Source organism: Quercus lobata, chromosome 6 (assembly GCF_001633185.2).
Source record: "Quercus lobata isolate SW786 chromosome 6, ValleyOak3.0 Primary Assembly, whole genome shotgun sequence".
Classification (NCBI taxonomy): Eukaryota; Viridiplantae; Streptophyta; class Magnoliopsida; order Fagales; family Fagaceae; genus Quercus; species Quercus lobata.
Window position 1 is genome coordinate 26091913 of NC_044909.1, and position 72089 is coordinate 26164001.

Below are 72089 nucleotides of genomic sequence, written 5' to 3' on the forward strand. Positions count from 1 at the left end.
TTTCAACTTCTCCTTAGGTGAAATATTTTGCAAGGAAAAATTTAGTGGATGCCTTAAAATTTAATTAGAGTGCGATTGGATATCGCTTATCATTGAAAATTGAAAACTAAAAATATTATAACAAAATAATTTTTAAATATGTGAATAATGCTATGGGACCCAAATTTATATTGAAATATATGTTTAGATGACTTTTGTGGGTCTGTGAACAGTGCCATGGGACCCACATTTTTTCAGCAAAACGTACATGTGCTGAAATTTCAGTACAATCCAAACACTCACTTAGTGTCTTGGTCTGATAATAAAGAACTATTATTAGGAGCAGATGCTATAAGTTAAAACTCTCTAAAAAAAACTATTTATAAAAAAAAAAAAAAAAAAAAACTCTTTTTTGACATTTATTTATATTTCTGTAAAAGTGGTATATTTTCCTAAAATTATCTATTATCAAATGCCCTAAAGGCATTCGTACATGACCCATTTTGTAATAAGAGATTTGGAATTCAAACCTCATTACGCCAAAAATCAATTGGTTTCTTAAACAAGGATTATTCATAATAGATCTAATTAACAACTTGGATTTAAAACTTATTAATTCTATCAACTGGGGTCTAAATTTCTCAACAAGTAGTATTAGAACGGGTACACTCTGATTGGATTAATTTCCCGAGTGTGATCGTTGACCCCCGTTGTCATAGAAACTATTGATTGTTTTGATTTGCATGATCTTGTGTTGAATGATGATGATGATGATATTCAAGATGCTTATTATAAGCTTTATAAATTTTGTATGAAATCTCTTAAAAGTTCTACAAAATTAAAAACTAAATTTAAAAAGGTCAAACTTAAAAAAGAAGAATTGATTACAAAATTGGATGAAGACAATAATTTGAATGAGAATTCAAAAAATCAATTTTTATCTCACGTGGGCAAAATTAAGAGTTTGGAAGAGCAATTAGTTAAATTTAAAACTGAAGTTGAAAATTAACTAGTGTCAAACTTGTTGTTGAGCCCTCAAAAGAAAAAGGGTTTTTTATTCCTCTATTTAAAAGGAATAATGAAGAGTTAAAAGCTAATTTTGCTAGGATAGATAAAGGTAAAAAAATCTAATGTTAACACTGAAGTTTCTAAACTTATGTCTAAAACTCTTCCTAGTTTGAATATAAAATATATATATATATATATATAAATTTGCCCACACTTGTCATCATTGTCATATTGTTGGTCATATTAGGCCTAATTGTCCTAAGTTAAAGTCTCTGTCAACCTCCAAGGTTAGACTTCCTTCTAGGAAGTCTAGTAGTTTTAAAACTACTCATGTTTGTCACCATTGTGGTGCTTCCGATCACACTCGTCCTAATTGTTTCAAGTTGTTTCCTCCTAAGCGAGTGTCTAATACGTCTCATCCTTTGTCTAAAAGCTCTGTACCTATTTTTGGTGAGTTATTAAAAGATTTAAGTTTTTTAACTCAATTTCAAGGGAATTCTAATTCTTTTATGTCCTTTAGTAGTCATATTAGGACATGTGCCTTTTCATCTTCACAGCCAAAGACTCGTGCTGTGTGGGTGATGAAAAATCCCAAGACTTAATTGTCTTCCTATTTGTCTCTACTTTAATTCTTTCTATCTAAAGTAGGACTTTCATGCTTGATTTATTATCTGTTTTTGGAATCATGCTTTCATGCATTGCATTGTTTTGCATATATTTATTTTTGCATTTTTTTTCTTTTTTTGCTTTCAAGAAAAGAAAAAAAAAACTGAAATTTTTTGAAAAATACAAAAACATTGTGTATGTGTATACTAGTACTTGTGTATCTTTGGATGGCCATTAAAAAGGTTTCTTAACTTTGTATCTCTAGTAGCTTAGATGAGTATCGCCATGCATAACTAAGCAATGTGAGCTTTGTGGCTCATTATATGATTTGTATGATTTAGTTAATTGTTTATCATTCATATCTTTATCACTCTTTTTGATTGGAAGGACTACAAAATCATAAGAGAAAGACATAAATAACCATCTCACCACTAAAACTAGTCAATCATAAAACATCTGTGTGCAACTCATAGAAGCCAGGCTTGGTAAGGTGTAGCACTTGCACAACAAGACAAGATGTTTGGCTAACATAATTGGGTATTTCTTTTCTCTCTCCCATATGCCCATGCATGATATGCCTTTTTACTTAAAAGAAAAAATATGCAAATAACATGAAAAGCAAAAAGAATCAAAATACTTTTAAATATGGTTGCAAGCATGTTTCTAGGAGATGTGGGAGTTATATGATGTACCTCAAAGGTAATGGTCCCCATCAAACAGTTATGATTGTTTATGGATGTTCTTAACTCTCTTATATCATTATCTTTACATGATGAGACACTTATGCTTTCTTGCAAAAGCCCATAGATCTGTCAGGAGTACTCGATCACCTCCAACTTGAGGTTCCCAACAAGAAGGACTAGCTCCTCATGCTTTGCTATAGTAGGCTAATATTTTGAAAATGGACAATGTTAAGACAAGCCTAAGGAATGTAAAGAAGAAAGTGCAAAGAGTATAGACAAAGAGAACTCACAGCCTGTGTGCCTTGAGGAAAAGGATAACCCATGACATTAGGGTTACACCCCACAGAACGCTCCCTGGCAAATCCGTCTACACCATAGGTTTAAACTGACCAAGGCAAGTGAGGAGGATCAACAGGACCACTAGTAACTAGACTAGTCGCACCCTAAAATATTCACCACATTTGAGTGTCACTGCATACAGGATATGCAAGATAAAGAGAAAGAAAAGATGGTAGAGAGAAAGTACATAGCCCAATGGGAAAATGAGACATAAGACGATCCTAACTGAACTCATCATAGTCCAGGTCACCCAAGAGCCGCTGAGCATAGGCAATACCTCCACTCCACAGTTGGTATTCAGCATCAGACATTAAAATGGGGTAAGCATGAATGCGTGAGGATCCATAGGCACCTGAGGAGTATCAATACCTACCAGCTGGGAAGAAACCTACTCAGCAAGGTATAAAACCCTCAAGCCAACACCCTAAAAAAGCTGGGAGGTCTTAGAAGAGACGATGGCAGCCGCCTCTAGATCTGGGTCATCAACCAAAGGAACACCTGCCCAAGGTCCCCCAAACAATCTACAAGGACACTTATGATTAGAAAGAAACCTTTGAAGCATGCAATGATAACTAGGGGAAAGGAATTTTACTCACCGAGTTAGAGGTAAGGCCGTTAAGATGAGCCCAGACTGAAAGGAAGACCTTCAGGTTCACATCCGCGCCTAATGCTGCAAGAAAAAAAGCACAGATATAGTGTGCAAGATGATAGTTTGCACAAAAAGGAACACAGATACAGTTTGTAAGATGATATTTTGCAAGAAAAAAAGGACATGGTTACAGTTTGCAAGAAAGTAAGACATTGTTTGCAAAAGTATGAAATGCAGTCTGTAAACCTAAATGACATCTCAGAAATATGAAACAAATACAATTTGCAAGAGTATGAAGTACAATTGGTAAAAATACATGGGAAAAGGAAAAGAGTCTAACCTCAAGGAGCTTCCAAGGCCTCGCTAGCTAGCGCAAAGTCCCCCGGCTCAATGTGTCCATGACGGAATAGAGGTAGGCAAGGCAAGCATGGCCCTAGTTTGCCTCCTGAGCTTGCTCAAAGTCACGAAAGAGAGCTAGCCACCTCAGAGACCGTGTTTGACCTCCATTGGCAAAGAGACATGCCCCCACCACATACAGCATAAATGCCTTGGCCATCTGGGCATGATCATCTGAAGTCGCCTGAGAATAAGGCTTGTAGTCCCTCTCCAGATCAAAGTAGCGAATATGCTCACTAGGGTAGGCACGCCCTAGCAAGTCTATGCCTAGCTGAATGCCCAACTCACCCTCCAAGTTGATGATGGATCCATGGGATCTCAAACCATTCATCCAGTGAAAATCATGAGGAGTCACAGTGATCTCCCTCTCAACAATATGGAAAGTGTGGATAGTGTCCTACCACCTTTCAGCAAAGGCCTAAACCAGTATGTCGCTGGCTGCACCCTCAAGAAGGAGGCATATGAATGGCCCGAAACTAGCTACATTCACCAATGCCTTCGTCACAACCGTTAGGGTCTGACACCATATGAATATGTGGCTAGCACTACCCCTACTCGAGTAAGGCTGCAAACCCTATAGAAGACAAAAATAGGAGCATAAGAATCATTTTGGACCAAAAATAAGTATAAAAAAAATAAAAAAAAAAAATTGAACGCATACCCTGTGTAAGCGTGCGCTTGCTGAGGCATGTGTTCATGTGATTTTATGAACATCTATGCATACACATATAGAGTGTACATGCACGCATATAGCTTGGTCATGCACGCATACACGATGCATGCATACACATGGGTGCAACTAGAACAGTTTCTTCGACATTCTCAGCTTACCATCGTTCAAACCTCATCCTAAGCATGTTCCTACCCCTCCTAGGACATCAAGTTTTCATCTAAACCCATCCCACAGCAAAACCCAAGCATTTACAAGTCTAAAAACATATTAAAATAGAAGATCAGAGCAAAACTTAAAAATGAGAAAAGTTTGAAAAAGTTACTAACCCTTGCATTGTCAGAAGATGATCATTTGATCTGTAGAGCAATGGAGGAGACTTATTCAGCCTTGTGGCTCCAACCTAATGGATGAGGTTGAAAACTTCACCGATGATCAAGTAAGAAGGTTTCTTGGTCTTGGGTGTCATTGGAGAGAATAAGAGATTTTAAGAGAGAAAGATTTCAAATTATGAGGGAATGAGGGGGAGACTGAAGCTTTTGCAAGGAGAAAGAGGAAGTTGAAGAGTTAGAGAGAGAATGAAAAGATGAAGAAGATGAAAAGAATGAAAAGAAAAAAAATGGTTGGTAACCATTGAGAAAATGAAGAGGCGGGAAAGAAACCTAGTGGCTAAACTACATGTAGTTTAGGCCCCCACTAACTACATGTTGTTTAGTAAAAATAAAAAAAATAAAAAATAAGTTATCCCCAATAGACTCCCAAAAGGTAGAAAATGAAAGGAAAAATTCAAAATCATCCCTAGTGAATCAAGAAACATCAGAAGTTACAAAGACACGCTGAAATGATAGAAATACCCCTCAGTGGGTCGAAAGGCATAAGAATTTCAAGGAAACTCCCTCAAGAGTTAGAATCACCAAGGAAACTCCCTCGTGAGTTAGAATCACCAAAGAAACTCCCTCATGAATCATAACTACCAACACAACCTCCCAGTGAGCCATAAAAAGAAGATTTTCCCCAATGGATCATACATCATCAAGGACTTCCCCATAAGTCAAAAAATTACCAAGAAAACCCCCGTGTATGTTTGGAAAGCCCCTTGAGTGAGTTTTCCGCCCGAGATCACAACCACCACCATACTTGTGCATATATCTTTCAGGAATTGAATATGTAAGCACAAACCCCCAATATAAGTCAGAAAAGAAGAATACAGAATTTGAGTTCATATCCTTCTTGGAGTTGAACATGTACACCAGAACTAAGGTGCAAGCCACTTAGAATAGAAGAGTTTGAGACAAAGGCAAGAGCCATCTAGAAGTGAAGAGATTGAGATAGATACAGAAATTACCTAGAGGCAAGGGCCACTCGAAGAAGTTTGAGGCAAGAGCCCCTGATGGACACCACAGAAATGTATTCTTTTGGCTCATAAGAGTACTTTATTTGTTTGGTTAATGGTTGAGATTGTTGGCTATGTTTGTTTTTCTTTTTAATTGACTCTAGGATAATGAGTCACTTGCCTTTTGCTTACAATTGGCAAACTAGGTTTTGGGATAGTGAACCTATCGTTACTTGTTTCCCGAGTAACGCCCGTGGGACTTCGGACATACGAATCCCACGAAACTCTATAGAGTTGCACCCCACCCCATGTATGTGTGTTGTTTGCCGTGTGCGTGGGTTAGGCCCGAGCCATACATCGAAACAAAATGTTTTGTCTCTTTTTCTTCTGATTCCAATAGCTGAGCTCATGAATCAAAAGAAGGGCATCTGTAGCCTCCTCATTTTGTACCCTTTATGACTCAGGCCCTCGTTCCCCTATGATGGTAGTACTCTAAGGCCCAAGGTTCGTTTAGGGTCCAATCTGATGAAAATTGACTTAAGGAAATATTTATGGAAAATATAACTTATTTTCAAAAGGAATAAAACAATTTTTGTAAAAGAAAGGCTGCTGGAAATCCTAAGTGTGCGCATGCATACTGTAGACACTCGATTTTGCACCCATAATTTAATCTTGGAAGATGACTAGAGTGACCATTCATATACCCAAAATTTAGAGTTGCATTACATGCATTAATTTATTCATTGCATATCATAAAAATGATCTTGAGATTCTAACGGTTGCGACAAATTCTTCGATTTCCAAATCGGACCGTCGGATTGAAAGATATCACAAGATCAAGTTTTCATGGTTTGCATGCATTTTGTTTAGGTGGAACCAACCACGTGTGATTAATTTAAATTAATTCTGATTGGTTAAATAATTAAAACTAATTAAATAATTTTGTGATTAGTTGTTGGTTAGTATCAAAAATAGGCTTACTTGCATGGGAATAAAGTGAATAATCAGATAACAAAGAAGTTATGGTTAATCAAGTTTTTTTGGAATATTTATCTATAAGATAATTATCACTTTAAAGACCTGAATATCAAGAAAAATTGATTAATTTTTAGAATACGGATTAAAAACGCATCTATGTGCAATTTCCAGCTAAAAAGTCCTCAAAAAAAGTCTAAATAGGACCAAAATTCAAACGTGAGCTTGGCACCCAAGAGGACCTATCAGCACTCTTAGAGTGCCGACTAGCCCAAATGCTCAACCCGGCCTGGGAACTTCCTGATTAAGATAAAGCCTATCTTTTTCGACTTTTTAGAGATAATGACGTGTTCCAATTCATATATGATCTCATTCAGCTTATTTTTTAAGCATCCCAACCTCTATAAATAAAGGAAAAAGATCATAATTAAAGGCACTTCTTTTCTGACATCTCTACTCCCCTTACGTTAAAGACGTTCTGGAGGCTTTTTCTTTGGGAACTTCTTTTTTGTAAGTAAAGTATTTTAGACCTCAAAGAAGTGAATAACCTTCTTTGATTTCTAAAATATTCTTTCATTTGAAGAGCATGCTCATGCAAGAGGTATTTAATTATGTCTTCTATTTTTCTCTTCTCTTCCATTAATTAGCACGTTGTTGTTCGTTGCATGAATATGGTTAATATGTTTTATTGTGCCTTGTTCTAAATTCTTATTTGCTATGCTTAGATATTTAGTTGATATTTTCTTTAACATGTTCTTTAGTTGATTGTCTGTTTTAATTTTTTTTCTTTGATTTCAAAATCTGTTAATGAATATCAAAACTGATCTACATCTTTCTTAGATGCAGATCTAAATTTTTTCAAACATAAAACTGATCTATATCTTCCTTAGAAACAGATCTGAATTTTTTTCAAATGTCAAAATTGATATGTATCTTCCTTAGATGCAGATCTGAATTTTTTTCAAACATCAAAACTTATCTATATCTTCCTTAGATACAGATTTGAATTTTTTCCTAAGAAAGTTTTCTTTTTTATAAAATTGCAGATTTTGCAATTCTAAAGAAGGAATTAAGAGCTAGGTTAAATTTTGCAATTCTAAAGAAGGAATTAAGAGCTAGGTTAAAGTTTGTTTGTTTGTTTGTTTTTTTTTTTTTTTTTTTTTTTTTTTTTTTTTTTTTTTTTTACTTTCAAAAAAAGATCTAATTTTTACAAATCAAATCTCATTTTTTTTACCTTTTAAAAACAGATTTGATTTTTACCAATCAAATCCCATTTTTTTACCCTTTACAAAAATAGATATGATTTTTACAAATTAAATCTTTTTTTTTTTTCAAAACAAATCTAATTTTTCTTTTAAAATCTAATTTTTACAAATTAAATTTTTTTTAATTTAATTTTTTTCAAGTGTTTGTTATGTGTTATAACATATCATTCAACATCATACAAAAGGGTATATAATGGTCATTGGAGTCTAGAAGACCAGACTTTGTCTAGGTGGAATGGGTGCCTAACACCTTTCCATTCCGTAACCTAGCCTTTGAACTTAGGTTTTTGGTTAGTAGATTAGTGTTTTGTCTTTAGTTTTGGTAGAATGTAACTAGGACCAAAGCTTTGTATTTTCCTTTTTTGCATAGATTGTAACCAGGACCAAAGCCTTGTAAGGTTAATCTACCAAATTGTACTTTATTTATTCAATCAATGACATTATAAGTATTTTGAATATGTAATTGTATGTATATTAAAAAAAAATAAGTGGCGGCTCCACACCACTTACCCAAAAAGAAAGGTGCCTTAAAGTACCCAAATCTCTTTTTTGAGAGCACCCGAGTTTTTCCCGGTCTTTCACAGTGGCGACTCCACTGGGGATATCGAGGGCTAAGTTTCGTATTAGACTTTTAGTGACCAATTATATACCCTTGTTTTTTGTATGATGTTGCTGTTTGTTTGGTTGTCTATGTCTTGAGATGTTTGTATAATATTTTTTTGTTTGTATTGCCATGTTGATTGTTAAAAGCTTTCCCTAACTGTCATAGTGTGTGTCAACAAAACAACAAATATGTATGCACCCATCTCAACATATGGTGGTAGTAACCATGGATCACCGGTCTTCATTAGATTCAGGTACCTAGTGGCGAACTCACCAACTCATAGCCCAAAGTCACTAGATCATTTCTTGTTGACTATAAAGGTTAGACCATGCCATTTGGACCAATGTAATGTTCATTACATTACAAGTTAGGAGGTGTAACATCCTACCTATGGGAAACAATGAAACAACAAACCCGCCCTACAAAGTAATGACTTAGAACCTACCCTTAGGCCGGTCCGTGATAAAATTGCATTGCATGTTGTGTGTGTTCGTTTGGTTGGTAGATTGATATAGATGGGACCTTGCTTTGTTTGACCCAACCAAGTAGGGGAGAATTTGGTCAAGATCAAAGGGAAGACTCCAAAGAGAACCCAAGACTGACATTCAAACTAGTAGTTCTAGTTCTAAGTCCATCATGGTATTGAAGCCCGAAAGCATAGAAGACATTCCACTACTGCAACATCACAATCCCATGTTTGACCTACAAGATAGTCCAAGCCACAAAAAGTCTGAAGACTCCATCACCATGGCGGAAGGGGGAGAACATCCGAACACTGAAGAACCCACGAACACTCAAGGGCTACTGAACACCATGGTAGTAAGCCAAATTCAGTTAAGAGAAGACATAAACCTTGTCGTACAGCAATTTCAGAACCTAAAAGGTGGCAAAGAGAAGAGCAAGACTGATCATAATCCCCAAACCATGGAGGGTGAGAAGAAGATTAACGAGAGGATAAACAAGGTGGAAGAGATGATCAAAAGAGCCCGCAAGATGGAATACCTCATGGACTACCAATCACTCTCACTTTTCCCCGATGTGAGATTGCCTCCCAAGTTCAAAATGCCAACCTTGAACAAGTTCGACAGGACTAGCTGCCCAAAGTCCCATTTGAAGATGTACATGAGGGCCATGCAGCCCCTAGGAGCAACTGAAGAGTTACTTGCTCAAATGTTTCAAAATACCTTGACTGGAGTTGCTCTCAGGTGGTTCCTCACCCTAGATGATGCTAGAGCAAGGAGCTTGGAGGACATCTGCCGTGAGTTTCACAATCAATACAAGTATAACATAGAGGTGGATGTGACGAGGAGAGATTTGGAGACTACTAAGCAAGAGCCGAAAGAATCTTTCTTTACCTTCATTACCAAGTGGAAGTCCAAAGATGCACAGATGATGAATAGGCCAAGTGAAGAAGAACAATTAACCATGGTTGCAAAAAACTTATTGCCTGTATACATTAAATATTTTTTTGCTCAATATTTTCCTAATTTTAAAACTTTGATTGTTGTTGGAACCCAAATTAAGGATGCAATAAATAATGGCACTATAAAGAATGAAGACCCACCAAGGTTTAAAAAGAATTTAGGATCTAGTTCTAAAACTGTAGAAGTTTCTATTATATACAAAAATGATCCTTACCAACTTATTGCTTTTGTTGGCCCCGTGCCAATATCACAAGGGCTACCTCCAAGGCCTAGGAGGGAATTTCATGAGTTATATATGCTTGTGAGTCAAGTGTTTGAAAAACTAAAAGCAAAGGGGTTGCTAAAACCCTAAGACCCAAGACCAACCCCAAACTCATTGCTTGCAAGATTTAATGTGAGTAAGAGATGTGCATACCATCAAAGCCCTGGCCACAACACTAACAAGTGTTTTGGTCTTCGTCATGCAATTCAAGATCTAATAGACATTAAGGTGATTGCACCACCTACAAGGCCTAGCATCACTAATAATCCCTTGCCCAACCACAATTTTGGGAGAAGACCTAGGATTAATTGCATGATGACTAAAGAGGAAGGAGAAAAGGACCCCTCTGAGTTGATTTATGACCTACTCGAGTGCTTTATGATGACATGGGGAGAGTTGATGGGTATGATATCCATTGCAGGGTTATGATATATGGAGTTAAGATGCTACAGAAACCCCAAATTACCAACATCCACAAATTGGGGGAGACATTTCAAACCCCAATCAAACTACCTAACATCCACAGATAGGGGGAAGCACTTCAAACCCCAAGCAAGTTACCAAGCACCTACACATGAGGGAAGACACTTCGAACCCCAACCAAACAACTCAACACCCACATATAGGGGCAGACACTTCGAACCCCAATTAAACGACCCAATACCCACATAGGGTGGAGACACTTTAAACCCTAAGATACCGATCTAAATGACCCATCAAAAATTGCCCACATCACAAGGGGGGAGACACTTCAAACCCCCACATTTGGAGATAGACAACCCAAAAGAAGCATTGAACAAATCTACCCAACAAACACCTACTGAAGAGGATGAAGTACTTAAGCAGTTGCAAAAAATTCAAGCCAATATATCTTTATGGGGTTTACTCATGGCCTTATACAAGCATCGCTAGAATCTGGTAGACCTTCTCAATCAAATCCAAGTCCTTACAACTGTTACTCCACAAGGTCTGAATGCCATGATTGGGTCTATAAGTAGGGAACTCACTATTTCCTACTCTGATAAAGATTTGACAAAAAAGGGGAAGCACCATAATGACCCATTGCACATTATTGTAGATGCCAAAGGTAAAAGGATTCCAATGGTTCTAATTGATGATGGAAGTGCCTTAAATGTGTGTCCTTTAAAGACTACAAGTTGCTTGGGCCTAAGTATTGAAGATTTTGTGTCGACAGATCAGCATGTAAGGGCGTATGACAATAGTAGAAGAGAGGTCTTGGGAACTATGACACTAGAGCTCACTATAGGGCCAATGATCAAGAAGGTAGAAGTTCAAGTCCTAAACATAGCCTCGTGTTTCAATATGCTCCTAGGATGACCATGGATCCATGATACAGAGGCTGTACCCTCATCCCTATACCAAAAGGTCCGGTTTTCGTATGAAGGAGCCATAGTTACCATATATGGCGATACTTTGACCGTACCAAAGCCCATTTTTGGTATTGATTTTGAGAAATAGCCATTGACCTTGGATGGCTTTGAAATTAAGAAGCCTGGTTTTGAAAGAAGAGAAAAAAAGTGGAGAAGATTCCCATGGGCTTTGCTCCCTATAGCAACAATAATGTGGTGGCAATTATGAGAAGAATGAATTACCTTCTAGGGATGAACTTAAGGAAGACTGTGAAGAAGGCAACTGCTCAAGTCCCAATAATTCCCACTGCCACACCACCTTTTGGGCTAGGTTATAAGCCCACTAATGATGACTTGCTAGAGATGGAGGTGAGAAGAATGGCCCGTGCAAAGGCCAAGGCAAAGGGACTTCCTTGTCCCCCAGAACCCCTAAAGCCCTAAACTCCCACATTGAATAGAAAATTTGTTAAAGCTAGAGATAGTTAACACTATTAGGGGTTCCTTAAAGCAAGATTTGATCCTGAGTCAAGAACAATGATGCCTAGGTTTGAGCTATTATTTGATTGTAACAACAAGGTTCTAGAATTGAAGAAAGAAGACACAACTTGTGTCCCCACTGATTGGGCTGATTACATGGACCTTGATGCAATGACTACACTTCTGGGAAATGCCATTTGCAATATAGAAGAAAAAGAGTACTGGAAGGCTTGCGAACATGCATTGAAGAGCCCATATGAAGCAAGAACAAGTAATGAAGATGAGGAAAGGGGAGAAACCCCCAACGATGATGATGAATGTAACAACAAGAGTGATAGTAGTAGTGATAGCAGCAGCAGTGGTAATGGAGATAGCGAGGATGATAGCAACAGTGATAGTGAAAGCAATAATAGTGAAGACTATGATAGCCAATATAATGGCAATGATTGGGGTAAACCCCCTAGTAATAGAGAAGATGAAGATGTAGGACCTTTCTATGAAGACCACTTTAATGATGATGTGGATTATTGTGATGGAGATATAGAGGATGATGCTGAAGCTGAACCTATAAATGCGAAAAATGATGCTAAAAGTGAAGAATATGAGTTAGAAAATGTGCTGGAAGTTGTAGAAGATAAGGCGGAAGTTGAAAATAAAGAAGCTGATGATATAGATTATGATGATTACCCCTACGAGTGGTCCTCAGATTAAAGCTACATTACTGATGTTAGTTCAAGATCAGGCCCTCGATATGACAAGCATGGTAGAGAAATTCCTAAGTTAGGGTCATTCCACAATTCAGAGTTTGGCTCATTGACCCCATACACTGAAGAAGAGGATGACATAAATGCTAGATTGGCCACCTTAGACAAAAAGCTGATGATCTACAGTTTCAAAAACTTAACACTGGAGAATCTTAAAGGTGAAGATGAGAAAATGGAAAGGAATGAGTTAGAATACCTCCCCCAATACATCTTTCCATGCAACAAAGGGAAGCAAGATTTGTTTGGTGAATGGATGGATAGTATAGGGCGTCTGGATGCTTATGTGTCTGACAAGCCCACAAATATGGAGATTGATGGTGAAGGCATGGACTATATGGATGAAGACCTCATGGTACTAATGCTGAGGGAAGAAGGAACTCATTGGGAGCCACTTGCCACTATTGAAGTCACAACCGAGTTGAAGAATTAGGCATGGGAGGGAGCCGCCCACCCCATGGAAGACTCTATGGAGAAGATCAAGAATGTTAAGCCAATCACTCTTGCCAAAAAAAGTGTTTCTATCCTATTGAGTCTGTTTCTACTAGTATTATTGTTCCTGTTGAGTCTGTTTGTGATTGTATTCCTATAGAGTCTATTTCTGTTGAGTCTGTTGAGAACTCTTTTCCTTATGATGTCATTTTTTATTCTGCTTATTTGTTGGCTTTGAATGTTTTTATTTCTGAAATTGGTAAAGAAACTCTTAATAATAAGGAATTCAAACAAGGGCATGTAGAACCTATAAAATAAGGAACCCAACCTGTTAATCTGGGAAGTAATGATGAACCTAAGATGATATAGGTGAGCAATACCCTAACCTCCTCTGAAAAAGATGCATTAGTTGCCCTACTAAGAAAATTCAAATAGGTATTTGCATGGTCATACAAAGACATGCCTGGCATTGACATTCCAACAGATCTAACCATGAAGCCGGTCAAGTAGAAGTTAAGAAGAATGAAGCCAGAATGGACTCTCAAGATCAAAGAAGAAGTCGAGAAATAGTACAATGCAGGATTTCTAAGAGTGGTCAACTACCCAGAATGGTTAGCTAATGTGGTTTTGGTGCCAAAGAAAGATGGGAAAGTGAGAATGTGTCTGGACTTCTGAGATTTGAATAAGGCTAGCCCAAAAGATAATTTTCCCTTGCCTCACATTGATATCTTGTTGATAACACAGCAAGACATGCCTTGCTGTTATTTATGGATGGTTTTTCAAGATATACTTAGATGAAAATAGCTCCGGAAGATATGGAGAAGACCTCCTTCATTACTCCATGAGGGACATATTGCTACAAAGTCATGCCATTTGGCCTTAAGAATGCTAGTACTACTTACCAACATGCAGCCACTACTTTGTTGCATGATTTGATCCACAAAAAAGTAGAAATTTATGTGGATGACATAATAGTGAAGTCCAAAGACCGTGAAGGACACATACCAGCTTTACGGAAGTTTTTTGAAAGAATCCAATTCTATTAGTTCGGTTGAATCCAAAGAAGTGCACTTTTGGCATAACATCTAGAAAATTGTTGGGGTTTATGGTAAGTCAGAGGGGAATTGAAGTCGATCCTGACAAAATCAAGGCAACTGTAGAGATGAAGCCTTCAAGGACTGAAAAGGAAATCCAAGAGTTTTTAGGAATGATACAATACATCAGCAGATTCATAGCCCAGCTCACCATGACATGTGAGCCACTGTTCCAACTACTCAGGAAAGAAGTTCCCACAATATGGAATGAAAATGTCAAGAAGCTTTTGAGAAGATTAAGAATTATCTTATGAAACCACCAATATTGGTTCCACCAGTACCTAAAAAGCCATTATTGTTGTATCTCACAACTATGGATACAACAATGGGGGCTTTGCTTGCTTAATACCTAGAGGAGTCTAGTAAGGAGAATGCAATTTATTACGTTAGCAAGAAGATGTTGGCTTATGAAGAGAAGTATTCACCACTTGGGAAGACATGTGTAGCACTTGTATAGGCAACTCGCAAACTCAGACATTACATGCTAGCTTTCAAAGTCATGTTGATTGCAAGAATGAATCCTTTAAAATACTTTATAAAAAAGCCGTGCAAGATGGGAAAACAGCTAAATGGGTTCTGCTTCTATCAGAATTTGATATTAAGTATGTGACTCAGAAATCTGTGAAGGGGAGAGCAATTGCTGATTACTTAGCCCACTATTGACCTGAAGAAGCTGAAGAAATCCAAGGAGACTTTCCGGATGAGGATATCATGGGGATAGAGCTAGAATCATGGAAGATGTATTTTGATGGTGCTACTAATAAAAATGTAAGTGGCATTGGAATTCTCTTAATTTCTCCAAAAGGGACACACATCCCATTCTCTGGTAGGCTCAACTTTCTCACCACTAATAATGCCACTGAATATGAAGCTTGTATTATGGGGTTACAAGCAGCCCTAGGTCTTGGAGTGAAAGAGTTGGAAGGGTGATTCAGCCTTGATAATATCCCAGATTTAGAATAGATGGAAGATCAAGGAAGAAAGGCTAATGCCTTATCATGAATGTCTTCAAAAGTAGGCCTCGAAATTCAATAAGATCCAGTACCAATATGTGCCAAGAATGCAGAATCAGATTGCAGATGCTTTAGCAATAATGGCATCCATGATAGATGGACCTAAGAAGGATGAAAACCAATAGTGGTGGAGCAAAAAGAAAAGCCAGCTTATTGCATGTCAATAGAAGTAGATGAGAAAAAGAATGGAGAAGGTGAATGGTATTTAGACATTCTACAATATCACAAGGATGAGACATACCTAAAGTCTACAGACAAGAATGACTAATTGACCATCAGAAGGTTGTCCGCCAATTATATTGTTTGTGGTCAGAGGCTTTACAAAATATCATTTGATGGAATTGATCTCCTTTGTGTGACTGCCAAAGAAGCACAGCAAATAATTGAATAGGTTCTTGAGTCCAGTTATGGGCCACACATGAATGCACATATGCTGTCACGAAAAATAATGAGACAAGGTTATTATTGGACTACAATGGAAGCAGACTACGTAGCTTATGTTTGGAAGTGCCATCAATGCCAAGTTCATGGAGATCTGAAGCATATGCCATCTATGCCATTACATACCATGACTTCACCCTAGCCGTTCTCTACATGGGGAATAGATATTATTGGGAAGATTCACCCAACAACATCCAATAGCCATGAATTTATACTTGTTGCTATTGATTATTTCACTAAATGGGTAAAAGTTGTTTCATACAAGGTTTTGAACTTGAAGAAAGTTGCTCAATTTATTCAAACTAATATCATTTGTAGATATAGGGTACCGCATGAAATTATCTCAGACAATGGGCTACATTTCAAGGGAGAAACAGAGAAGCTACTTCGACAATTCAATATTCAGCACCACAAATACTCACCCTACCATCCTCAGACTAATGGAGCAATTGAGGCTGCAAACAAAAATATAGGGTGAATTCTGAAGAAAAGCATGAAGAACTACAAGGATTGGCATCTACAATTACCCTATGCACTTTGGGGGTATAGAACATTAATTCAGTCTTCCATAGGAGCCACTCCTTATTCCTTGGTGTATGGGATAGAAGTAGTCCTTCCCATTGAAATGGGTGTTCGTTCATTAAGAACAGTATTAGAGAGTGAAATCCCTGAAGTAGATTGGTTGCAAAGTAGATATGACCAATTATGTGATGGATATCATGTACACAGTGGAAGAAATTAACAGATCTACTTCATTCACAATTGATAACATACACTATGTAAGTTTCAAAATTTAAGAATAAGAAAGTGTACCTTAGTGCGGTGAAATTCAAAACCAAAGATCAGAAGTTCTTGAGAACACTTTCAATCTTCACTCCAATTCCACTTGTGCCCAAAAAGTGTGGTCTCTCAATCAGTTGTATGTTTTAGAGAGAGTGAAAGAGTGTCCAACACTCTCATACATACCATTTCATGTTCTAATTAAAATCTGTATGTTTCTCTCAATATTACTGATTATCTAATTGGGCTAGCCTTTTGGGCTTTTCTAATTGGGCTTTAGTATGTGGCTTGGAGTGGACCAAAAGGGAACAAATAAGACACTAGCTCCAATAGGCCTTGAGCTTTTCTGTCAACTCTTAACAGGTCCAAAGTTACCATTAATTATATTTAATACCACTATATAAATATAATTGCACTCTAGACTTTATTAATAAATTACATCCCAAGACTTTATTGTACATGCAACCCCTTCATAAAATATTCGTAATAATACAAAGTCATGAATGTGGACTACCACTTTGTAAATTACTACATCTTAATCCTTAAGTACCCGGTTTAATCCCTTTACGTTATTCATCATATATTTATGAAATCCAATTTCGTAAATATATACATTAGTGATTTCTTACTAAAGTGGTTAGGCCTAACTCTCTGAATAACAAACCAATTAAACTTATCTCAAGGGAATATTTTGTATCTCCGTTAAAAGACTATGAATTCCATCTTGAGTATATATGTTCCATCAACACTAAATGTGGCTACTAACATACTGAGGTATTGACCGTTATCTTAGATCTCACTCCTGATATATCAAAGCAACCTACACTCCATGATTAGGTCCATTATTCTCTCAGGATTAAGAATTCATGTAAATATAAGTCGTGAGATTTATTATTCATTTGACAGTCGTTAGGAGAATAATAAATCTCACAGCGGTCTAATTCAATATGTTTTAACGCTTAAAACATATCAACACATCAACTAGAAGTTTTCACTTCCATGATCAAGACAAATCATCTTAGTTGTTATGTTATAGTCTTCGCAAATGAAATGCCCAATTTCATCATCGACTACAAACTAAAATTCTGAGTTTACAAAAAACCTGTGATTTATATTTTTCTGTGACTTTTCACATAAATCTATGCATCTTATAGACTATATGATAATGTCCGATTATTCATGTTACCATTATTTTAGTTAATAATAAAACAACTTTATTAATAACAACATTAAGTCATACATAATGTCATATATAATAACATACATAGTATCATACAATAGGATTTAAGGGCACTAATCCTAACATTATGCATGATGGATGAGAAGAGACTCAAGGCCTTGTATCACATTCAAGGTTACCAAAGGAGACTTAGGAAAGCTTTTGACAAAAAAGTGAGAACTAAAGATTTGAAGTTAGGGGATTTAGTGTTGAAAGAGATTCGAGCCCTGATTCAAAAGACAAATGGAAAGTTCAAGCAAAATTGGGCATGCCCATATATTATCAAGCAAATATACTCTAGTGGAGCAATAAGGTTGATGGAATTAGATGCAAACCTTTTTATTGAGCCAACCAATATGGATCAATTGAAAAAATACCACGTCTGAGATGGTAGCCAAAAAACACCACATCTGAAGTGGTTGTAAATTATGGTGTTTCCTTTCATAGGGCGACCTAGGCAAAAGTAAAGGCAAATAAAATAAACTACATGATGACCTGATCCTTCTACCAAGGAGGTACGTAGGCACCATATATTGGTTCGGTTACAACTTGCCCAAACCCACAATTTAAACAAAAAATAATAATTTAGTTTTCAAAATCTAACCATTCCATTAAACCATGCCATTACAAAAACAAAAAAAAAAAACAAAAAAACAAAACCCAAACCCTAAACCAAACCATAAAAGAAACATGTTCAAAGCCAAAAAAAAAGGTAGATAATTTTTTCTTCAGTCTTTTCTCCTTTGGTTGTTCATTGATTCCATCTGTGCTAGGTATTTTGTTATCTTTATCCCTCCTTCTAAACTTATAGTTGTTAGCCTCATGTTTTTCTTGGTTGTCTCTAAGAAATTGTTTTCTCATGACAACCATGTCAGCCTCCTTATCCGTAATTTTGTTCACCAACTAGTTAGAATATTTTGCGGTCACCGTGTGAAAGTCCTTAACAAAAGATTAATTCACTCGGTCAGCCATCTCCAAGCCCAACAACATGTTCCTTATAGAAGTAGGATTTGTGTCCATAGGAGTGAAAGGTTTTCTTCCTTTTCTACCAGGCTTTCCCTACTCATATTGGAATTGTCTTAAAAGTCTATCGGCCTTATAGAAAGTTGCCCTCCTTAACCCGACAATGAAGATGTGATCTGATCTAGGGGAACGCAACAAAGGGGGTGGGCACTTCCACCAATAACAATTCCATCCAATTGAGACACTGGATTTCTTGTTCAAAAATTTCACCCAGTCGCTTTCAGTTTGATATTCAGTTTTGAGGATAGTCCTACTAACGAAATTGCTAGGACCATAATCAACAACAGTAGGCATGGCAATCATGTCCAGTCTTTCCATCAACCATATCTACAAAGTCAAGGGACTACCAAGAAAGCGTTGTGACTCTCCACCAAGAAATACGGAATCCAATCTATAAAGTTATGTATTTGTTGGCTTTTATTCCGTGCCAAATTTGATTGTAATTATGTTCAATCTTATGTATCCTGTATTTCATGTGAGATTTATTTATAAAGGTTGTGTGTGAGAGAGAAAGTGTGTGAAAACTCAAGGTAATTGAAGACTAAAACTGTTTTCATGGGTAGCTCGCGAGTAAGCTTCCCTTGAAGTGAATCATGTGCCCTGCACATGACTGGAATGCGAAGAGTTAGGACATGATGGAGATAGCTGGTTTTCACGAGTGTCTCGCGAGTAAGGCTTTCTCGCGAGATACTCGTGAAACATTCTGTTTTGCTGAACTATCATATCTAATACACACTTTCTATATCCACACTATATATACCCCCATTACCCACATATGTTGAGGAGTGCTTCTGAGAGAAAACCCTGGCCACAAACCTTGAGAGTTAGAGATTGTTATACTCACAATTCTCTACACATTTGCTTGTGGATTTTCCTCAACTCCTACCTCTCCATTTTCATACCATTGAGAGGTTAATAGCCCAAACACTTACCACACCCTTTCAGAGTATCAAATGAGGTTTTGGTACTGCTAAGAAGCATTGGAAGAAGCTAGGCTTTGGCAGATGCAATCGGGCGTATTACGGGATCTAGAGAGCTAGACAAGACATGATTCCGAGAAGCCTTGTTGGAGTATGAGCTTGGAGGGCTTAGGTGCATTGGGTAGACTAGGCTTGGAGGGTTTTTTTGCTATATGTGTATCCCAACTGATTGTCTAGTGAATCGATTACTGCTTGGAGGGCGGCGGAGAGGTTTTACACTAAGTACTTCAGTTTCCTCTTCGATAACACATTGCCGAGTTATCTTGTGTTTGCTTTCTTCTTCCCTACTCTTTTAGCTTTCATTTTACTGCTGTGTTGTGATGAATATGACTTAGAGTAGCTTATTTGTTTGTACGCTCGCTTTTACTCTTTTTCGCACTTTGTATAAGTTAGAGTAAAATCAATTGAGCCGTAATCTTTAATTTGAGGGTCTAAACAGCTATTGTGTTTTAACACATTTTCGAGCTTTCACAATCCTAAAAGAGTTTCTACCAAGATTAGAGAATAGGATTATCACCATCCTTGACTTGATTCACAATGCCAATAGCTCGAGCATCCACAAAACTGGGCCTTCTAGAGCAAAGCAAAAATTCTCCCATGAAGCAAATAGCTAAGCCAAAATTCTTTTGCATATTGTCAATCACTCCATGAGTACGTTTGTTAATCAATCTTGAAACAATTGCATGAAGATTTACCATGTGGCCTTCAATCATGCTACTAGTAATTGAAGTAGAGAGTCCTAGAGCACCAGGCAAAACCTCCCTATGTCTCGGATCACAAGAAACTACTACAGATTTTTTGCCAGGATCAAAATCCAAAATAGCTGAAAATTCTTCAATTGTGGGACAAAGTTCAGCGGTTTTAAACCGGAACACATGGTCTTCAGTATCCTAGAACTTTATGGCGGCACGGAGAAAATCCCACTTGATCTTGACATTCCTCAAAGACTTGATTCTCCCTAGCTTATAGGCTGTGAAATTGGTCTTGGTGCTAAAATCAAAGCTATGAACCCATCTATTGATATCATGAATGGTTTAACAGGGAAATTTTTGATTATTAGCCATGTATAATTCTTGCACGTAATAGTTGTTTCTTGATAACTTTGATTCAGAGATTTGTTTGCAGGATAGATGCTAAAATAAGCTACCTCAATCTCAAAGTGCCAGTCGGCACTCCAAGAGTGCCGATTGACACCCAGCTCAACCAAGGCTCGATTAACCTATTTTGTGTTTTCTGGCACTTCATGGGTCCGTTTTGACTTTGTTTTTCACTAAAAAAAATGGTTGTGCAATAAAGTTTCTCAAAATTTGCATGGTTTGTTAAACTAGGGCATTTAGACATGCTTTGTCCATTTGTTTTCCAAAAAAAAAAAAAAAAAAATCATCTGCATCACTTGTTTAAAAAAAAGGGAAGAGAAAATTAATCAAGTCAAGATTTTCCAAAGTCATGCAATTATCTCTTAAACTAGGGGCATTCAGCTATGTCTTATCCCCTCTTTCTGGAACAAGTAAAAATCACCCACCCCTTTTCAAAAAAAAAGGGGGAAAGAAACCCTTTTCAAAAAAATAAAAGGTCATCATGCATAAAGTTTCCAAACTAGGGGTATTCGGCCCTACCTCATTCAGGTGAGTATAAATCACACCAAAGTTGGTCAGAAAGGTTCAAATTGTTTACTACAAGACTTCATCAGGTGAATTCTAAACTTGTCTCATCTAAGTTTTAGCAAGATTAGAAGCAATCCAAAGATAAGGAGCTAAGAGCGGGAATTAATACAAATTGTCTAAGAAGTACTTTCTTGTCTTTACAGGAAAATTAAGATACAAGTCAAGCATAATTTGGACTCGCGTCTGCCTATGGGAAGATCTCCTAGACCCACCCCTAGAAGAGCCACCTTTAGTGTCTCCTTCCTAACTTGCATAAAACTGAGATTCTTGTTACCAGTTTTGAAGTTCAAGATTTTTGATCATTTCCTCCATGGATCTTGTGTTGGCATCAACCATTGCCATTTGACTATTCTAAAAAATCAACAGAGACAAGTGTTAGATCCATTATCATGGAGATTCAAGCAAAGAGCATTAAGAAAGCATCATCTTATACCTAGTTCATTTCATTGAGCATGTATTGAGAAGATTGAGTGTGTGCCACAAGCTATAAACCTCCAATCATCCACATGCTTTCTTCCACAAGATCAACATCGACCTAAAGCAGAAATCCACAAGTTCAAAATAACTCAATAAGCAAACATGAAGACAAAAGACTAAAGGATTCAGGAATGTAAAGTTGTAATTTACAACTATGTGTTTTTGTTGGCTTTTATTTCATGCCAACAAGTGTTTTCGCGGGTAGCTCGTGAGTAAGCATCCCGTGAAGTGATGCATGTGCCCTGCACATGACTGGAATGCGAAGAGTTAGGACAGGATGGAGACAGCTGGTTTTCATGAGTATCTCACGAGTAAGCCCTTCCCTCGAAACATTCTGTTTTGCCAGACTGTCATTTCTGATACACACTTTCTGTACCTACACTATATATACCCACATTACCCACAGATGTTGAGGAGTGCTTTTGAGAGAAAACCCTAGCCATAAACCTTGAGAGTTAGAGATTGTTATACCCACAATTCTCTACACAATTGCTTGTGGATTTTCCTTAACTCCTACCTCTCCATTTCCATACCATTGAAAGGTTGATAGCCCAAACACTTACCATACCCTTTCAGAGTGTTCAGTGAGGTTTTGGTGCTACTTTGAAGCATTGGAAGAAGTCAGGCTTTGGCGGATGCAATCGGGCGTATTGCGGGATTCGAAGAGCTAGACAAGACACGGTTTCGAGAAGCCTTGTTGGAGTAGGGGCTTGGAGGGCTTAGGTGCATCGAGTAGATTAGGCTTGGAGGGTCTCTTGCTAACCCATGTATCCTAACTGATTGTCTAGTGGATCGATTACCACTTGGAGGGTGGCAGAGAGGTTTTATGCCAAGTACTTCGGTTTCCTCTTCGATAACACATCAATGTGTTATCTTGTGTTTGCATTCTTCTTCCTTACTCTTTTAGCTTTCATATTACTGCTGTGTTTTATTAAATATGGCTTAGAGTAGTTTATTTGTTTATCCGCTCGCATTTATTCTATTCCGCACTTAGTATAATTTAGAGTAAAATCTATCAAACTGTAATTTTTAATTTGGGGGTCCAAACAACTCTTGTGTTTTAACTCATTTTCGAGCTTTCAAGGACTATACCAGGTCATTCCAAGGGACATTTGGGGTATACTCTGGCTGGTCTAAATTCAAATGATGAAGCCTAAAAGTGCAATATGCATATATTTTTGCAAGAGTTGGAACAAAGAATATAAGAGATGCAAGATGAGATGCAAATTGTCTTTGGGAGGAAAGAATGTTACCGAGGTAATAGGAATGCCAGCTAGACAACCCTGCAATTGAGTCTGGACAAATTCAAGATAATCTCCTGGTGTCCCCGAAACAACATGGCTGACTCGAGCATGAACAATTTCTTTATTAGCTAAGAGGTTTGCCAACCGGATGGAAGGACAAGGTTGAACTGGAATCGTCTCAGGAGGGTACATGTGTTGAACTTGAGCCAACACCCGGTCACCAAGATACCAATATGTCCCTTGGCCACACTCAAATAGTACTTGATGACCATTCAGCTCTTGAGCTCATTCACATTCAACACGCTCCTCACAGCCAAGCCAAGTATCCAAAGACATCTAAAAATCACAAAGAATCCAGAATGAAAAGGAAGCCAAACCACAAAGAAAAACACAACACAAAAAAAAAAAAAAAAAAAAAAAAAAAAAAAAAAACTCTCAACCAAACGCAAAACCCCTAGAACAAAAAAACTCACATCATTGGCAGTCAAGTTATCAATCACTATACGCCAAACTTGCAAAGACTGCTTGGGAGGTGTTGACAAATGGTACTTAGGCAACCAATGAAGAAACCTTGGATACATGTTGCCAATGTCTTCTAAAACTTGAGGACCAACTCCAAAATATTCATACATCCAAACCTGAAAAAATCAACACATCATTAACGGCACCACAACCAAAATGATCTTCCTAAACACGCATAACCAAGGATTCAAAACCTCACCTGCCAATCATTGAGATGTCCACAAAATACTCATCCCAAAATCCAATCAAAAAATTTCCGTGTCCAAAAAAATCCCATGTCCAAAAAATCCCATGTCAAAAAGGAAATTTCCAAAAAAATCCCATGTCCAAAAAAAAAAAATTCCATGTCTAAAAAGAGTCCCAGGTCTAAAAAAATCCCATGTCCAATGCAAAAAAAAAAAATAATAATAATAATAATAAAAAAAAAAAAAACCATACTACCACAAAAATTTTCCATACCTATACCCATAAAAATTTCCATGCTCATGAAATAAGACCTACACATCCTAACAAAACCCCACACATAAAAAATGAGTTTGTTCAACCAAGTCCACACATTAATTTCTCATGATTCCAATATCCACAACATTCAAGTCAAAATTCATTCAACAATAGAGCACAACATGATCACACAAGAATTTTCAATCAAGTCATACAATGTTCAAAATCCCAACAAAAACAAACAACAACAAAATGACAATGTCTCAACACCAAGCTCTCAACAAAACATAAAACTAACAAATTTGCCAACAAAGAAACCAAAAAAAAAAAAAAAAATGAGCTCACCTTGAAGTCCTTTTTGGAGTGTGGAGAATGGGTCTTAGGATCTTGAAGGAGCCCCCCTTCCTCATTCTATTCAAGGGATGGATAATATTTCTTCCCATTGAAAGTAAGAAAAGATGGTCCCTTGGAAGATGCCATTGAAAGTGCAAAAAAATGGAGATTTGAAGATGGGTTTCAAAAAAATGGGTTTGTAGCAAAGGTGGTAAAGAACACAAAAATCTGAAGAGATATTGAGGGAAATGGATGAAGACAAGTTTAGAAGCTTGGGGAAGTGATTTTCTAAGGAAGAAAGGGTGTGAGGATGAAGAAAATGCAAGTGGAAGAAACTTGTGAATAGTAACAATGGAGGAAGAAGGAAGAGTGAAGAAAGAAAAAGATGAAGACAAGGAAAAAGGGGGCCAAAAATCCCCCCCCCCCCCTTTAACTCACTTGAGTTGCTGAGTTGACTCAGTCAACTCTCCCAAAAGAAAAATTGCTTCTTTTTTTTAAAGAAAAGAGATGAAATAAAAAATGAATAAAAAAGAGAGAACTTTTCAAAGATTTTCAAAGACAAATTGCACCAGTTTCAAGAAAAGTTTAACTTTGAAGGAAGAAAAAATAAATTTTCAAAGATGACCAAGAATAAAGGGTATCATTTTTCAAAGAAAATTTCAAATTTCAAAAGAAAGAAAAAAAAAACTTTTTCAAAGAACTACAAGAATCAATCAAGGTTTTCCTTCTAAAGGGGAAATCAAGTCAAAGAAAAGAGAGAGAGGAAGATCACACATCTCAAAATAGTGGAACAACAGAGCACCCATCATTTAAAATCTAATCCCAAATTTTGGTATTTTGCAAGCAAAAACCCCAGGTTCCAAGAATGAGAAGCCTCTTGGTTACCTTCCATAGAAATCAAGGTAGATAAGCCCATTGGTCATCACAATTCAAGATTGAGATAGAGAAGCCTCTCAATTGCCCTAGGTTCCAATATAGAAAAGCTTCTTGGTTACTTCCCATTCAAATTAAGGTAGAGTAGCCCCTTGGTCGCCACAGCTCAAGATTGAGATAGAAAAGCCTCTCAATCGCCTTAGGTTCCAAGATAGAGAAGTCTCTTGGTTACCCTCCATAAAGATCAAGGTGGAGAAGCCCCTTAGTCGTCACAGTTCAAGATTGAGATAGAGAAGCCTCTCAATCGCTCTAGGTTCCAACATAGAGAAGCCTCTTGGTTACCTCTCATAGAGATCAAGGTAGAGAAGCCCTTTGGCCGTCACAATTCCAGATTGAGATAGAGAAGCCTCTCAATCGCCCCAGGTTCCAAGATAGAGAAGCCTCTTGGTTACCTTCCATTTAGATTAAGGTAGAGAAGCCCTTTGGTCGTCACAGTTCAAGATTGAGATAGAAAAGCCTCTCAATTGCCTCAGGTTCCAAGATAGAGAAGCCTCTTGGTTACCTTCCATTTAGATCAAGGTAGAGAAGCCCCTTGGTTGCCACAATTCAAGATTGAGATAGAGAAACCTCTCAATCGCCTCAGGTTCCAAGATAGAGAAGCCTCTTGGTTACCTCCCATTTAGATCAAGGTAGAGAAGCCCCTCGGTCGCCATAGTTCCAAATTGAGATAGAGAAGCCTTTCAATCACCCTAGGTTCCAAGATAGAGAAGCCTCTTGGTTACCTTCCACTCAGATCAAGATAGAAAAGCCTCTTGGTTGCTTTCACATGCAGATTGAGATAAAGAAGCCTCCTAATCCACCCCAGATCGAGATTGAGATAGAGAAGCCTCTCAGTCACCTCAGATTTCAAGATTTAATTCAGGTTTATCAATTATCAAGTAGATCAAGTATTCATAATTTTCATTTTTCAAAACAATAAAACACTAGTTCTATGTCCCAAGGTTTTAGGTTCTAGGGCTACTTTGAAAACTCAACCTCAATTAAATCATAGCCACTAAAATCAATGTCTTTAATTTACATTGACATTTGCTTTGCAAGCTCTGTCAATGAGGGGCATTCTGTAGACACTCGATTTTGCACCCATAATTTAATCTTAGAAGATGGCTAGAGTGACCATTCATATATCCAAAATTTAGAGTTGCATTACATGCATTAATTCATTCATTGCATATCATAAAAATGATCTTGAGATTCTAAAGATCACGATGGTATCTTTAATTCCCAAATCGGACCGTCGGATTGAAAGATATCACAAAATCAAGTTTTCATGGTCTGCATGCATTTTGTTTGGGTGGAATCAACCATGTGTGATTAATTTAAATTAATTCTGATTGGTTGAACAATTAAAGTTAATTAAATAATTTTGTAATTGGTTGTTGGTTAGTGTAAAAAATAGGCTTGCTTGCATGGGGATAAAGTGAATAATTAGATAACAAAGAAGTTATGGATAATCAAGTTTTTTTGGAATATTTATTTATGAGATAATTATCACTTTAAAGACCTGAATATCAAGAAAAAATGATTAATTTTTAGAATATGGATTAAAAATGCGTCTATGTGCAATTCCTGGCTCAAAAATCCTAAAAAAATGAGTCCAAATCGGACCAAAATTCAAACGTGGGCTTGGCACCCAAGAGGGCCTGTCAACACTCTTGGAGTGCTAACTAGCCCAAATGCTCAGCCCAGCCTGGGAACTTCCTGATTGAGATAAAGCCTATTTTTTTCGACTTTTTAGAGATAAGGACGCGTTCCAATTCGTATCTGATCTCATTCAGCTTATTTTTTAAGCATCCTAACCTCTATAAATAGAGGAAAAAGATTAGAATTATGGGCTCTTCTTTTCTGACTTCTTTGCTCCCCTTACGTTAAAGACGTTCTGGAGGCTTTTGCTTTAGGAACTTCTCTTTTTTAAGTAAAGTATTTTAGACCTCAAAGAAGTGAATAACCTTCTTTGATTTCTAAAATATTCTTTCATTTGAAGAGCACGCTCATGCAAGAGGTATTTAATTATGTTTTCTAGTTTTCTCTTCTTTTCCATTAATTAGCACGTTGTTGTTCGTTGCATGAATATGGTTAATTTGTTTTATTGTGCCTTGTTCTAAATTCGTATTTGCTATGCTTAGATATTTAGTTGAAATTTTCTTTAACATGTTCTTTAGTTGATTGTTAGTTTTAATTTCTTTTTCTTTGATTTCAAAACCTGTTAATGAATATCAAAACTGATCTGCATCTTCCTTAGATGCAGATCTGAATTTTTTTTTCAAACATAAAATTGATCAGTGTCTTCCTTAGAAACAAATCTGAATTTTTTTCAAATATCAAAACTGATCTGTATCTTCCTTAGATGCAGATATGATTTTTTTTCAAACATCAAAATTGATATGTATCTTCCTTAAATGTAGATTTGAATTTTTTTTTAAACACAAAATTGATCTATATTTTCATTAAATAAAGATCTGAATTTTTTTCTAAGACAGTTTTCTTTTTTTATAAAATTGTAGATTTTGAAATTTCAAAGAAGGAATTAAGAGCTAGGTTAAAGTTATTATTATTATTTTTTTTTTTTTTAATGTCATTCCATGAATATGTGGTGCATGCATAGTAAGTTTGTCTCATGGATGTGAATCCTCTTTCAAAAGTCTTTTTTTTTTTTTTTTTTTTACTTTCGAAAATAGATTTGATTTTTACAAATCAAATCTCATTTTTTTTTATCTTACAAAAATAGATCTGACTTTTACAAATCAAATCTCTTTTTTTTTTTACCTTTTAAAAACGAATCTGATTTTTACCAATCAAATCCCATTTTTTTACCTTTTACAAAAACATATTTGATTTTTACAAATTAAATCTGATTTTTTTAAATTTTCAAAACAAGTCTTATTTTTCTTTTGAAAAGAGGACATGTACATAAGACAAATTTGTTTAAATTAATTTGTGTCATGTGTTATAACATATCATTCAACATCATACAAAAGGGTATATAATGGTCATTAAAGTCTAGAAGACCAGACTCTATCTGGGCGAAATGGATGTCTGACACTTTCCCATTTCGTAACCTAGCCTCCGAACTTAGGATTTTGGTTAATAGATTAGTGTTTTGTCTTTAGTTTTGGTAGAATGTAATTAGGACCAAAGCTTTGTATTTTCCTTTTTTGCATAGAATGTAACTAGGACCAAAGCCCTGTAAAGTTAATCTATCAAATTGTACTTTATTTATTCAATCAATGACATTCAAAGTATTTTGAATATGTAATTGTATTTATTTTTTCTTATTTTTTTTATAAAAAATAACTAGCGACTCCACACCACTTGACCAAAAAGAAAGGTGCCTTAAAGTACCCGAATCTCTTTTTTGAGAGCACCTGAGTTTTTCCCAGTCTCACACATACACACATATGCTTATGGAATGCACACGCATACACGGGCACGTATACACAACTAGGGTTCCAAAAACTATGAAATGAATACTTTTTTTGCATTAAACATGGTTTGGAACAAATCTCACGTCGTTTGGGAGCTGCCCCACACCTTTATTTTACCATTATAAAAAGCCATAAAAGGCATTTTTTTTTTCAAAACACACAAAAACAGAGGCAAAATACGCAAGATTCACTAGAAAATAGTGAATCAAAGAAGGAGTTTTTCATAAAACATCCTCAAGTCAAGTTTTATTTGATTGTGACATATTCTAGTCTTGATCTTTGAGTTCTAAAGTTTGCTAACCTATTTTGATTTGGTTGTGAATAAATTGACTGGGGGGAACGGTCAAAATCAAGCTCTAAAGAGTCTTTGTGTTGAGGTAAAAGTTCTAACTTTGGCTTTTCACTTTTCCTTGTTCTGTTGTTTGTTTATATGTTTTATTGGCTTTGATATGTTTGTCTAGTTTAGGTTTACTTTGTGTTTATGTTAGAAGCATGCTAGGTGGTTAGATTTTCGGTTTTCTTTGCCTTTCTGTTCTAAGTTTATGGGTTAGGTTTATTGGGCGTGTATGCATGCATACCCTATGTATAGTTGGGATGCACATGCATACCCTATGTATGCGTACGTACACTTGTGCCCAGAAACCCTAATTCACTTCTATTTGTTCTCTCTTTGTTTTCTTTTACATGTTTAGCCTCTATTTAACCTTGTTTTTCATATCTTTAAGTATCTGTTCTTCTATTTTATTTTGTTTTGTTTTGTTTTGTCTTATCCTTTTAATGCATATTAGGGTTTAGATTATGTGAACACCATGAACATGAACATGAATATTCATTGATGCATATGTGCTGTGTTATAGTAAGGTAAGTGAAGTAAGTAATGCATAGATCACATGAACATGCATTCTAGCTTTGAATATGGAATTGCCTAATATGCTTGGTTGAATGCCACGAGTTTGTATGCCTACGCTTGGTTGCTTTATGTTTAGATCTGTCTAGTGATGCTTCTGCCCTTGATGATGTATGCTTAATGCCATGATAGATGAATGCTAGGCTTGGGGATGATATGCCATGTTGTTTGTGTTTAGATGCATGTTAGAGTGTATGTGAGTTAGAACAACATGTTAAAGAACCCTTTAACAAGATTAAGACTTGGAACACAATGAGTGGAGGCCAATCCACAAGTCAAGTGGACTTAAAAAGCCACCTACAAACGCTTTACGCCAGGGTTGGGTGCCTAACACCTTCTGTAACGACCACATCCCAAATGTGTAGATATTGTTCACCTAAAACATTTTTAGGTGTTTGAATTGTTTTTTTTTATTCTTCTAAAAAAGTATATTTTCAAAATACACAAAATCAAGAATAACAACATTTAATGTAGTTTAATCTCACGAAATAAGAGCCATTATAAAAATATTACAAGCAAAATACAATAGGAGTTTAAATTTAAGAGTTTGGTTTCGCTCGTAATCAACTCATCTTGTTTCTTGCACGGTTAGTTGCTAGGGGCTTGTTTGGTTTAGAGGTGTTTTGAGTGATATGATCCAAAATTCATAACTGAGTTATCAAAAAACGTGGGACCCACACAGTTTTTTTTTTGTTTGGCTTGATTTCCTAATCTTGTTTTCATTACTCAAACTCAAAAATTTTGAGTGAGAGTGATGAAAACCAAAAACACCAAATTGGTGTTTTCAGTTTCTGAGATACATAACTTAGTGGCAGGATTGTAGATTTTTGACCTTTGTGGGGCCAATATGTGTTGATGGCATTACCTCTCTCTTTCTTCTCCCACTTTTTTCTTTTTCTTTCTTTCTCTGGCTTCTCTCTTTCTCTCTCTCTCTCTCTGTTTTTTCTTTCTTTCTTCCTTTGTCTGGTTCTTTCTTTCTTCCTTTCTCTGGTTCAACCCAATTCCGCCGCCACCATCAAAGCGAGAGCCTCGAAACACCAAGACCATGATCGCCGGTGTTGGGTTTTGATTTTGTCCCATCAAGTAACATCTCTCTCCAACCCAGAGATCAAGCTTCGCCGATGAATCAGACTGAGCCCAGGTCGGATCGTGAGACTTGATGCTTCACAGAGATTGGAAGCTTTGCCGACGAATCAGACTAAGCCAAGACCAGAGATCAAGCTTCGCAGGCGAATTGAACCCAGAGCTCTCCTTCTCTCTTTTTTTTTCTTCACGTGGTGATGGCTATAACGCGGTGAGACCTGATGCTTCTTTTTTTTTTTTTTTCAATCAAACACATTTGGTTAAGGGCTGTTGGTGGGTTTGGATTTTTGATTCATTCAGATTTTTTGGTGGAGGTTGTGGTTGTGTTGAGGGCTGTTGGTGGTGGTGGTTGTGGTTGTGGATTTCTGGGTTTGCCATTGGTGGTGGTGTATGAAGGGGGTTGCCGTTGGTGGTGGTGGAGCTAGGTTTCGGTGTAGTTGGGTTTGAAGAGCAGGAAAAAAAAAAAAAGGAACGCGGGTAGAAACCATATTCTTCTGTGTAGTGTTAGTGGGTGGGTCCATTATTTTGGCAAAAAGTGAAGTTAAAAACTGAGATACATGACTGAGTTTTGTGACCAAATAAAAGTGTTGGATTTTTTGAGTGATAGTGGAGCTTGAGTACACCAACCAACTCATCCCACATTAGCCCCCTCGCATTGTTATCAATTGGGCCATAAACCCCAGAGCACGCCCAACTGAAGCCGTCCCCCACCCCTTGCCACCAAACAGACATAGAAAAAGAACCCACCAAAAACTCCAACCTCTCTAAAACCCTACTATCCCACATCATCAAAACCCCACCGGCCGTCTAGACAGCATCTAAAGCCACCCAATCCACAAAAGGACAACTCCACAGGCTGCTAACCATCTGTCTATCCAGGCCAATAAGCTTAGTTTCTTGAAGGCAGATTACATCACACTTCCACTCATGCAATAAATTTTTTCACTATCGAACGTTTCCGACAGTCATTCAGACCCCTAACATTCCAAGAAAGAATTTTTAAATTCATAAAGACATGAAATCCCCAACTGATAAATTAGCTCAGTAGCCAACACACTACCTACCATCATAATTAACTGAAGATTGCAAATTCCTCAGCTCTCTCTTCCCTTTATCCTTATAGATGACAACTTTTCTAGAAACTGTAACTTTCCTGTTCAACACTTTGGCAGCCTCCCCTTTCAATCTTTTGTAACAAAGCAATACATAACTTCTTATGTCGACTCAAAGGCAGCCCCACCAGTTTACTAAAACCAAGAAGTCTGTTCTTCACCCATCTAGAAATATCCAACATATTCACACACTCCACTGCCTCATTACCACAATTCAACTTAGCTTTTTTTTTTTTTTTTTGATAGGAAAACAATTTACACAAGACAAGGGGTGATTTGGTGATCAATTCAAAAAATATTTTCAATTTGATTAGTGTTTTCAATTGGATCAAACACTCAAGAATGAGAGAAATATTTTTAGCCGAAACAAACAAAAGCTTTAAAATTTCATAAAAAAGGAAAAAGTCTTGTCTTAAAAAAAGAAAAAGAAAAAGAAAAGAGAGAATGGCAAAGATGCACATAGGTATAGGTGCATGGTTTTAAAAATCGAACCGGGAATAAAATTGAATTTGCCTTCGGTTTTCAGTTTTGGGCATTTTTATAGACCAGGCTGTTACCTGGTTCCTAATTGAACTAATTAAACAAGTCAGTCCAGTCCAGTTTTTAAAATCATGATAAGTAGGGACTAGGGAGCTTGGTAGATGAGGAAGCTTCTCTCTCTAAACTCTAATGTGAGAAAGGGAGATGGTCTCGTAGATATATTTGGGCCTCAAAGCCCCTTTTAATTATTTTTTTAGTCATTCATTATCGCGTGTGACTTCCGAATAAAGGCCTACTGGGAGGAGAGAGAGAGAGAGAGAGAGAGAGAGAGAGAGAGAGAGAGGGGGAGGGGCGTCTGTGAGACACAAATACTCGAAACACACACTTAACAACACAGACACAGACACACCCAACAAAAGAAAGAGAGAGAAGCACTGGACACACAAACAAAAACCCAGAATCCACACCCTCTCACTCCCTCACCTCAATTATTATTTCTATTTTTATTCTAATTATTATATATTAACTGCTCTTACCCCCCAATTTTCCACTTCTAACTATCTATTTCTGCTGCTGCTTCTTCAAGAACCAAAAAAAAAAAAAAAAAAAAAAAAAACATAGAAAGAGAGAGATCTTGTCCTCCTACAAACAATGCTCACTTTGTAGCGGACAAGGTAATCTCAATCCCCAACAATTCCACCAACTTTTTATTATTAATTTTTTTTGTTTCTAAAAATTATTCCTCAATTTTTCTCATTAACGCTTCGAATCCAAACTTCCCTTTTCCTCTTCCTTTTGATCGGTACCTTACAAAACAATTGCCTATAAAGGTTTTTTTTTTTTTTTTTTTTAAATTTTTTTATCCTCACTTTTCCTTTTTATTTATTTATATTTTCCTAAATTTCAAATTTCTCAATTTGCTTCACAGTAAGGAAATTAGGGTTTTTATTTTTTATGGTTTAGGGTACTGAGAATTTCTTCGTACTGAGAAGCGTGAATGGTCTAGGGGTTTTGTGGTTGGATCGTAACCAAGCAGTTGTGGAATTTAGTAGTGAATTATTAATGGATTAGAGATTTAGGGGATTGGAGAGTTATGGGCGATCTTGGATGGAATCGAAATTGTTAAAATTTGAGACTAGTGCTACTGGGGGAGTTTTCAAGTTGGGAGATTGCTTGGAAATAATCATGCCCATTGTTGCTCAGAGGAGCATGGAAGAGGATTGCACATATTGAATTGTTGTTAATAAAGACAGTGATCCAAGACTTTTTTTTTTGTTGGGGAATGTGATTTTTATTTTGTTTTGCTTCTTTGTTGTTATTTTTTCTGTTTTGTTTCGGAGATTCAGGATTTCTGGGTTCTGTTTTGCAGAGTTTGTGATCTTCTCTTTGTAGGGGAATGATTTTGTTGTTGGGATTTGCTTATAAGGAGGAGGAGGTGATGATTCTGTATTGGCTCAGAAGAAGAGGTTCTGATTGCACTTCACTCTTTTCGTTTCTCAAGAAACCCTTTGGGTTAACATAGATAGTTTCAGCTCAAATCATTATTCACCAAAGGCCAAAGGGGCTTTTTTTCTTTTTCATCAGTCAGTCTTTTGCCATCTGGGTTTTGTTCTACTAGTTTAGTACAGTATATTATTACAGTTACTTTGATTGTGTGGTTGCCGTGCCTGAGTGTAATTTTCTCGAGTTACTTTCAGTGATATTTGCTTGACCTGTTTGTGCATTTGAGCTAGAGGGGAAGAAAGGTTGGTGGGTTTCGAAACTGTGTAAGCTTATGGAGGTATATTGAAGCTGGAAATGAATGTGGGGACATGGTGCATGGACAGAAGCATAGTTGCTGGTTCGTTCCCCTTCTGGAACAGTGCTCCTGGAAAGTGATTCCAACATTTTTGCATTTGGAAGGCGCTTGTGTAGTGTATTGCTGGATTTTGTGCAATGTCGCGCTGCTTTCCGTTCCCACCACCAGGATATGAAAAGAAGGCACGGAAAGAGGATGTGGACTTACTAAAAAAGGTTAATTTTACTTTCTTTTGTCCATTAATAGTCTATACTTGGTATAGCATTTAGCAGGCACATGTGAAAAGTATTTTTGTAAGATGCACGGCCCTAGATTGAACCAATACATTTGAAACTGTTCTATAAGTTCCTGTAATTGCTTAAATAAATATGCATAATTTCATGTATATCTAACCGAAAACCACTGTTAATTAGTAGATTGATTTGGTAGGTTGTATTCTAAAAACAGATAAGATCTTTATTATATAAGAATAGAGATTATTGGTGGATGTTTGGGTGCTGTTGAATATAATGAAAAGTTGAACTAGCAGGGGTACTTTGAAGCTATTGCCTTTTTATTTTTGATGGTTGAGAAGGAAAATTCTGATTGATTGATAGGATTTAACTATGTTAATCATTCCTCTATGTTTTTGTCATTATCTTATCAAGAAATGTAAGAATATATTCTAGAATGGCTACTGAAGTTATTACAATGGCATTTCCTCCCCGATTTATGCTTCCTCAAGCTTATGTATATGATGTGTCTGTTGCTGTCTGATAATTTGTTCAGTTCGGGTAGCAAGGTAATTATAATATGAAATCTACCTATACCAATTAGTTCGTCAGATGAAGAGCAATTAATTTTATTTATCCTGTCCTTAATTTGTATTCTGTCAATCTAAGAATTCAAATGCCTTTGAAGATGCAAGGGTGCAAGGTTATTGAATAATGTGATTAGGATGGCCATACCTATTCTCATCATTAAATATCACATATAGTTGATTTGTTACTCTTGATGGCATTATCCTATTTAGTGGAGGCATTTTTTAGTATTTTTCTTTCATGAAATTAATCACTGGATTTTGGTTTCTCTATGCTTGTAGTTTGTCTATGATATTTGGAGGAAATCTCTAGAAGTTAAATAATAATAATTTCAATAAAGATAATCTACAACCACTTTTTCCTTAAAGTTTGAATTTTGAATCTCTTTTTGGAATTAAGTGGGTTATTTAGTTTCTGTGGGATACTAGGTCAATTCACTATCATAAATGATTGCATGTGATGACCTAAGTCCTAATACATTGGAAGCCGTCATTGTGAGCTATACTTGATTTACCTACAACCTAATTTAGGAATATAGGGGATGGGAGAAACGGAAGATTTTACGAACTCTCTTTGTATGTGTTATTTATTTGGTATAGGATATCAGATCAATTCAGCATCACGATCAGTATGTGAGGACAGGAGAAATTAATGATTTTACAATAACTGTTTCTGTATGTGTGTGTGAGTCTATGAATTCCTTTGTCCATATTCCTGTTTCATTTAGATCTGCTCTTTCACCTGGTACAATATCAAGTTGTGTTGTTATATATTCCCCTTTGATTTTGGTTCTTAACAGATAGGATGTTACTGATTCAGGTAGCTAAAAAATGAATTGATATGTGAAGGATTTAATTACAATTTAGAATTGAATTTGAGACCTTGCTTGAGATTATCTGGAAAACATATAGAGCATATTTTTTACATACATTTTTTTCCTTTTGGGGTGGGGGGGGGGTTGGGGAGGGGAGTTTGTAGCACTAATCTTAAACTATATTCATAAGTGAGGCTCCATTTATATTAGTCCAAATCTGGTGGTTAACATCTTTTAGTAGTTGTTCCAGGGTGCTAAACTTGTTATTTATTTCCTCTGATTATTGTGATTATGAAGGGTGGCTAGCATGGAAATCAGATTCTTAATTTTTATCTTGTGATGAGGAAGTTGGAAGGAAAATGTTATACTCAAAGATATTTGGTTGCCTTATCAAAAAAAAAAAAAAAAAGATATTTGGTTGCCTGCAGAGATCTCACATTTAATGTTATTCTTGCAGGCAGTTTATTGCTTATACAGATCTCACACGTGAGGTTGCAATGAGATTTGCATTAGGTGCTTAAAATAGCTCTAGAAGCAAGAAATTTAACACCTGTTATTAACAGCCCTGCCTTGGAAGAGTAGATCTTTGTATTAGTAATCAAGAAATACAAAAAAGGAGAGAGGAAATGAGATAGGTAGATAGAGGGGGCTATGTCTTGTCTTGGCACAAGAGTTTTAAAAATTAGAGCAGCTCTCAAAGCAGATGACTTACTGAGGATATTTGCTTTTCCCTGGCTTGCAAGTCTTCATGATGATGCAACCATAGTGTGATTAGAGAAATAATATCCTCTTTTGAAGCCTAAGGTTAAGGTGGATCCCAAGAATAAGTATGCATGGTAGTTAATTAGTTTTTTATTATCTAATTTTATTTGGTTATTCCAGAGTCAATTATATTTTTATGTTTTATTTTTTTTGATAGGTAATTAGAAAACTTATATTAAAGAGGAAAAAAAAGAAGAGAGAAGTACAAGATGTTCATGATGATGAACAACAACACAACACAACAGCAATAAAACAGCAACACAGCACAACACTACACAACACAATAGCAAGAGAGAAGTCAGGAAACTAAGCTAAGGGAAGGCATAAACTCAGAGAGGGAAGAACACTCAGTAAAACCCCAACACTGAGACCACTCCATTAGACTGCATTGGCATAAAATCTTTAACTCCTCCAATGTTTTCTCTTTATCTTCAAAAGATCGACGATTTCGCTCCAGCCACACAATCCACATTAAGCACCCTGGAACCAAGTTCCAAATTTCCGAATTATGCTTCCCAAGCCATTGATGCCAACTAGATAACAAACCCGCCACCGAACCCAGCATAACCCAATGAATACCAAAAGCCTGAAGCATGAAAGACCATAGGGAATGTATAATAGGACAATGAAGAAGAAGGTGGTCTACCGACTCTCCATCAGAGCAACACATACAACACCAATTAGCTAGAGGACGACCCTTAAGCATTAGGTTATCCAAAGTGAGGATCTGACCATGGGCAGCAGTCCAAAGAAAAAAAGCCACGCGCTTAGGAATCTTTGGTTTCCAAACACCCTTCCAAGGAAATAAAGAATTCGAGGCACCCCGAATCTCACGGTAGTAAGATCGGGTGTCGAACTTCCCATCCCCTTTCAGCCCCCAGCGAAGAGTATCTCTCCTATCACCTCGAGGAATATGAGGATGGATAAGCTGAAAAAGAGAGTAAGAAGCAGCCAACTCCCAATCTTCAAACGCTCTATAAAACCTTAAATTCCACACTCTAACAGAACCCCCTTCTGGAGCCCACAAAACCTCAGAGATGCAAGCATCCTTGACTGCTGAACATGCATAAAGCACAGGATAGCGATCTTTTAAAGAATTCTCACCAATCCACCTATCATGCCAAAAGCGGATACGAGTACCATCACCCACTTCATAGGACAGATGCTTAGAAAAGCTCTCCCACCCTTCATTAATGCTTCTCCAAAGACCACACCCATGAGCCCTCCTGCAGACTTTAGTGCACCACCCCCCTTGACCCTCACCGTATTTTGAGGAGATAACTCTCCTCCAAAGATGGGTAGCTTCATGACCAAATCTCCATAGCCAATTCCCTAAAAGAGCTTGATTAAAAGACACCACATTTCTTATCCCCAAACCGCCCCTCTCAACGGGAGAACACACCTTATCCCAAGCCACCAACGGAAACTTGAAACTCCCCTCAGAAGACCCCCACAGAAAATTCCTCTGAATACTTTCCAATCTAGCCGCCACAACTTTAGGAATAGTAAAAAGAGATAAAAAATATGTAGGGAGACTTGAGAGAGTACTCTTTATAAGCATGAGTCTACCACCTTTAGATAAATAGAGCCGCTTCCACCTAGATAGCTTCTTCTCCATTTTCTCCAAAATAGGATTCCATACCGCAGCTGTCTTAAAAGAAGTTCCCAACGGCATCCCCAAATATTTCATAGGCAATCTGCCCACTCTACATTGAAGAATATTAGCCAGAACATCTATATTATTCACCTCCCCAACAGGAACGATCTCACTTTTCCCGATATTAACCTTCAACCCTGTAAAAGACTGAAAACAAGACATCACCAACCTTATGGACAGCAACTGTTCCCTAGAGGCATCACAAAATAAGATAGTGTCATCAGCAAATAACAGATGGAAAATATGCACACCAACAGCGTTCACACCTCCCACATGGAATCCCCGAATAAGATTACACTCCTCTGTCTTCTTCAAGAGTCTACTTAGAACCTCCATAATCAAGAGAAACAATAGCGGGGATAGTGGATCTCCTTGTCTCAATCCACGCGAGCATCCAAAAAAACCTTCAGGAGATCCATTTACCAGGACAGAAAAACGGACAGACGTAACACAAGCCTTAATCCACCCCCTCCATTTCATCCCAAAACCCATCCGGTCCATCAAATAAAACAAGGCTTCCCAGTTCACGTGATCATAAGCTTTTTCAATATCAAGCTTGCATATCACCCCTGGACTTCTGCTCTTCAACCTGCTATCCAGGCATTCGTTTGCAATAAGCACTGAATCTAGAATTTGCCTTCCGCCAACAAACGCATTTTGAGTCTCAGATATGAGCTTGTCCAAAACCACCCTCAACCTATTAGCCAAAACCTTAGATAGCAACTTGTACACGCTACTCACCAAACTGATGGGACGAAAATCCTTGATGTTAATGGCATTACACTTCTTAGGAATTAAAGTGATAAACGAAGCATTCATAGACCTCTCAAACCCCGAGTGTCGGTGAAAATAGGCGAAAAAATCCATAACATCTTTTTCCACCACACTCCAACAAGTGTGGAAAAAAGCTATGGTGAAACCATCAGGACCAGGGGCTTTATCCCCCTCCATCTCCCTTAATACCTGGGAGACTTCCTCCTTTGAGAACTCCTTCTCTAACGATAACCGCTCACCCTCTTCGATACAAGCAAAATCTAGCCCATCCATAGAGGGACGCCCCACCTCAGTTTCCTTAAATAGTCCTTGATAGAAAAGAACTAACTGAGAGCGCACGTCAGGCTCATCCTCATAAAGAACACCATCCACCTCAATCCTTTTAATTTGATTAGCATTTCTATGAGAGTTTGCTAATCTGTGAAAGAATCGAGTATTATTATCGCCCTCCTTCACATACAAGGCCCGAGACTTTTGCCTCCAAGAAATCTCCTCAAGAGAAGCCAACTGATCTATGTCACCTTTGATTTGAAGGCGACGGATCTGATCTTCATCTGAAAGTCCCACCAACTCCTCCCTCGATATATGTTTTATTGGACACCCTAGATCAGTTGGGTGACAGAACAAGAATTTTATGTTTTATTTGATTATTCTAGCGTCAAGGGAATTTTACTAATTTTGTAAATGTTGGGTGTGGGTCATAATTGTGGGCCTTGGTTTCTATTTTATAAGAAAGTCTTATTTGATGTATGAGTCTTTGTGTGTGGGCTTTGGTTTGATTCAATTAGGTTTTGGTTTACTATTCAAAGTAGGAGTCCTAGTTCTACTCTATGTTGCACAGACACGCCATTTTTGGTCTAGTACCCATGTCGGACACGGGTACTGGAAAGACATGCCAAAAATCCATGTCCAGCAATGTCTCTTTCTTTTTCCTTTTTTTTTTTTTTTTTAAATTCCGACCCGGTGCTGGCACAGTGGACACGGCAGATCCCAAAAAAAAAAAAGAAAACTCAAGATGTTGACATCTTGACAATCCGTTAGTGTTGATCTTGTTTGATTAAAGCCCTAAAAATTTGTTTGCCCCTCTTATCTTCTGGGACCAATGCCTCCTCACTGCTTCACCTTCAATCCTCACGCCTCAGCTGAGCTCCACTTCTCATCGGTGACCACTGTAGGGCGTAGATCGGCAACCACCAAGCTTCTCCAATGACCCCAAGGGCCCAAAGCCTCTCTCCCTCTGCCGTTTCTCTCTCTCGTGTTCTTCAGGTCTCGCGTTCCTTTTTGTTGTTCATTTTTTTTTTTCTCGCTTAGGGTGTACACTTATCTCAGTTATTAGCCTACTGTGTTCTTATATATAGTATAGGTTTAGTATTTTTTTTTATTTTGTTTGGTTTTATGATTTTTTTTTTTTTTTTATCTGCCTTACAGAGCTATATCAATGTTTTTTTTTTCCTTGAAATCTGCCTCTGCCTTATATTGTTTACTTGTTTATTATGGGTTTAGTGTTTTTTGTTTTTGTGTGTCCTGCTAGTTTTTTTTATTTTTTATTTTTATTTTTTATAATTAAAGTTAAATATTGGGTGTTAAACATATTTTAAGGCTAAAAATATTTAAAAAATATACCTAAATATAAATATTACTTAATTAATTAATTTCCATACCCCCATAGTGTCGTACCCTTGTTTTTCAAAAATTGTTGTACTCTTGGACTTGTATCCGTGTTTGTGCAACATAGGTTCTACTAGGCAAATATTTAGGGTCTATATAAACTGTGATGTAGGACAAATTAGATTAGAGATTTGTCTACGTTTAGTTGTGGTGGGTTTAGGGTTAGGAAAGAAGAATGAGAGAGAAGTTAGGGCTGTTTAGGGGGCTGTGTGAACAGTAACCTATTGCTCAAAACACTCAATTTTATTAATCAACTCATTTTATTGAATACATTGAGCACCACCATATATATATATATATATTTTTTTTTTTTTTAAGACTCTTACTTGTACTAGTAGTATTAGGATTCCCAGGACTACTATTTAACCATAATAAATTAAACCAAAGCCCATACATAAAGACCCATAATTAAATAAGATTCATTAATAAAACCTATGGGCCATACCCAACAATTGTAAAATTACTAAAATACCCTTGACTCAAGAATAACCTAATAAAATATAAAAACTTAATTAACTACCATGGACACTTCTTGGGCTTTGCCTTAGCCGTAGGCTTTCAAAGAGAATATCCTTTTTATAAGCATGTTATGATTCTGCCATCAAAATGTGGTATGATATGAACATCAATAAAATATTAACTGTTTGAGTATTAAGGCACGTTATCCTTATTTTTTTTTTTTTTGTTGTTGTTCTTCTCTCTCTCTCTCCCCCCCACCCCCCTTTTCTTTGATGTTTTGTCACTGTTCACGCTACTATTCTTAGACTTGGAGAAATTTGGTTGGTCTTTTCTTACCTCACTGCAATCCAAAATTAAATCTTTTCTATTCTTTACAAAACCCTATTCATTCCAAAGTAGTTAATACCACATTGGCCAGTATGGTCAGAATTTATCATCTTGGCAAACAATCCAATATAGATACTACCTCCAAAATGTAGAGGTTTAAATTCCAGACTATTTTGGCTTTTATATGATATTTAAGCGTGTACCTGTTTTGGTCAGAAAAAGCGATTTCAGCCAGTACAGAATTTATGCTTGGCCCTTTCTTATTCTTCTTCTTCTATCTCTCTCTCTCTCTCTCATATATTTTGAATCCTTGTACTCTTGTTGTCGTGCACTCGTACTCAGGGATGGACCTAGATGGGCCCCAAGGGGGCTCGGGTCCCCTGGGTCCAAAATTTATTTATTTTAGTTATTATATATTTAATTTTTGTAGTTGGGCCCCTCTTCCAAAATCTTAGGTCCCCTTTCTCCTCAATAAGCATAACTAGCCTCACCCAAAGAGCAACTATCCAACCCAAAAACTTAACAAAAACAATAAAATCATTCACAATGGTGATTGTATTTTAGTAAAAAAAACTATTTTACCATCAAAGAACAAAAAAGTCATGTGCTATTGAAGAAGCTAAAGCTAAATTTTTTACAACTGCAGTAAACTGGTATAAATACCAGTTGACTGTAGCAAGTTGTTAAAAATAAATTACAATATTTTATTAAGATTATATATCTTCCTTCAATTAAAAACTCAAATTATCTCTCTTCCTTTATTATTTTAATGAGTTTCGTATATTATTTTAAATGAAGTGATAAAAAAAAGAATAATATTTGATATTGGGTGTATTGTAAAGTGAGATGGTAAAATAGATAAAGTAGTTTTTTGAGGTGCTAAAAGCTAAAATTTTTAGCACCACCACTGTGAATGCTATAACTTCAACAACAAAAATTCCTAGCCAACCTAGTATTAAAAAAACATTATTTTGTTTTTGTTGTTGTCTTTGTTGGTAAATGGTTGCATCTTAATATATTTAGAGACAATGATTTTGAGTATTTATAATTTTTTAATACTATATGGATGTCTGTTTAGATTTTTTTTTTCTTTATACTCTGGCGCCCTTTAGCTTAAAATCCTGGGTCTATCCCTGCTCATATCAGTATGGTGGAAGTGTTGGTCTGATGTATGAATTAATGAATCCTCCTTGTGATATCTCAAATTGTGTGGATTGGATTGTGTGAGTATGTGTTGTGCTGAGTCCCACATTAGGTGTTCACTAGGTGGATCTTGGGCATAACGACTAGCCTTAGTTGTAACTTGACTAGCCCTCTTTTGGGTCGTTGCACTCCTTTTTTCTTCTCTTAGTTGTAACTTGACTAGCCCTCTTTTGGGTCGTTGTACTCCTTTTTTCTTCTCTTTTTGGTTTCATTTTCTCCACCAATCCCCTCAGTTGTCCACCTAAATCAAACTATCACTTACCCCCCCCCCCCTTTTAAAAAATCACCTATCTCGATAACTTATCTTTTGTTTTCCCAAGATTTTGCCTTTTCATTTCCCTAAATGTTTATTTTTAGCTATAGGTCAAAAGATATGTTGGGTTAGTTTCTCTATTTTGTTTTGTCCATCTACTCTCCATGAGGATTCATTTCTCCACACCTATTTCTTTCTCACATTTATTTATTTTTCTCATATTAATTAAGGGTGGTGGTAAACTTAACATGCTATTTGGGCAATATATTGATTTGGAGATCACATTTTTTTTTAAAGCTGTTTAATAAAATACATGGGTTCTAACTTGTAATCAATCAATTATAGTTCTAACTTATACACGGTTAATTCCGGTGTACAACTTCGTAAACACCCTCCAGTATGATATTGACTACTTTGTCAATTCTTAAACCATAACCCTTCTTTTAAGAAGTTCTAAATCTTAGATTCATAAATCCCCCTAAACTTTAACCCACAACAAGCATATGTAGAAAAATTCTTCAATTTGTCCTGCTTCAATTTTGGTTTCAAAGCCAAAATTCTACTGCAAGTTTATTGCTGAAAAAGTTTCCCACCAACCGCTCAACGAAATTTCTTATCCGAGATAATGGTGACTAACACAATTAGATTCCAAATTTAACGCTTTCTCAAGATTATGGAAAAACAAAAAAGACTTTGAATCAGTTGAATGAGAAGGTGAATTCAATAGAGACAAACTTAAATAATTATCAGCTATGAAAGAAGCTTTAGATGGACTATTTGTTGCTGTTCTCAGCAAGCAAGATTTCTTCTAAAACAACCACTTATCAAGCACCCAAATTCTGTAAATTTAGTCCATTTCTTCTAAAACAACCTCTTATCAAGCACCCAAATCCTTTAAATTTAGTCCAGGTTCAACCTTTATGCTCCCCTCAAGCTCACTACCTTTTCCTTCCTTAAATTCCTATGGACCAAGCGCTAGCCAGGTGCACCCTTAAGAAACACAATGTAATTGGTCTAACCTCAAGGAGAGCCTAGATTGGTTGATGCAGATAGAGGTGTTGAACTAGAAGTTAGTGATTTTCATGGGGAGAGCCATACAGAGGTGAATTATGATTGGTTACATAGTTTGGATAACTTATCAAATGGTATATACTATATCTTAAGCGAGGAGCACAAACATTTTTTTTTTTTTTTGCATAGGCTAAACTCAGGGATAACTAGAATTGGTGGGAAAAGTATCTACAAACTCATTATGTAGCGATTCAATATTGGGAGGATAGATGAATTGCTATGACTCATTACCTTGTACCACGTTTTTATAAGCAATGAGCTTGCTTGCAATTCACACAGTTGGTTTCAGTGAAGAGTACACCAACAATTTTTGTAGCTTGGTTATGAGATTGGGATTTCCATGGGATGATTTCTATTATTGTCATGGATTAAATTCTAATATTTCTTTTTGTTTGGCTGCAAGTATACTTTGTGTTTGTTTGGCTAGAGCTTGTAAGCTCAACTTTTAGCTTTTATGTATAGCTTCTTAAAACCTTATTTTTTCTTACCTTATTTAAAAAAAAAAAAAAAAAAAAAATTTCAAAGTACAAGTATACTTTAGCACACTTTCACTAAAAAGCTAAATAAGTTTTTTGGCTAAATAAGCTATTCCCAAACGGACACTTTATATCATGGTCAATGCAATTCAAGTTGCATACCAAATGGAAAGGAGTAGTAAAAGGGAAGCCTTAATAAGAGTTGCGGTAGCAAGCAATATTAGAGGTGAGAGAGCAATTATGGATATCAGTTGGTAGAAGTCTATCTAATGCTCCAAACTAGAATGTTCATTCATGTACTACTTAATTACAAGGAAGTGGGAGATCTAATTCTTGAATAAAGTGTCACACTTGTCGTGGTGTTGGCCATATGTCTTCTTAGTGTCCTTCAAAATCAATTACTATGCTTGAAAAGGATGGTCTTAAAAGAAGTCAAGAGGCAATCAAGGAAACCAAACAACCTAAACTTGAAGAAGAGATTTTTGAACTCCTCAATGCTAACATGAAAGTGAACTTATGATGACATAGATCTAGACGATGAGGGTATGATAGATGTCATTCATCCACTTTTTAAAATAATTAAACAGATCTTCAATACTTACTCTTTTGCTGATGATAACAAGAAGTACACTTAACTTGTTGATGGAAGGAAAGAATTGATGGTGCAGCCATAGTGTGCTTAGAGAAAAGAGATCCTATTTGGAAGCCTAAGGTTCAGGCAAAGCCTAAGAATAAGTGTCGATAGTAGTTACTTGCCTCTTGTGCATGAGGATAAACTACTTAGCCTGTCAGGGGTGAAAAGCCTCTAGATTGCCTGGTAACTAGTTCTGCAAGTGGGATTAATTGCCTGTAGGAGTTTGATTAACAGTGAGGATTGTTGTACGGTATGATGCTTTGCGACATGCAACTAATCTTAGTGAAGTTCTCCTATGTCATCCAAAAAAAAAAGTGTCGATAGTAGTCATCAACAAGAAAAAAAGTGTCGATAGTAATTAGTTGGGTGTTATATTTTAATTTATGTTTTATTTGGTTATTCTAATTGTTGGACCAAAGTCATTGTAGCTCATTTGGCACCTATGGGAAACTTGGTGTTTCCTTTGGAGATATCTAGGGTTCAAATTTAAAAAAAAAATGAATTATAAAAAATGAAAGAAAAAAAAAGTGTCTTTTAAGTGTGTGGGTTTTGGTTTACTAGTCAAAGTATGAGTCCTAGTTCTATTAAGAATTAAAATTTAGGATTTGTATGAGTGCGTTATTGTACTTAAACAAGGATTTTATTTTTATTTATATATTTATTATTTTAAATCCCTATTCAAACAAGGAATTTATCAATACAATATTGAGTGTTTTGAGTATTGAGCCACGTTGACCTTATTGTTCTTTTCCTCTCTCTCTTCTTTTTCTTTAATGTTCATGAGTACTGTTCACTCACTCTTCTTAGATTGTGAAGAAATTCAATTTCCATTTTTGCTTTCCTTATTTCAATCCTGAATCAAATCTTTTCTCTTCCTTACAAAACCCTATTCATTTTGGAACCTAACCCTTGTTTAAAAATTTAACTTTGTCCAAAAATTTCCCTAAACTTTAGCCCACCACAAGCACATTTAGACATTCTCCAATATGTCCCATGTCACTTCACCTTTTCTCAAAGGACTGTCTCAAATGATTCTGCTAGTATTTAAACATTTATGAACTAAATCTTTTTACTGGATGGCCAATGTATATGACTCAGTAATCATGCACATAACACATTTAATATTAGGCTTGTTTGTGCTATATCATTAATAAGTAGGTCAAGTATGGCCTACTTTGATAGTATGAGAAGTATCTATGGTCCAGCAAATTGTGCTTTTACTTGCTTGGTGGGGATTGGTTTATGGTGTTCAGTGAAGATTTTAAATTATTGAATGTGTGTGTATATATTTTGCATTACAACATTTCTGTGGACTAGTTCTGATATTGTAATTGAAATTAGTTAAAAAAGCATGATGAAGCTAGGAAGACATCTTACCAAGCTCTCAAAGAACTTAATGTTGCTGAGTTTGCAAATGGGTGATTATGCCATGATTTGAGGGGGAGGCTTTTGTGATACGCCATGATTTGTACTGAAGATATTTTTTGGCACTTGTTTTGCATGTCCTTAGGAAGTCATGGAAAAAGGTGATTAGGAACTTGTGTATGTGAAACATTTTAACTTAACAGCCATTTAAGTTCTATTTTTTAAGTCTGATGGCATTTGGAAGTGAGGAGCAGATGGGATTATGGCGCTTTTTAGCTTCCTTTGGGATTTGTCTTTTAGTAACACGTAACTGAACAGTATCTTTTTATACTTGGAGCCATGCTTATAGTTTTTACAAGAATCCTTATTACAATTTAGGCCTCACTTGTTATACAAACCTGTGGTCAACCAAACTTAAAACCCTTGGAGTTTTGGGAAATTGCAAGGAGACATCCTGCAATTCAATCCACAAGTTCCTGTATTGCTTGGCAACATTTTGCTCACGTTGCACATCAGTAATTATTTTAGTATTTGTTGATGTTTTTGTCTCCGCCATGTGAAGTCTTTATTCCACCTTGATTTTGAATAATTACTTCATCATGACTACTTTGTCTTTTTGTTCTCTCTTACAAGTTTTATTATATTTATCGTATCCTGTTTTAGATCCCCATTCTCTACCTATATATGTATGTATATATGGATGTACAGGGGAGGGAAGAATTAATCACCTTAATCCCCAACCAATGCTTTGAAGCATTAGATCTTTACCCCTTTATGCAATGTACATATATATATTTGAAATTATTTTTTATCAAGTCCCCCGAATTGGTTGTGGTTCTTTTGATTGAAATTTCAGCCCTTGTTCTTTGTAGTTATACATCTTACTAGAAAGACCAAGAGTAAATTTTGTTCCTGTTGATGTATTTACTTAATTTGGGAAATAAGAGCTTATTATATGAAAATTCTTCATTATTCTCTGCAGCTTTATAATATTACATAATTCTGCCATATATCTTTGTTTTTTTGGAAAACATATTCTTATCATTGTTTTTCATGGTTCACAGGAAAAGCACAGAGAAAAGAAGCATAAAAAAGAGAAAAAAGACAAAGAGAAGAAAGAAGGTAGAGAGAAAAGAGAGAAAGATAGAAGTGATGGAAAGCATACGGAAAAGAAAGACAAGAAGGAAAAACACAGAGATAAAAAGAAGGACAAGGAGAAGGATAGGGTTAAAGAGAAAAACAGTGCCCCAGGTGAGAAGAGACTTCCAGGGCAAGCTGAGGGTCACTCTGGAGAAAAACTCATTCAAAATGAGGAAATGGATAAAGATAAAAATGGTATTTCAAACAAAACAAGATTTTCTGGGCACAATGGAGAGAAACTCAGTGAGAGAATCCATCTGGCTGAGTTGGGCAGGAGGATCAAAGATGATGACAGAGCGACCGAGAACAAGTTGGTTGAAAATTTTACTTATATGGACCGGAATGAGGAGATGGTCAAATTGGTGGCTAAAGGTACTGGCACTTGGGCTGAAGGTAAGGATAAGACCAAGAGGGTTGATGATAGAAAGATGGATTTGCAAGGAATCAAGGAGGCAAGATTTACTAGTTCACTGGATCAGAATCCTGCTGCATCTGTTCAAACTAGAGTTGAAGGATTGCCTAGACCATTTGAGAAAAATATTGAGAAAAGGATGGAAGAGAAGGAGAAGACCAAAGAAAAGGAAGGAGATGATAAACAGGGGAATAAACGCAAGGATAAAGTTAGAGAGAAAAAGAGCCAAGGGAAGGATAAGAACAGGGACAAAGAGAAGAAAAAGGAGGTGAAAGTTGAACATAAGAACACGGGACACAATAAATTAAAAGAGGGCAACAAGAATGACCTTTTAGGTAGCCATTATATTAAAACCCCCCAACTTCTGGAGGGCAGCAACAAGAATGCTGCTTCTGAGGAAAATCTAAAGAAACGGAAGGAAGTTGAGACAAATGGAGTTTTACATGGTGAGTTCTCTTCATAATGAACCATGAATTATTGCAGCCCAGTCATTGCTTTCAAGTTGTGTTAACCTTAATTTCTTGCTTGAGTGGTTGTAGGCACTATCCCTTAAAGACTTTGGTGGGTCTCTTGTGATTCCAGATATTCTTGTGTTAAAATTTTCTGAGTTAATTGTCTGTGATTTTTGGTATTACATTGAGTCAATTTTGTCAAGCTGTTTCAAACTCTCATAATTTTATTATTAGCCGACAAGTGATGCTTCCTTTTTCAATCTTCTTACAGCCACTGATGGTAGGCCTAATAAGTTGGCAAGACCGACTTCCTCCAATCATTTATCAGAAAATGGAAGGATGTTGGAACCTTGCCAAACTTCTATCACCTATGCGGATAGGCAAGGAGCAGCCAGTAACCTTAAGGAACCCAAGCTAAATGGCATTATAGATCAGTCATCTTCTGTCTCCTTGAAGAAGCCCATGCTTGCCACTGCACAAGCTGATCAAATCACTGAAGCATCAGCAAAACCACCCAATCCGGATTCCAAGTATTTAAGCCAGGTATGTACAGTACCCTCATCTTCTGTCTCCTTGAAGAAGCCCATGCTTGCCACTGCACAAGCTGATCAAATCGCTGAAGCAGCTGCAAAACCACCTCATCCGGATTCCAAGTATTTAAGCCAGGTATATACAGTACCCAAGATGGATGAGCTGTCTGATTATGATGACCAAGAATGGCTGTTTAGGAGCAATGGCTTCCAATCAGAAAAGCCCAAGGTGGAATCTTCAAAGGTTGAGGAGACACCACAGGTATGGGCAGAAGCTCTGAGGATAGAGTCAGCTGATGTTTGTGCTCTGCCTTATGTTATTCCATACTGATTAATTATTCAAATGAGCTCGGCTTACACACCAAACACCCCCCCCCCCCCCTCTCTCACTCCACCTAAGCTTGGAAATGCTTCATATGACCACACATGGGGAAGGTACAGCAGCATCTGGCCCTTGAGATGGGATTTCCAATTTTTGTCGCTGCATTTTCTTGTTATTGCACTCTGTTGCAGGGAGCATTGTATGGGTGCCTGCCTTGTGAATTTGGTTGAAATGCATGTCACACGAAATTGCCTGCTCCAGTGCATCATTGCAGGGCTAAGATTTGGAGGGCGGCTTTTGCCTCATGGCATCAAAACTACTAATTCATTCAAAATGGAAATTTTCATAAAGGCAACTTGGGGAGCTTGCATAGAAAGGGAGAAGTCTAAGTTTGTGCAATTCTATTCTATTTTCTTAGAGCTGAGAGGCTCTTCTAATTGAGAAAGTAAGGGAAACTAGATGTGGTCTTTGCAATCCCACCACAATTTTGATTTGTAACATAGAACTCTTATTTACAAGAAATGTAAAATAGAAGAAAAAGAAAAGTAGTGGAATTCATTTATTTACCCTCCAGCAAACATTCTTCTTAATCCCATTATGTTCCATAATTACATTCTGCCCTGCCCTCTTGTTTTTATATTTGGACAGGAAGAGGAAATTTGCTTCAATCTGGCCAAAATTTAATTATAATTTTTTAGGCAGCCAAATAGAAAGGACAATTATTTTTAAATTAAACAGAGCACCATGGTGCAAACCATGCACTAGAACTCTTTTTTTTTTGGGGGGGGGGGGGGGGGGGGGTTGTGGGGAGGGGTGAAGCTCGAGTAATTCTTAGATAGTCTCGTAGCATGATAAAAAGAGAATCTTTGTCAGTTACACTATTTATTTAATTGAAACCCCTAATTGTTGACCTTGTGTACAGTTTTTATATGCCATTGCAGGAAAAATTGCAAACTAACACTAATCTTCAAACAATTTCATTAGTTAACAATGTTTCCAAACTATTTAGAAAACTAACATCTCGAGTTTCTTAAACTCAATTTCACTGTAGCAAATCGAGTTTCTTTCCATTTAAAATTTGCGTGAAACTCGAGTTTTTAGTTCCTACACTAACAACTCTTTCTTGATGTACTTCCTTCTTTTTTTCTTTCTTAAGACCCAAATCAAAATTTTAGAAAATATCCAAAACCCCAAAGGATCAGATTTTTGCAAATCTGGTTGAGAGAGAGTGAGAATCTGAAGTGGATAAGTTCAGTCCGAGCCAATTTCCCTCACTTGGAGCCTTCGCTACCACCTCCACTGTTGGGTTCAATCTAAACCGCTGCTTCATCGTCGAGGTTCAATTCAAACCGTACCTTTGTTGTTGCTTCTTTGGTTTGCTGGGTTTTGCATCATTGCTTCTTTGCTAGGTTTTGCATACTTGATTCTTTGTTGGGTTGCTCCATTGTTGATCTTGCATTGTCTTCTAAAGAAATCGAGCCTCTTAGGCTCAAGTTCTAAGAGAAAAATCGAATTTCTTAGACTAGAGATGTTTGTTCCTAAATAGTTTGAAAACGTTGTTAGCTAACAAAATTGTTTGGGGATTGGTGTTAGTTTGCAATTTTTTCCTGTCATTGCTCTTTTCATTAGTTGTGTTGTTGGAAAGCTTGTTCAGCGTGATATATGTCAATCATTCAAGAGGATCGAAGTTGTGATTTGGGCTACAAAGCTGTATTTTATACATCCAATTACAATAGAAAAAATCACCCTAACTTGTTGCATACATCCAAATCATACAACAACGATGGTCTTGTTGGATTCACTAGGAATGGTATCAGTGGTGTTGTGGGTAGCAAGAGACCCAATTATGAGTATATATATGATCTTTTTCCGATCAGAAAAAGAAAATTAAATATTCTGTGGCGGTGTGGCCTATGCAGTAAAACCCAAATTTGGGTCTGGGCTTCCTTCCTATATGAGTTGCCCACTGCCGTGCTTTGGGTTAACTCAGGCAAGCCTGCCATATAATGCTTGACTCAATGCCCCTTTGACATAAATTCAACCTTTTCACTAATATTTTTTTAGAAAAAGAACTTGACTTAAGCCTTGATGTTTAATACCACCGGTCAGGTGGTTTAGTTATCAGTGGACTTACTCCCAAGTGGTTTGGGGTAGAGGTCTCAAGTTTGAATTCCGCAATAAAAAAGAAAAACCCAAAGCTATATAATTTTTATTTTCTTTTTTTAATTGTTGTGATTATTTCAAATATTCAATAAATAGATATATTCACGAAGTTTTTCTAATTTTTCCCATAGTGAAATAAGATTTCCTAAACCTAGTTCTTATGGGACTTTTATTTTATGATAAATAATCTTATATTCATCCTTCAAAATGTTGTAGTCTGATGGAGACTTTAAAGAAATCTAGCAAGAAGCCAAAAACCCTATGATCTCATCAGAGTACTGAAATAATCATTTTGTACACCAATGGAGACCAACTCCTGAAGCCTGTTTTGTGTTTATCAAAATTTCCCTTGTTTTTAGGAAGTGTGTGTACTATATGTCAAGGGCGGCTCAAAGCCTAGGCAATTTAGGCCTAAGGCCCCCCAATTTTATTATTATTTAAAATTGCCATTTATTAAAATGTCTTATCTTATTATAAAAAATCCTATTATCAATGACCAAATATTAAGAGTTTATCAAAACAAATTATTGCCTCACGATAGGCGTTGTAGGGAGTTGAACACCTTCCCCACACGGAATCAAACTCCTGATTCCAAGAATCAAGATTTGTTATCATCTATTTAGATTAGGAAAAAGTGAATATTTCTTAACTTAGGATTGGTAATGAAATCAAAATAGAGTTAGGTAACCAATCACATCTAGAAAAACCCAATGATTGATAGCGACTCATGAACCATAATTAAAAATGACTCACTATCATAGTTCACACCTAAATCGTGCATCATTCTCAAAAAGGAAAGAGAGGGGGGATGCACGTGCCTATTTCCATTATTCCCTATCCACACATGTGGAAAGCACGCGTCTCTGTTCAAGGTGGTTATAGTCGCGAGGCATCAACAGAACATTAGAAGTGTCCATTGACAACTTTAAACTCATCACCACATACAAGTCAAGGAAGTTATGTGTACTCCCTGAATCAATAAGAGATATCACCCCTAATTCCTTGATTTTGTCGTTGACCCTCATTGTTCCAGGTGGGGGAGTACCCACTAAGGCATAAAGGGTAATCTCAGCTTCCACATTGGTTTGTTCCCTTGTCATGTGCTCCCCATTTGTATCCACTGAAACTTCAGTTCCATCTTCATCTAATTCCAACAATTTCACCTAAGAAATTTGCTCATTGAACACAAGGGTGCCCTCCTCCAAAAACACCTTAGTCCCCTTGCATTGATGACCTATTTGATACTTCTCATCACAATTAAAACACAAATCACTCTTCTTTTTTCAACCATTTGAGCAGGGGTTAATCTTCTAAAGGGTAGTCTAACCTTTTGCTCATCCTTCATCTCCAATTTAGGGGGTAATCCAAGAATAGAAGGTAACCTAAATCATGTAAAAGTTTAGGCCCTTTCTTGGTACTGAGTATGTATTCTTCTTGAATCTTTGCTAGACCAAAAGCTTCATAAGATTATATGGAGCAAACATCCTTGCAACAAGCCTCACTTCCTCCCTAAGACCACTGAGAAACAACTCAGTTTATAAGACTCTAAAAGCCCTTTGATTTTATTAGAAAAAGCTTCAAACTGACTCTTGTAAGCGATTACACTTGTTGTTTGTTTGAGTTAGGTTAAAGCCTCCATTCGGTCATCATAGGTAGGATGCCAAACCTAACCTGCAATGCTTGAATGAAAGCTTCCCAATTCTTGAATAGACTAGCTTCTTCTCCATCTTGAAACAACGCTAGAGCTTCTCCCTCCATTTGAAAGGAAGCCATTATTAACTTCTCAAGGTCTAGAGTTTTATATACCCAAGTTGCGGGTGATTATCCTCTAACGCTGTATTTGTTTCAGTGGAAAACCTTGTGTAAAGATAGTTCCGTATTTTCTAGTATTTTTTAGCATTAGAAAAAATGAGTCAGAGGAAAACTATTTTTGGTCAACATAAAAAATATGGCTTATCTTTAGAGATTTTTTTTTTTTTTCCATTAATCTTTTTTGGAAAACAACTTTATCTTACAGTAAGCTAAATAAGGGAAGTTGATGGTGCCGAAAATCTTCAGTAAGTCACACAGTCTTCACGTGCTCAAGAAAACACCTGCACAACACAGAAAAAGAAGACCTTAGGAGAGTACCGGTGTGGTACCCGCCAAAGACCCTCCGAAAGTTAAGTTAGAGAACTTACACAACTCTAGAGTGCCAGAGTTGGGGGAAATTATGCGTACCTTGGTTTGTGAGGGTTTTGGGGCTTTTATAGCAGTGAAGAGTTGACATACGTTTCTTGGCAAAAAGGGTCTTTCCTTGTGGGGAAGATCCTTGTTAATGCTCATATTTTGCGGGATCCTTTCCTTATACAAACTCTCTTGATTAGGGTTAACCGTGGGGTATAAGGTGTTTCCTTATATACTTATTTGTGGAGCTCAAAGAAAAAGCCACGCTAGATCGGTCAAGAGCTCCTTCACCCCCGTCAGCTTCCTTCCGTTGGTTTCCTATCACGTCTAGGCGATCTGGTCGTCCAACTAAAGTCCGTCGGCTTGGGGGCGAAGTCATCGTCTTCTGCATAGTAAAGCTAACGGGTTCTTTGAGCCCAGTGGTTTTATCTTATGCAAACAAGACTAACATTTTTTCCAAAATTACCCTTATTAGCTACCCTCTACTCCATGGCCTCGTCGGCTTTAGCTGACGTGTTATGGAGTTTGATTTGTAACTTTTTTATTTATATATATATATATATATATTTCTTTAGGAAAAAGGAAAGGGGTATTTATTGATGATTCCTCGAGTAGCCATTATTAAATGTCAGACCGCGTGGCACAAGCCAGTTGGCCTAGTTTTTGAACAAGGGCGTTGCTTTGTCTCCCATGCATTTTTCTTCTTATATATATCTCACCTCCTCCATCATTTCTCTTATTTCATCATTGCTGATCTTAAGAGAGAGAGCTCGTCACTTTGAAAACTTTGCTTTCGTCATCTTGCTAATCTTGTCAACTTTGCTACCATCATTTTGCTGAGGCCGTCATTTTCCAAGGAACCATCTAGTAACTTCGTAAGTCCTTTTCTCCTTTCATGCCATCTTTTATTTTCGTTTTTCTAGTTAGTCGTTAATTCTGTAAAGAGGCTATCAACTTAGGTTCTTAGAATACCTCTGTCGCTTGTAGGTGAATAGATGTCTAGAGAAGTGACGAGTGAACAGTCGTCAATCCGTGAGGAAGCGGGCTATGATGAAGTCTTCCAATTAAGTCACAAGCCCGAGGGCTTTTCCTAGTCGTCAGAGAGGGAAAAGTCGGCCCATTCTCCTGATGACGAGGTGGAAAGTCATGGAGTGGAAGGTAAGGAAGAAAGAGAAGAGGGTGAGGATGAGGGTGATGGAGTGGATGAAGAGGATGACGAGGACGAGGGTGAAGTTGATGGAAAAGCCTCTGAAGAAGGAAGCTCGGGAAGCCCAGGAGATATCCATACTCGTCCATTCATTCTCCCCAAAATGTGGACTATCAATGACTTTAAGTCGATGATGACGACCAACGTCTTTAAGAATTTACAGGACCATTACCAAATTCCTGACCATATCCCAATCCGTCTACCCGGGAAGTTTGAAAAGTGCTACTCAGGTAAGACCGCGAACGTCGGCATGTATGATGCTATGTCTACGGCAGGGCCACTGATGTCACTACACCGTCAGTTGGCCAACTTTCTAGGGCTATCCATCAGCCAAATTGCTTATTGGGGTTGAGATCTTATAGGTCGTCTTAGAGGCGGGAACCGTCAACTTTCGCTAGACGAGTTCTTTTGGTGCTATAGGCCTCAACACATCATCTCATCTCAAGGGATATACCATTTTGCCACTCGGAAGAAAGAGCTTAAGCTGGTGTCAGACATGCCTAACTCCAATAGGAATTGGAAGGGTAGATATTTTTTGTTCAAGAGATGGATTGGGTGTGCCATCGAGAAGAGTGGGTGACGATGCCTCATGGTTTTGAAAATACTTGGGGCATTGTTAAAGATTCAGGTTTAGTACTGTCTACATGTTTACTTTTTTCTTTATTTATTTGTCTTAAGTTTTTAATGTCGTCCATTTTTCCTTATTTTCAGCTAGCATTCGTCCATGCATATCAGACGAACAAGAAGCCTTCATCCGTTGGGTTCTAGAGATGCCTTTTGACGGACGAAGGTGTAGGGACCTAATTACCCTTGATTCTTTGCACGCTTATTGCGGAGGTCCTGAGCCAACGCCAGCAGCTTGCAGACTACACGCATACTCCCATCGACGTAAGTTATATTCTTTTCTTTTTCCCATTGTCTTTATTTGCGTCTGCTTATCTAACATTCGTCTCTTGTCCTTTGCAAAATTAGAAGCAGCGAGGCAAAGAGCTCTGGTAAGGGCAGCCGCAGCGAGCAAGAAGAAGAAGGAGAAGAATGGGGCCTCCTCGTCAGCTCCCAAGGATGTCACCAAGGGGACGTCCAAACGGAAGAGCGATGGGAAGGATGATCGTCTGCTGAAGAAGGGGTCGGGCATTCCTGCTAGTGACAAAAAGCCAAAGCAGTTGTCGCCTCCCAAGCCTAGCCACGAAGCTGGTAAAGGCTTGATGACGGAGACTAGCCTCGTCACCCAGGGAATCTGTTGTCTTATTACGCACAAAGGATACGCCGTCGAGATGGTTGAATCAATCATCAAGGAGATGGACGTGGATCCTTGTGCTAAGCAGGAGACGGAGGACCTGGGCGCGTCGGGTCTTTTTGACCTTTCCAAGGTATGTTCTTCTCCTAGACAATTTTACTTTATTGTTTATTCGTCAACCGAAGGTTGTGTTCCCTTTTTAGGCTTTGGTGCACATGAAGACGCTCCAAGATAGGTGCGTCGCTAGGGAGGGGTAATCAGTCATCTTAGGAAGCACAATGAAACGTTGACTAATGAACAAGATCAGTACAAAGATGCCCTCCGCACTCTCAACAAGGAGGTGACGGAGTTGAATGAGAAGCTGAAGGAGGAGACCCATCAGCAGGTAAAAGAGCAAGAGGCCAAGGCGTCCTTGGAGAAGGAGCTGACGACTCTTCTCGGGCCAGTACAGATAGCCAGGGCTGACGCCGTAACAGAATTCAAGGCTTCACAGCCTTTTATTAACTCCTGTGTTGTCTAACAACAATTGGATTTATCCAAGGTCACCATGGACGACCCCCTGCCGTCAACACCAGCTGGTGACACCATCTTTGAGGAGACCAACAACTCCACCCAGTCAGAACGGGATCCGAAAAATGATGGTGTTGTCCTTACTCAACCTACTATGGAGAAGCCCGTCACTCCTCTGATCCTATCCAATGAAGTTACTCAGGACGCCCAGGATCTTCCTTCCAGAGATGACGAGAACCCTCAAGACGTTCGAGCCCCTTTGGTTTAGCTTTTTTATTTTTAATGATAACTTGTTATGTACTTTGTCCAATTTCCAGACAATATTAAGTGCCCTTCTTAGCATGTGTGTTGATCTTTATTTGTTGATATGCGTATGTCCATCCAATCTTGTGCTTATATGTTGAGATGTACTTGTCCCTTTGGTGGACTCGTTTTCCTTTAGGCATGATAATGAATGGGCTCTATTTGAGGTCCTAGTAATAAATCTGTCCATTTGTGGACTCAATAATAATAACCCCGTCCACTTGATAAATTCGTCCACTTGTGGACTTGATAATTTCAAGGCATCCCATGGGATGAACTCGTCCACTTTGTGGACTTAAACAATTTCAGTTTGTCCATTTGTGCTTAATAACGAGCTCGTCCACTTGTGGACTTCAACAATTTCAATTCGTCCACTTTGTGGACTTTGTGATAAACTTGTCCACTTATGGACTTGACAACAAACTCGTCCACTTGTGGAAACAATTTCAATTCGTCCACTTTGTAGATTTTGTAATAAACTTGTCCACTTATGGACTTGATAATGAACTCGTCCACTTGTGGACTCAAATAATTTCAATTCGTCCACTTTGTGGACTTTGTTGTAAAAGCAACTTTGTAGAGACAAATAAATACACAAGTCATGTTTGAATAACTCCTCTTATTATGATAAAAGCATGCATAAGTAAAAAATTGTTCTTAAAAAGGATAAAAACCTACCCTTTGGGCTTGGAAAGTACTATAGGTAAAAATTAATTAAAAGAAATAAACTGGAAATGAGGAGTGTTGCTCTTCATGCTGTCATTTACTGGTAGTATTTCTTGAGATGCTCAGTGTTCCATGGATGGTGCAACTTATGTCCGTCTAGCGTCTCCAGGTTATAAATGTCTTTCCCCTGCCATTAAGTGATTCTATAGGGTCCCTTCCAGTTAGGACCGAGCTTTCCCTAGGAGGGATCTCTGTTGGTGCTTGTTACCTTCCTCAAGATGAGATCCTCGATGTTGAAGTCTCTGCGCCTGACGTTGGAGTTGTAATGCTTGGCCATGAGGTCCTGGTATCGTGCTAGTCTTTGTTCAGCTACCATCCTAACTTCGTTTACTAGGTCAAGCTATAGACAAATGGCCTTGCCGTTCCTTCTTTCATCATAATTGTATACCCTATAGCTTGTGAGTCCGATCTCAGCTGGGATAACCGCCTCGCTTCTGTATGCTAGTCGAAACGATGTCTTTCCTATAAGTGTTCTGGCAGTCATCATGTATGCCCATAGTACTCTTGGCAACTTTTCTGGCCATATATACCCTTTACCCCATCGAGCCGAGTCTTGATAATTTTAAGTAAGGATTGGTTCATGACCTTAACTTGTCCATTGGTTTACGGATGGGCGGGGGAAGAGTAGTGGTTTTTTATTTCCAACTATGAGCAAAAGTCCCTGAAAGAGTCATTGTCGAACTACTTCTCGTTATCTGAGACCAAGACTCTAGGGATCCCGTATCTGCAGACGATGTTCAGTGGCGGCTCCAAGAATTTTTTTTCAGGGTATTCCTCAATAAGCATAAATTACACAATCTAATAAAAAGAAAATTTTGTATATTGACAACAATAACAATAAAAAAACACGCAAATACATAAAGTTTACAATTGCTTTCTACGTGGTTTTCTTATCAAATATTTGTCCATAATTCTAGGAAAAGAATAAACAATAAACTATAAGTTCATTTGAAATATTAATAAAATTATTAATTATTATTATTTAGTTGTTTCATTAATTTGTTTGTCTATTATAAACTATAATTTGTTATATTGTTGTTTCATTAATTATAAAATTATTAATTATTGTTTAGCCTAACATAATTTAATTTGTTTGTCTTTTATAATGTAATGTTTTATTATTGTTTAGCCTAACATAATTTAGTTGTTTAATTTGTTTATTAATTGTCTTCTATAATTTGTTATGTGTATAATTAATATGTATAATGTAATTAAGAGTTGAGTGGGCCAATCAAGTGATAAACCCAAGCCTTAAATTATACCCATGTCAAAACCCAAACCATAAACCAAGGCCCACCCTTTAATTTAATTTAATTTTTAATAACTTTTTTTCCCTTTTCCTTTGTTTTCTCCGTCAGGTCTTTTTTTTTTTTTTTTTTTTTTTTTTTTTTTACTGAAATAGTAGAAGTATATTAATCAAAAGGAAAAAAAAAAAAAAAACAAACAAACAAAAGAAAAAACAAAAAGAAACCCGACCCAGGAGCTTTACAAGCACAGAACGGCCCAGAGAAAACAATGGACCTATAGCTCCAGAAACCTCCAAGGCTTTTTTTTTTCTTATTTTAACTTATGTGTCATTTTTGCTTTAACCCTCCTTCACACGTGCTTTACATATCTTGTCTCTTCTAGATTTTTCTTCAAATCTACTTTCCTCTTTTCTTTCTTCTTTTCTTTCTTCGTCCTTATTTCTTAGTCACAACTTTTCTTCTCTCTCAATGTTCTGTTCAAGCATCATTTTATGCTACCACCTTGCTTCTTTCAACAAGCATCGTTCATCCCTAATAGCACCTCCATGCTCCTCTCTCAAGCCGCCTCTACCCGGCACAACGTCTCCTCAACCTCCATTACTGATCTATATCTGCTTTGTTTGGATTATAGGTTTATATTTTCATTATTTTTTATGGGAAATCAAGAGTTTTTGTTTCGGCCTGGAATCCGTTTTTGGTTGAGGGTGTTCCTAATTTTGGTTGACAGTGTTCCTAATTTTTTTTTTAAGGGTAAACAAATATATTTTTTTTAATTATTATATATATATATTTTTTTTTCAGGTCAGGTGTTCCTATTTTTTTTAATTATTATATATATTTTTTTTTCAGGTCAGGGTGTTCCTAGGAACACCCTGACCTGAACGTAGCGCCACCACTGACAATGTTCCTCCAAACAAAACTTGCACGTTCTTCTCTTTGATAGTGGTCAATGCTTCAGCTTCGACCCATTTGGTGAAATAGTCTATGCCAACTATTACGAACTTCAACTATCTCATTACTATTGGGAATAGGCCCATGATGTCCAATCCCTATTGAGCGAATGGCCATAGGGCCATCATTGGGGTGAGCTCTTTTGTCAGCTGTCTAATGACGTTGCTGAACTTTTGACATTTGTCGCAGGCTTTGACATATGCCTGGGCATCCTTCCGCATAGTAGGTCAGTAGTATCCTGCTCGAATCAATTTGTGTACTGACGATAGTGACCCCGAGTGGTTCCCGCAAATTCCTTCATAGACTTCTCTTATGACATAGTCTGCCTTTTCGGGGCTTAAGCACCTTAGGAACGGGCGGGAGAAGCCTCTCTTGTACAAGATGTCCTTTATCAAAATGAATTTTGCTGCTTGGACCTTTAGCTTCCTTGCAGCCTCCTTACTATCGGGTAGTGTGTCGTTTTTCAAGTAGGAGACTAATGGTGTGGTCCAGTTGCTTTCAGAACGTATCTCCTGCACATCGATGGGATCTATTAATGTTAAAAACTCTATAAAGGAAAGTACCTCACTAGGAATGATCATGTGTTCTGCTGATACGGCCTTGGCAAGGCGGTTGGCTCGCTCGTTCTCTCCTCTTAGGATTTGAACAATCTTTGTCATCCACCCTTTTCTTTACTTACTCTAGGTACTTCTTCATGCTCTCACCCTTACATTCGTAATCACCGTTCACTTTGTTTGTGATGACCTGGGAGTCGCAATGAATAACCACACTCGTGACCCCTGTTGCTTTAGCGAGATCTAATCCTGCTACTACAGCTTCGAACTTTGCTTCATTATTGGTCGTAAGGAAGTCGAGATGAACCATGCATTCAATCTTATCCCCTTCTGGAGAACGAAGTACAATATCCATTTCGCCAGCCTATTTGTTGGACAATCCGTTCGTGTGTATACTTTACTGAAGGTACTCTTCTGCCCCCTGGTCTTCCATATTAGTGAACTTCGCAATGAAGTTAGCGACCATCTGCCCCTTAATGGCAATACGCAGGCAATACTGTATGTCAAATTCGCTTAACTCTATTGCCCATAATGCCATTCGTCCAACGACTTCAGGATTGCTCATTGCTCATCGTAGGGGCTTGTTAGTTAAGATGATCACCGTGTGGGCCTGAAAGTACAGCTTGAGCTTGCGGGCTACTGTAACCAAAGCAAAGGCAAGGTTCTCCATCGGTGGGTACCTCTCCTCTACACCATGGAGTGCTCAGTTGGTGTAGTATACTGGCTTCTACACCTTGTCTTCTTCTTTAACCAAGGTCGCACTAACAGCCGTTGGAGATACGGCTAGGTAGAGGAACAGTTCTTCCCCTAGTTTGGAGGGACTTAGCAACGGTGGGGAAGAGAGGTAAGCCTTCAGATCCTCAAATGCTTGTTAACACTCAGCCATCCACTTTAAAGATTTCTTCAACGTGTGGAAGAAAGGTAAGCACCTGTCCGTCACCCTTGACACGAACCTATTAAGCGCGGCTACCTTGCCGTTGAGGCTCTGGATTTCTTTCACGTTCCTTGGTGGTGTCATCTCTATTATGGCTCGGATTTTATCTGGGTTGATTTCGATACCTCTCTGAGACACCATGAACCATAGGAACTTTCCAGCCGTCACCCCGAACGCGCCTTTGATTGGATTAAGCTTCATGTTGTAAGAGCGGAGGGTGTCGAAGGTTTCCTTGAGATCATCCAAATGATCTTCCTCCATTCGAATTTTTACCAACATGTCATCAACGTAGACTTGGACATTTCTTCCAATCTGATGTGCGAATATCTTGTACATAAGCCTCTGGTATGTTGCGCCCGCGTTTTTGAGGCCGAACGACATTACTTTATAGCAGAAGATGCCTTGGTTGATGATGAACGAAGTCTTCTCCTGATCTGCTTCGTCCATTTTAATCTGGTTGTAACCAAAAAAAGCATCCATGAAGCTCAGTAATTGGTGTCGAGCCGTAAGTCTACTAGGACATCAACCCGTGGGAGGGGATAGCTATCCTTGGGGCATGCTTTGTTCAGGTCTGTAAAATCTACGCACATCCTCCATTTCCCGTTGGCCTTCTTCACCATCACCACATTCGCCAACCAGTCAAGGTAGTAAACTTCTTTGATGAAGTCTCTCTCTTACAACTTGAGGACTTCTTCCACTATAGCTCAGTCTCATTCTTAGGCGAACACCTGCTTCTTCTAACGGATAGGTGGAAAAATGGGTGACACATTCAACTTGTGGACCATGACTGAAGGGTCGATCCCAGGCATGTGTACATGGCTTTAGGCGAAGACGTCCTGGTTCTCTTTAAGAAAAGTCGTGAGTGCCTGGTGGATTAGCGGAATTGCGAGGGTGCCAATCCTAGTTGTTCGTTCTGGTCAGGAGTTGTTGAGAGGTATCTCTTCAAGTCCTTCAACGGGCTCTGCCATCGTTCACTGTTCTTCTATGTTCATGGTCTGTAAATGCCCGTCCATCTCCAACATTGCTATGTAGCATTCGCGTGCAGCCACTTGGTCTCCACGTACTTCTCCTACTCTGTACTCGATGGAGAATTTGATCATCAGGTGGTAGATCGAAGTTACGGCCTTCCATGAGTTGATGGTAGGTCGTTCGAGGATGGCATTATAGGTGGACGAGCAGTCGACAACAAGGAATTTAACATCCTTAGTGATTTTCTGGGGGTAATCACCAACCGTTACGAGAAACGTGACTATGCTGAATGGGTATACTTTTGTCCCTCCAAACCTAACGAGTGGGGTGTTGGTCGGGGCCACCCATTATTTGTTAATCCTCATTTGTTGGAACGCAGGGTAGTAAAGGATGTCGGCAGAGTTTCCATTGTTGACCAAGACCCGATATGTGTTGTAGTCTCCTACTTGTATGCTAACGACGAGTGCATCGTCATATGGGTGGCGAAGATGTTGAGCATCATCTTCTGAGAATTCAATGATAGGGTTGTTGATCTAGGCCATCTTTAGGATGAGGCTCGTCAGCTAGACGTTCTAAACCATCCTGAGACAAGTCTTATGGGCCTTTTTGGATGAGCCAGAGGCCGTAGTGCCTCCCACGATCATTCCTATATCTCCTATAGGCGACCTTGGCCGCTCGTTCTCCCATTGGGGAACTTTCTTTTGTGATGGGTCTGTTCTTTCCTTGCTGACAAACCTCTGCAACTTTCCTTGTCTGATAAGAGCTTCTATTTGTTGCTTCAAGTCATAGCAGTTAGATGTCTCATGATCGTGGTCACGGTGAAAGCGATAGTACTTGTCTCTGGACCTCTTATTGGGATCTCCCTTTAGCTTGCCAGGAAATGCCAGGGCTCCTTCGTCTTTAATCTGCATCAGGACTTGGTCAATCGAGGTAGTCAGCGGGGCGAAGTTTGTGAACCTCCCTGTGGGGGGCTTGGAGCTCCTGTCCTCCCATCATTCTCTGGTCCTAGCCATCTTCCACCTCCTATCCTACTGTACGTCCTCTTATCTTTCCCTTTTCTTGGGCTTCTCTTCTCAAGCCAGCAATGCGTCTTCTGTGTTCATGCACTTAGTAGCCCTATAAAGCACATCCAACAATGTTTTTGGGTCGTTCTTACATAAAGAAAATAGAAACTTACCCTTCCGTAGTCCATTCATGAATGTAGCCATGAGTATCTTGTCGTCAATTTCATCAATTAAGAGAGCCTCTTTGTTAAAGCGAGTTATGTGAGACCTCAGCATCTCATCCTCCCGTCACTTAATGTTCATCAGGCATGCAATGGACTTCTTATACCTATGTCCCCCGATAAAGTGTGAGTCAACCTAGGTGCTTAACTCCTTAAAGGTACTAATGGAGTTAGGCGTCAACCTACTGAACCAAATCCTTGCTGGGCCCTTCAGTATAGTGGGGAAGGCCCTGCACATGATCTCGTCTACCACTTCCTGCAGGTGCATCAGGGTCTTGAAAGACTCCAAGTGATCTAGGGGATCCTTAGATCCGTCGTAGGTCTCCACCTGCTGCATATGGAACTTTGGTGGAATGGGGAACAAAGTGACGGATGTAGTGAATGGTGAATTAGTTCGATGGACCAAGTCATTGAGGTCGCTAGGCACCCGTCCTCTGAGGGCGCTCATCATAAAGTCCATTTGTTCCTTCATCATTTGCATCTCCGTGACCATGTGAGGTGGAGCCGTATCTACGACAAATGGACGACTCGTGTCTTGTCGCTCTGGTCTACTTGGGGCGTTGCTACCTTCCGGCCCCTCTTGGTACCTTATTTCAGGGCTAGTGCCTTCTTGGTCCTCCTCCTAAGTGTTAAGCCCTGCATTCTTTTGGCACAGCTGCTCCTCTAAATCATGGTTTTAGTTAGTGAGGCATTCTACGGCAGCGGTGAGAGTTTGAACTTGTCTCTCAAGGGTGATGGCACGTGGTTCGTCTCCTTGAACATTGTTAGTGGTTGCCATCGAGCAAGTAAGCACCATGCAACTCTTTGGCTAGAAAGTGATAGTATGGCTTACAAGTCATGTTTCCCACAGATGGCACCAACTGATGATGCCAAAAATCGTCAGTAAGTCACACAGTCTTCACATGCTCAAGACAACGCCTACACAACACAAAAAAAAAAAAAAAAAAAAAAAAAAAAAGACCTTAGGAGAGTACTGGTGTGGTACTGGCCAAAGACCCTCTGAAGGTTAAGTTAGAGAACTTTCATAACTCTAGAGTGCCAGAGTTGGGGGAAATTATGCGTACCTTGGTTTGTGAGGGCTTTGGGGTTTTTATAGTAGTGTAGAGTTGACATTCGTTTCTTGGCGGAAAGGGTATTTCCTTGTAGGGAAGATCTTTGTTAATGCGCGTATTTTGCGGGATCCTTTCTTTATAGGGACTCTTTTGATTAGGGTTAACCATGGGGCATAAGGTGTTTCCTTATATACTTATTCGTGCAGCTCAAGCAAAAAGCCATGCTAGATTCGTCAAGAGCTCTTTCACCTCCGTCAGCTTCCTTCTGTCAGTTTCCTATCATGTCTAGGTAGTTTGGTCCTCCAATTGAAGGCCGTCGACTTGGGGGCAGAGTCGTCGTCTTCTGCACAGTAAAGCTGACTGGTTCTCTGAGCCCGATTGTTTTATCTTATGTAAACAAGAATAACATTTTTTTTCCAAAATTACCCTTACTAGAAGTTAAGAAATTATTTTTTAACTCATTTAAGGTTGCTATCGAACATAAGAAAATACGATAGTTTTATAGAAAATTATTTTTGGAAAATGACACATTTTCAAGAAAAAAAATCATTACCGAAACTAACAGAACGTAAATCTAGGAAATTCTAGTTTGATGGATATAGGAAAGGTTAAAGCCAAAGCATTGGCTGTAGCGTGTTCATTGAATTATGGTGTCTGAGGTAGTTGTTTCTTTGATTCTGAGCTAGTCATTCTGCAATATGGCATTAAGTTGTTTAACTTCTTCGAAATGGCGATTGTGTTGATCTTTAATCTAATGAATCTCTTGGTGGATTTCTTGGAGGTCATGGGCATGGTAATTTAATTTTTCTTGAGAGTGGCAGTGGTGTCATTTAACAGAGTGGTGGATCTGGTCTCAGTCATGGTTGCAAGATAGAACTGCTCTAATACCAAATGTTAAGAGTTTTCTAGTTATGGGTTGAATTGATAGTTGGGTAATTAGCTACTTCGACGGAGCTATCCTCATAGAGAGGGAGATTAAGAAAGGAATAAGAGGGAAGAGAGTAAGCTAAGAACAACTGTATTTCTGTCATAATATGTACAAGCTATCCATTCCCTTTTTATTGGTTGCTGGAGTACTTTACTGGTAATTATAGTTAATTGGTACTCTTAACAATTCCCTAACCACCTATCCACTTAACTAACCAACTAATTAACAGACTTAGTAACTAACTTGTAACAAACACTGCCCCACTAGTCATTAAGCTATACTGGATTGTTAACAGTTCAAGCCATAACCTCTTTGCTATTCTCTTTTGCAGGATTCGTCCATCCTGAGCCCAGCTAGATGAAGAAATCTTACTGTAGATTTTGACTCTAATATTACATCAAATAGAGAGACTACACATGTAAATATTAGTAACACTCTAAGATCCATGTACACACGTTAACCGGAAAGAGAGGGAAAATAATTGAAAAAATGGAGTAAAAGTGATAAAATTCCAAACAAAGGAAAACATGAATGAATTGGTCCTAATTAATCCTTGGGCAGATTTGCTAGAAAGATAAGTATTAGAATAATGGTTAAAATGATTAAATTCATTATTTCCTAATCATTCCACGCATTTGCACACACACTCTGCCATACATGTCCTACGTGGCAGATTGTGAGTGGTAGAGAAAAACAGGATGAGTCGATGTAATAGTGACAAACAGTCAATCACAATACGCGAGTGCCACATAAGACAATTGTGACAAATTTTGTGTGAAAGTGTGTAGAACTAGGCATTATTCACTTGGAATTATATCTCCACTCTACCTCACATTCAAAATTTTAAAAATTTCATGTGTATATAAGTGGTTATTTATCAAATAGATTCTTCAACGCAACCCATCAATGTATTGACCACCCATAAATGACCATGGGCTAGGTGGGTTCATCAATGTTGACTAGAACTCTCTAGTTGCTATACATTCCTCACCAATGGGCTCGGACACTAGATTGCTCACCTCCAACCATTATGTCTCCATCTCCACCTAAATAGAATGAATCTTAAAAAATAGGGGTTTTGTTAACGGACGACCATAGGATGTTTATTAATGAACAATTTTAAGAAAGTTTTAATACCATTTTCATGGGAAATATAAAAAACTGTGTACAGTACACCAGCTAAGGCATGGGAGAATGCCGATGTGGCTGGATTTGGACCTTACACCTGGAGTGGCTGTGAGCAAAGGAAGGGGAAGCATTGGCTGCAAGGTTCTATCCTTAGCCCGTGCCAAGGGCGTGACTGCCTTAGGAAGGAAGTAAGATATGCATCTGACATGGTACTCAAGCACTCACAAAAGGGAGATAGTGACCTTTTAAGGTCAGCAACTATAGAAACACCCCTTATTGGCTGAGTGCATGTTGGACCACTGCAGGAACACGTGTATCACCTACAGTACTTCTAATGTCCCTTTCATTGGCCAAAAGTTGTTCCCCAGGCAGTGGCAAAGTCACCTACTTGCATGCCACAGTGCTGATGTTGGCGTACTCTCTCTCTCCTCTAATCACCATATAGTACCCCAGTTGTAGTAAGATCCAAAATAGGAAAATGATGACTTGACACCTGTTTTTGCACTCAGCTATATTCCTCAGATTATAAGAGAAACATGCAGCTGGACTTTTAGGGTAAGAACCCAAGTAGATATTTTAAGAAGAGAGTAGAAAGTTGATAAGAAAGTGAGGTAGAAAACAAGGTCTCTCTCATCCTTATTGTAGAAGGGATATCTCTTTTTCCATACAATACAAAGCTAAACAGAGCAATAATGATTCTTTCTTGCTCAAACCGTGGTTTTTCATCCCTTTCCTAGGGTTTTCCACGTACATCTTCTGTCAACTTTACATTTTTGCAATCACTTTCTTCTTCTCTAGACATTATGATGTCAAAGCTTGCATTTTGTCACTCATGAACTTTCTCATCGAGATGTACTGTTAGATAACTTATTCTTTTTTTTTTTTTGGTTAACTATTAGATAACTTATTCACTCTCCCATATAAGCTCAAATCTAACTTGCACGTACATTTTTGGTGACTCCACTGGGGACTATCTCTGGTTATTCCCTTTTTGAGTGAGTTTTCTGTTGGTTTGCATATTTTCGTTTACTTTCATCTTCTTCATGCCTCCAAGGAAGAAGGGTACAGGAGTACCAGTTGGTTCAGGTGAAAACCAGCAAGTAGGGCCAAGCGTAAAGCATATATCCATGCACACCAAGGGCACAAAGTCTTCTGGTGAGGCTAGTCAACCCGAGAATAGGATTATTGTGACAGCCATTGAGGACCTTCAGCGCTCTTGGGCTGTTATGTGGGCAGAATTCCAGGCTTTACATCAAGAAACATTCATACCTCAAGCCCCACAAGGTGGTCAAGGTCCTCAGGGATATCCTTATTTGACTAAGGAAGATATTACTGCTATCTTGTTTGAAGCTAAGAAAGCATAGAGTACTATTTATATTGATACCAGGCCTCTTTATTCTGAGGAAGTAGTTAGTAAGCCTTATCCTGCCAACTATACTCCTCCTATCTTTCCTAAGTGTGATGGCATGGCAGGGAACACATTAGGCGGTATGTAGATGTACTGACGGCCCATTCCTATGATCATAAGTTAAGGCTTAGGGAGTTTTCCAAGTCATTAGAAGGTCGTGCTTTTACTTGGTACACTAGCCTTGCACCAGGGTCAGTTCTGAGCTGGAACGAGGCAACGCAATTCATTGAGAAGTTCTTTACTTTGGAAGAGAATTTTACATTATTAGATCTGCAACAGGAAAAGCAAAGGGTGTCTAAAGGGCAAGGTGTCTAAAGGGTTGTTGGAGTATATTTGCAAGTTCAGAGACCTCTCTTTGCTATGTTATGACCCTATGGAGGAGGAAAGGCTAATGGATGTTTGTATCTCTGGTATGTTATACGAATATCGTCCCTATCTTGAGAATTTACAGATCTCCAGCTTTACAAGGCTTGTAGAAGCTTTAAGGAGGAAAAGTATGTTTGTAAGGAAGCCTTCAAAGGGCTCGACTTCACAAACTACAAATACACCCAGTCAGCATTGGAGGAGAGAAGGCAAGAAGGTAGAAGTTGCTGTGGTGGAAGAGCCCAAGAAGGCAACCAAGGGTAAGAAGAGGGAAAGAGGTAGTATTCCTCCTTCTTTTACCATTTCTATTGAAGAATTATACAACATCCTAGAAGCTTGGGTAAAGGAAGGTGTAGTGGTGTTGCTTGAATGCAAACGTGAACCCATAAATGAAGAAAAACAAGGTCCACTTTACAGCAAGTAACACAGGAGTTGTGATCACCACCATGGATTGTTATGCCTTGAGGAACATTTTTCATGACAGGGTAGCCAAAGGCGACTTAATTATCAAAGTTGGGAAGAGGGCAGACCCAAGGATGCATAGGCCAAAGGTGGCAATGACTTTCTTCATGGGCCGTGAGGATCCCATGGAAGAAGAAGTCGACAATATGGCTAGCAGTAGCTCAGCACCTCTACCTTTACAAGATGAAGAAATGGTAACAAGAATTCAGCAAGATGATAAGATTTCTTGAAGGAATAGGTCTTAGGCCATTGGCTAGGAGAGAAGCAGTCCAAGCTCTAACTAGGGTGATGGAAAGGAATCAAGAAGTGACAGCTTCTGAAAGAAGTCTAATGCAGGTGGCATATCAAAAAGCAAAGGACTCAATCACCTTTTCAAATAGAGATTTGGCCAACCAAGTTGTTAATGGCGACAGACCTCTGTATCTTGCTGCCTTTCTGGGAGCATCTCAAATCAAAAGAACCTTGGTAGACATTAACACATCTACCAATATTCTTCCTCTCCCAACATTCAATGCTTTGGGCATCTCGAGAGAGAGGATTATACCAGAGACACTTCAGGTAGCAAGGATAGGATCTTTACAATAGTGTACCCTAGGTCATGTGTTTCTAGATCTTAAGGTTAGGCCAATTCAAGCACCTACTCTCATACATGTAATGAAGGGGAATACTTCTTATCACATCATTCTAGGCCATCCATGGTTGAAGGCGTATAAAGTTGTGGCTCCTACATATCATCAATGTGTGAAGGCTGTCTAGAGGAATAGGCAGGTGGTCATTGGGGCCACTAGGATGCCTTTTGACAAAGCAAAGCTTCATTTTGCTGAAGCAACCCCATATCAGGAGTATGAGCCTGAAGGGGAAAACAGGATTCTCCCTTTTAATCCCATTGCTTTGCAAAGAGAGGAAGAAGATAATGGTGAGGTTGTGGAGCCAGAAAGGCCCTCCAAGATAAGGAGAATCACCAGACCTAAAGGCAAGGTGGTATATGAATTTTGACGGTTAGAAGAATGGGATAAAGAGGATGGCAAGCCTAATCCCCCCAATCTGACTCAATAGCCAAAGGAGGTTCATATAGCTGAGGAACTTGTGAAAGAAGCTCTTGAATACATAAATGATGTTGTCAAGAATGTGCAAGAGGAACTTGTTGAGATTGATCTGAACAATGGAGAAGAAGGAGAAAAGTTGGTCAAAATTAGTAGGGGATTGCCTAAAAAATAAAGAAGAAAACTGATAGCCTTGTTGAGGGAATACAAGGATGTTTTTGCTAGGAGTTATCAAGAAATGCCAGGTTTGAGTCCAAATTTGGTAACACATAAGTTAAAGGTAGATTCTAATGCTAAGCATGTGAAGCAACCACCAAGGAAATATCATTTAGATGTGGAAGAAAAGATAAATGATGAGGTGCATAAGCTTTTGAAGGCGGGATTTATAGAAGAAATTGAATTTCCAAGTTAGTTGGCTAACATAGTTCCTGCAAAGAAGAAAGGCGATCAAATAAGAATATGTGTGGATTTCCGAGATCTCAATAAGACTTGTCCTAAAAATGAGTTTCCACTCCCCAATGTTGATATTTTGGTGGATGTAGCTACTGGTCATGAATGCTTTTCCTTCATGGATGGCTACGGTGGGTATAATCAGATCTTTATGGAGCTAGCAGATGCCCAGAAAACCGCCTTCAAAACACCTTTTAGGAATTACTTCTATAAAGTGATGCCTTTTGGGTTAAAGAATACAGGTGCTACGTACCAGAGAATTATGACTTTGATCTTTGGTGATATGCTACATAAACAAGTAGAAGATTATGTTGATGATCTTGTGGTGATGGCAAAGAACCCATTTGAGCACTTGTTGCACCTGAGGCAAGTCTTTGAAAGATGCAGAAAGCATAATTTGAGGATGAACCCTTCTAAATGTACTTTTGGGGTATCCTTAAGGAAGTTCTTGGGTTTTCTTGTCCATCATAGGGAGATTGATTTGGACCCTACAAAGGCCAAGGCAATAGCTGCACTCAAGCCCCTTACAACTTTGAAAAGCTGAGAAGCTTTGTGGGAAAAGTTTCTTGTTTAAAAAGATTTATTCCAGGTTTAGCTGAAATTCTGAAGCCTTTGGTGGAGCAGACTAAGAAAGGAGTGGCCTTCATATGGTGTGATCAATGCCAAAAGGCATTCAAGAAGGTTCAGACAATATTGGCGGATCCTTATACAATGGTGGCCCATTTACTTGGCAGGGCTCTTTTGTTGTACATAGCTAACACAAAGCAATCTTTAAGAGCATTGTTAGCTTAGGATCAAGAATGGGTGGAAAAGCCAATGTACTATATTAGCAAGTTTATAAAGGGACCAGAGCTAAGATACTCAACTGCTGAGAAGGTATGTTTGTCTTTAGCTTTTGCTATGTCAAATTTCAATCATTACTTCTTACGGCATCGTGTACAGTTGGTGACTAAGAGCAATCTTGTGAAGTATCTCTTAACCCGCCCTCAATTGTCGGGGAGAATGGTGCAATGGGCCATCCTGACATCGTGCCTTGATATCGAGTGCATAAGACTAACTGCCATTAGAGGCCAGTCAGTGGCTAACTTTCCTGGGACAAGTGATTTCTCACTTCCCCAACAAAAGGCCTTGGTGATAGAGGAACAAGAATGGTCAATGCATTTTGATGTCTCGTTCACATCACAAGGGGGAGGAATAGGAGTGGTATTGAAGTCACCAGGGGAGGAACATACATTTACTTACAAGCTACGTTTCCCCTGCTCTAATAATGAAGCAGAGTATGAAGCCTTGTTAGTAGGATTGAAGGCTACCAAAAGACTTGGCATAAAGAAGTTGAAGGTTTTTAGAGATTTCAAGTTAGTCACTAAGCAGGTTGGGGGAACCTATGGAGTAAAGAATCCTACCCTAACTACTTACAGAGCTACAGTCTAGGAGCTTATAAAATACTTTATCTCCATAGAATGCAAAGTGGTTAACAAGAATGAAAACAAGTTGGCTGATTCGCTAGCTACCTTAGCCACTAAGTCCGTGCTAAAGAAATAAAAGATGACACTTTGAGTGGAGAAACAACCTGGTCTGGTCCAGGATGAACTGCGCCTCTACTAAGATTTGCGAGAACCCTTGTTGAAGGCAATGATTCAAGGAAAGTATGTTGGGTTAGAATTACCATCAAATATGAAGGACTTCCTTAAGATTAATGGGCATTTGTTTTTTAAAGGAGCAAAAGGTTTGCTAATGAAGTGTGTCTCAAGACAGGAAGGGCTAACACAGTTGCACAAGTTACACTATGATATTTGTGAGGTAAA

At 38.0% G+C, this 72089-nt stretch overlaps 1 protein-coding gene across 1 annotated transcript; it reads left to right on the plus strand.

Moving 5' to 3' along the window:
• The first annotated feature begins 32660 nt into the window (after positions 1-32660).
• Positions 32661-49851, plus strand: LOC115994062 (DEAD-box ATP-dependent RNA helicase 42). Its single transcript, XM_031118079.1, has 4 exons — positions 32661-33015; positions 33711-34354; positions 47467-48400; positions 48678-49851. Exons 2-4 carry the CDS (start codon positions 34277-34279, stop codon positions 49265-49267), a joined length of 1602 nt encoding a protein of 533 aa, XP_030973939.1. The 5' UTR covers positions 32661-33015; positions 33711-34276; the 3' UTR covers positions 49268-49851.
• Positions 49852-72089: the final 22238 nt, after the last annotated feature.

Excerpts from the sequence above, each read along its gene's own strand:
- LOC115994062 (XM_031118079.1), top strand. The coding sequence starts at position 34,277 with ATGTCGCGCTGCTTTCCGTTCCCACCACCAGGATATGAAAAGAAGGCA. Across the intron at positions 34,355-47,466 it reads ATGTGGACTTACTAAAAAAG|GAAAAGCACAGAGAAAAGAA; the intron begins GTTAATTTTACT and ends CATGGTTCACAG. Across the intron at positions 48,401-48,677 it reads GACAAATGGAGTTTTACATG|CCACTGATGGTAGGCCTAAT; the intron begins GTGAGTTCTCTT and ends ATCTTCTTACAG.